Genomic DNA, 72,089 nt, shown 5'->3' on the forward strand with positions numbered 1-72,089 from the left:
GAAGGTTTGTCAGTGTCAATCTTAACCATCAAATCCTTAAGTTTTTCTTTTCCTTTAGATTTTGATGCAACATTAATGACAGACAACTGAGAACAATAAACATCCTCAATATCACTAATTTCGCTAATATTGTCAGAGTTATCTTCAATATCGGCAAAATTAGATTGAGAATCAGATGTTGAATTCTCAGTCTTTTTCAAAATTTTAATTTGTTCTGATTTTGTCAAAGTATCATTCACAATGTTAACTAATTCACTTGAATCAAGACATTCGTCAATTTTGACAATTCCAAAAGCATATCTATCATCAGGAATTTTGTCAAACTCAGCAATATTTTTCTCACAATCATATGAAATATTATCAACCTTCGCTCTCTCATATGCTAGAAAAGGTAATAATTTCCTATGTTGTTCCTTGCTAATTTCACACGAATGATGCAATGCAGTTAACTTGCCATATAGACGTTTAGCAGAATTGTAGTAGATATTTCGTTGAGCTAATAAGAGTTTTACATCACTAGACAACGAATCTCGATCACACATAATGTTTGTTATTTGCAATTCTAAACATTCTATCTTGACAACTTTCGAATCTAACTTCTTCTGAGTCTCTAACAATTGATTGCTTAATTTCTTAGCTTCATTGCTAGCAGAAACAATCAAATTATCAAAATAAGCAACAGTATCATCAAAAGCAACAATTTCAGAATCATATGCACTCAAAAGAATATTGAAAGATTGAAGAATATTACGTACCTTAGTTGTCATTGTAGACTTATCAGCAGACTTTGACACAAAGCATCGGCCCGTTACCTCTTCGTCCGAATCTTCGTCCAGCTTCGCATACATGGCTCCATGCGTAGGATTACACATTTCTTCATCATCGGAGCCCGAAGACCAAATTTGATATGTGCCATCATTCTCCTGTTCACCGTGAGCCACCAAAGACAAATTTTTCGCCTTCGTACGCACCTCTTCCAATCTCTCCACATAATACGGTTCGTCCTTTACTCTATTCTTTTTCTCATCCTTCTTTCGAAGCATGCAATCATTTACTAGATTATTTGCTCCATTGCAATAATGACAATCCATACCAGAATCTCCTTTCAATCTCTTCTCTTTCTTCTCCTCAGCACCCTTCCCATCATTCTTCTCATACTGCTTCTTCTCCTCTCCTGCAGCCTTGTTCACGAAACTTCATTTTCCCTCACTTTGCTTCACCTTTGGATTAAATGGTTTCTTGAAAAACTTTTTGACTCGGTTGTTTGAGTAAAAAGCTATTGCCTCATCATCTGAATTCATAATAAACCCCTCTTCATCATCAGAATCATCTTTTTCGACTGCTTCCTTTTCAAACACTTTAGAAACAAGTGCTAATGGACCTCCCAGACTAAGCTTCGACTCTTCTGCCATTTCGTTCACTTCACTTTCATGAGTTTTCAGTTGATTGTACAAATCATTCAAAGAAGATGTGTCGAAACTTTATTGATTTTTCACCATCATGCTAACACTCCTCCATTCTTTATGGAGTCCCATAACAAAGGTGATATTGAATTCCATGGCAGACCTCGTGATTCCATAATGATTGCATTTGTAAATCAGCTCGTTCATCCTATCATAGTAACTTTCAATCGTTTCACCATCTTTTTGCTTGAAATCCTTCAATTCAATCAAACAGTGCTCAACGGAATTGATTTTCGTCTTCTCGCTACCTTGAAACTTTTCTTTGAGATTATTCCAGATGTATTTTGCAGTTGTACAACTTCTGACATAGTTATACATAACTGGAGGCAATGCACCACATAAATCTCTTATGCATCGTTTTTCAAGTTTCTTCATTCTATCAGTTTGAGCATCCACACTCGTAGTACCAGACAAAGATCCAATTGGTTGAAGATTCGTCGGAAGAGTAACATTCCCTGAGATGCAAGACCAGAGCTCTTCATCAAGTCCATTCAAGTAATCTTGCATACGATCAGACCACTGATCATAGTATTCCGGAATGAGCATAGGAATCTTAGTTGAAGATCCTAGCAGATGAGAGTATGAAGTCATCGAGTTGAGATTGAAGTTCGCCATTGATGTACGGAAGAAAATTTTTGAGAATTTTTGAGAAATCAAAGAGAATTTGAAAGTAAATTGCTGAATTGATCAGAAATCTCAAGTAGAATACTCGATTCAACAAATCAGTTGCAGAATCAAATCACAACTGAAGATCTAGAACTTTTTCACGTCAAAAGGTGTGGAAACTTTTTGAACCAGAAATTTGATTCAAAAACCTTTTGAATAAGAGTGAAAATCAGATCGCAGATTATGATTCCTGCTCTGATACCAAATGATGAAGTGTAGAATCAAGTATGAATCAAATCAGAGTTAAACGAATGTAGTTTGAACACACGATGTAAATATGATATGGTTTCAACTCTATTATGCTTTCAAATGTTACAGAGAGTATATAGACAAGTTCAGACAAAGACTCTTATCTAACTCTAAGTAATGTCCCTATTTATAGGAAACATGAAAGCACACAAAAAATTACAAGGACTAAACATCTAAGCTTCGTTACAAATATGCCTTGTAAAATAAACTTATGTCTTCGACATATTACAACAGGTCTTCGACCCTTACAATAGTGTTAAAGAAGGTCGTCTCCTGGAATAGAGAGTATCTTCAGAAGATAACTCTGCAGATCCTTTCATGAAGGCTCTGAGTAGGGTTAAGCATTACCAACATGCTAGGAGCATAGGTTTGAGAGATGACATTAATTTTTATAGTTAGTTGATTGTTTAAAACTTGTAACAAACTAAATGTAATTGATTTTAATTAATAACAGAGATTATTAATGAGTATGGTTACTGCCTTTTTCAATTAATTATTCTTGTGTTTCATTTTGCATGTTTTACTTCCTGAATGATTAGATTATTAAAAACTCCACAATCGCTCATACTTTTGGAAGTAAGTAGTGAATCAAGACTGTCACGAATTGAATTGTAGCTTGTATATGGGGATTAGACATTGCATAAGATTGCTACAATGTTCATGAGTACTTAGAAAATGGGATTTTGAGTATTGGATAAACCCATGCTCAGAGAATTACCTCATAGATTATATCACAAGTAATTTTGAGATGATAATACATTTTATCCTTAAAACGGAGATATATGAGTTGTAATTTACAGGTCGGTTGTGCATTAATGTTACAAAAATGTATCAGTAACGTGATGTTATAAAACGTAGTGTCATGCATGATTTGGCGAGCAAAACATACAAGCATATAAGTCGAAGTTTATTCACTCCTTTTTTTCCTAACGGGAAAAGCGATATCTTTGGGCCCCTCGGTTATTTGGTGTTGACATTATAGTGTTGGCCCAGCCAGGACTGAATTGATGTGTTCAGTTAGTAGTCTAATGGGGTCATCACAAATCAGGAAATCTGGAAATAGAATTTTGGACAAGAGATTGATTGTAATCCATGTCTCATGTCCATACGATATCTTGTAGAATGGAGGAATATTTGATCACTTATCTTAGGGTTGATATCTGATCAGATCAGAGTCTGGAAGTTGCTTTGGAAAGCACACTTCACTTTTTCATTTAGAAGTTACACTTGTAATTGTAGTTATAGACTTATCCAAGTGGGAGATTGTTGGATTAGGTGTCTAAGCCAATAACTAAATTGGTATATACTTTAATCAAAAGCAAAGTCCTTTTTTTGTTGCCCTCAAAACTAGTTTTGACGGAATGACTTTTCGAGAGAGAGATTTATTTACTACTTTATTATATGATTAATAAATAGAAATAAATAGTTAGTTAATATATTATGAGATTAATATATTATTTAGAAATAGTATTATTTAATGAATAATTAAAAATAAATTAATTGGAATTAATTTTGGGATTAATTTGATTAACTAAAAGTACAAGGACTAAAGTTGTAATTGTTAAATAGTTGAACTAGAGACGAATTATAGAAGGCTCCTAGGATTGGCCGAAATTTGGAGGCTCCTTAGGGTTTCTAGATTATTCCATATGGATAATATGGATAATTAGGAAACTAGATAATTTCGGATTTGAAATAATATTATTTTATTTCAAATTAGGATTTCTGGGGTTTTCCTATTAGCTATAGATAGGGTCCTTTGGAATCACAATTTCGTCCATACTATTACAAGAAGAAGAGTCGGAATTATCATCCCCTCTCCTCTCTCCTCTCAAGTCTTCCATTGCTAGGGTTTGGGTACAAACCATTAAGTTTTTCCGCCATATGTTTTAATTATAACCTATAAATCCCATCAAAAATAACTATCATAGACTACTATTAGGAAACAACCTAAAACAAGTAGTGATAGTACGCTCAAACTCGAGGAAACGAGTTCAAAATAACTAAGATAAACTAAAACTAACTATCATAGACTACTATTACGAAACCACCTAAAACAGGTAGTGATAGTACGCTCAAACTCGAGGAAACGAGTTTAGAATAACTAAGATAACTAAACAACCACAAAACATTTTATAAGAATAAAACCTATAGACTCACAAACATTATGCTGACTTTCAAATCCACATGTGTTCTCAGGAGACTGAGCCTAGAAGACGAAGGTGGTTACCTTGGTGTTGCAGCTAGAAATTTATGCTTTTTTTTATTCTACTTTGCTTTTGTTACATACTTGTATCTCGAACAATTATGTAATATATTTTATTTAATGAATATGAAGTAATGTTGCATGATATTCCAGTATATTATTCAATGTATGTCTATGGCCTAAGATCCAACATCACTATGTCGCAAAGTCTGGTGTTTCCGTCGCTCAGTTGGGGGTGTGACATAACGTTTACTTCAAGGAACAAAAGGTGATGGAGGCTGAAAATGAATCCTAGATCCGAGATTAGTAGTTTAAATACGGAGAAAACCCTAAAAATATCATGGGCTTGGGATGCACTCATCCTCACGTCGTGGCCATACTCATGTCAGGTTGTGACCTGCTTCCGGATATGCATTCTCATTTTCGGCACGTCATGTCGTGACCTCCCTATGGTCACGTCGTGATACATGGTTTTTCCTAAAAACCATGTCTTTGACTCCATTATGCCCTACACTGACTCATTCTGGAAAACGGGTGTTACAAGTAGTGTCATTTCTAAAAAGTCAATATGACTTGGACGTTGAATTATGGCTAACATTCATTCTTACAAAACACCAATCTATACTAGTCTATAGCAAGTAAGAATCTATGCGGGAATCAGGTGTTAAGTTGTTTAAAAAAGATACATGTAGAACATTGACATAGTAGCCTATCTTTGTAACTAGTAGTTATTGGCAGCAAGGGGTAATTAGAGAAATAAAGATAAAGTAAAGCACTAACTTTAAAAGAAAAAAAGACGAAGATAAAGATAAAGATAAAGATGCCTAATGTAGGCAATTTTTATAAACAAGAATGGCAGAGCCCTAATCTCGTATTGTTGGGTAATTACCTTAAGGAAACAATCTCAATTGGTAGAAATTAGAGGTGTATGAGGCTTCTTAAGTGAAAAGTACATCATAATCTTAATTCCAACCACCACTGTCGTCGCCATTAGAAGCAGCTTCGCTGCACCAAAACCATCGGCGGCAACATATATTCGCCGATGCCTTCTTTTCTTGCTACATACTTCCCTCATTCTCGTTCGTATTTTCTAATTTCTATTCATGATTCCATATTATACACAAGTATGTGTTTGTGTGTGGTTTTTCCTTGATCGGACTACATATTGCGTTCACCTCTATGATTTAGTGAAAAAGGTTGTGTAGGGTTCTAACTAACACTCTGCTTCCGAGTTTCATTAACAAGTGAAAGGAAAGGAAGAGGGAAGATTTGGAAAGATCTTTGCTCCCGAGTTTCATTTAATTATAGAAAGGAAGAGAAAGGAAAAGAAGATTCAAGTTAATTTTCTCTATAAACTATCCTCCCAAATCGAAAGGAACCGAGAGAAAGGAAAGAAAGATCAATTCCTTTCTTTTAATTTCTCTTGTCTTCTTTTCTTTTCTTTTCATTATTGAACTTGGGAGTGGAGTGTAAATGAACATGATACTAGTGTTACTTCTATAATTATAGGCTTTTAGTTAGGGTTATTTATTTAATTGATTAATTACAAATTGTCTAATTTACCCCTTAGAAATGATTAGTCAAGAACTAGTCATATATGCATACAATACTTATAGTTTATAGATAAGCATAACTCTCTCTCTCTCTCTATATATATATATATATATATATATATATATATATATATATATATATATATATATATATATATATATATATATATATTCGGTGAACAACTTCCATGTACAATTAGTTTTCTTTTGGCGCTAGATAATTTCTTTCAAGCTTTTGGCAAACTGTTGTGTGTTGTGTGTCGGATACTTCCTTCGTCAGATAGTTTCTAGTTACGTACACAACCATGTAATGTGGGGCGGCATACTTCTTTCAATGGATAGTTTCTAGGTAGGTGCACAGCCACGTAATGTAAGACGACAAATAATTTATTTTTGGTGTCATCTATTGATCTATAGTATATGTTTGTTGTTAGTACAAGTGTCTCAAAAAACAAAACTAGAAAAATGTGGAAGAAACACTCTAACCAACGATTTGATTTTTTTTTAAAGAATTTTTAGGGTCAAAATCATATCTATAATTTCTTTGAACTCTAATTCCCCAAAAGGTGTCCGCACTACTCCCGGTCAATGGCTTAGATTGAGAATTCTTTTAACTTGATTCTAAAATTTGTGTCAACACGTCCATAACTTTTTCAGCTTTAATTCCATCAAATCTATACACAATGACTTCATTTGAAAAAAATTAGAATTGTTACATTGATTATTTCATAGTTGCAATTATATTTCTTCCAATGAGCAAAAATCGTTAGAATATTATGCTTAACTATTCGTAAGCAAATCAATCTCATTATGTAAAAGCCATAAAGTTTGGCAAACTATACAAATAAAAACATAAAATTACATATTTTCTAAATTTTCTAATAAAAATAAAAATAATATTTTATTTAATTTTTCTGAAAATGAAAAATAAAAAACAAGAAAAGCTTTCTGTAACTAAAGTAAGCCTTAGTTTCCATATTATCACTAATATATCACATCTTAATCAAATTAAGAGAAAAAAAATCTAAATTCTAAAAATTTAGTTTAAATTTGCACTCCCTTGAATGATCCATTGACCACATCTTAACTTTTTTAGATACTATTTTTGTAAAAAAAAAAAAAAAAAAAAAAACTCATTTTTTTAAAACAAAAATTTAACGAATCACCTTCTATATTACTATTTTAGACAATTAAGACGTTTAAAAAAATCTAGAAAAAGTTAAAAATGTAACTAAAATATGCGACCATATACATATACACATAATAAAAATATACATATATGCACATTAATATACAGATGAAAAATATTTTAATAAGTTAAGACAACCTTGTGACTTTTTGAAGAAAAAAAAATTCAAAACAAACAATTTTTTATACTTATGTGAATATGGTGTACGTTTTACATTATATGCATTTTTTTCCGATTGTAAGTATGGGTAGAGGTTAAAAAATAATAAATTTATATATTTTTAATTATTTTTTTCGATAGAAAATAAACTCTAAAAATTCATTTTTCTAAATAATGTGCAATGCTTCAATCTTTTATCCTCTCCCACGTTGTATTATAACCATCAAAATCACTCTTCTCCTTGGGTATGAACTCAAACTTTTCACCTACGTTCTTTTCTTCTTTTCTTTATCAATAAATAATTGACATTAAAAATTAAAAGAATTACAAACTCACAAGAAATATATATATATATATATATATATATATATATATATATATATATATATATATATATATATATATATATATTCTAAATCATGATCTAGTAATTATACGTCCATATATCATCTTGGAATGATCATTTAGCTTCATCCTGCCAAAAATAAATAAATAAATAAACTTTTAAACATTATTTATCTAAATTACACTTAAAGGGAAAAAAATGCGGAGTTACTGTACTTTTAAATTTAATTGATCTTGTTTGAGTTTCTTCAGAACATTCCTTCTCTCTTCAATGAAACTTATTTGTTCTTCATGATATTTAATTTCATTGGTGATGGATGTGTTGATAAAAATAATAATAACGGTAGATAATCGACAGTCAAACCCCATCAAAGGCTTGGTGATTATTCTATTGAACTTGAAATATATAAACAAATGTAAAGTAAATTAAACGTTAGTACGCCTTAAAAGGGTAATATATTTTTTAATTTGTACATATTTAGTCACTGACTTTTTTTTCGTCCACATTTACCCCTTCAACTTGTTAAACTATATACATTTAGTCCTTATGACCGGCTACTCCAGGTTAGCCGGTAAAAATAACTTAATAGGGTAATATATTTCTCACTTTGTACACATTAAGTCCTTAATATTTTTGTACACATTTAGTCCTTAATATTTTTTTGTTTCAAAATAAGTCTTTTTTGTTTTTGTATTAATTCAGTACTTATTAATGATTTCTTTAGGTTTTCTCACAATATCTTACGTGGGATAGACATATGGTGGCGGGATAGGTTGAGGTGGTCCTGCTATATGTTGTAAGCCAAGATAGTTGGTGCGGGCCGGCTGTAAGCCGTAGGCACGGAGGCTCGAGAAGAGTGGTTGGGTTAAGGCGGCATGCCGACAAACCCTGGGTATTCCAGTCCGATGACTGATTGGACCTGTTGCATGTTGGCATTCCAGTCTGATGACTGATTGGGCCAAGGTATTCCAATCTGATGCGTGTGGGCCCGTTATGCATGATAATACGTTTGTTATATCGGGTGTTTTGGGGAAAACCACTAAACTTTGTGTTTACCCAGTTGTTTATGTTTTCAGGTTCTATCGTTGATCGTGGGAAGGCGAAGGCATGACTTTACACACTCCTCAACAGTATTGAGGATTCCGAGTTTCGTATATTACTTTGATTTTCGATAAATGTATTTTGGAATAAATGCTTTTTCTTAATAATGGATTTATAATTAGGGAGTTTTGCCTTATTTATAAATGAAAATTTTTGGTTGTCCCACGTAAGATGTTGTGAGAAAAACCTAAAGAAATCATTCATATTGGAAATGATTGATTTTCGTCCCTAATTACCACCACCTTTCCTTGTTGTACACCTTGATTCTAGTTCTTTCCTTTTTCTTTCCTATTGTATATTAGACGTACTCCCCATGTATTTTTAGCGTGTGAATTAATAAAAATATTACAACCATTTGAAATTATCATGGTATCAGAGCAGGTTACACACTGCTCGACCTAAAATCATCATGACCCAAAAACGGCGGCACTGGTTCATCATGGCCGGAGACGACGGAGCAAGGCCACCGCCCAAAACGAACAATGAAACCACTGATCATGGCTCTCCTTACTATCTGCATCCGTCGGATTACCCAAGGCAGATGCACGTCAATGAAGCCTTGAGCGACAGCAACTACCTCGACTGGGTGCAGGAAATGGAGAACTTCCTTTTTGCGAAGAACAAGATAAGCTTCGTTGATGGAAGCCTCAAGAAACCAGAAAAGATTGACAGCAATCACACGGCTTGGCTACGATGTGATGCGATGATAAAAGGGTGGTTAACCACTGCTATGGAGAAAGAAATAAGGATCAGCGTGAAGTACGCTAACACAGCGGAGGACATCTGGAACGATTTACGTGAACGGTTCGGTAAGGAAAGCGCGCCGAGAGCGTATGAATTGAAGCGGCTTCTTACCACAACAAGGCAAGATGGAGCATCTGTGTCGACATACTACACCAGGTTAAAGGTTTTATGGGATGAGATAAGTTTTGTTTTTCCTACACCTATATGTCATTGCACAGAATGCACATGTGGTATTAGCAAAACGTTGGGAGAATTAAAGAATAAAGAGAAGCTTTATGAGTTCTTACTTGGACTTGATGAAAACTTTTCAACCATAAGGACACAAATCCTCGCTATGAAACCCACACCTACTTTGGGTGAAGCATATCACCTTGTGGTCGAAGATGAACAACAAAGAGCCATATCGATGGGAGAGAGAGGTAATGTCGAGGCTGCTGCGTTTCAAGCCTTCACCAAGCATGAAAAGACCACAGAAAGTTCTAACATAAGTGGGTCAAGGAATGGCAAGGGACGCTCAAGTGAGAAGACAGAACACTGTGTTTTTTGTGGGAAAGACGGGCACAATCGTGATGGATGCTTCAAACGTATTGGGTATCCAGAATGGTGGCCAGGAAAAGGAAAACCAGACAAAGGGAAGACAAGGGTTGCCCATGTTGAAACTCAACAGAACATCGCCAGTGGTGTAGAAATTAACGACATGCGAAGTCCCATTCCTGGGCTGAGTGATGAACAATACAAACAGTTCATCAACCTGTTCACTCCTAAAGGCTCGTCATGCACTGAAACTTCTCAACCAATGGCGAACATGGCAGGTAGATTTGATGAAGGTAACAAATGGGTGATTGACTCGGGATGTACTGAGCACATAACACCTAATTCTGACTTGTTTCATGAAAGCATCGAGTCATCGCACGAGCTACACGTTACCATACCTAACGGTGACTCGATACCGGTGAAAGGAAAGGGGGCGTGTAGTCTCCCTAATGGAACCACAGTCCGAAACGTTTTATATATTCCCGATTTCACTTGCAGCCTTCTTTCGGTTAGACGACTAACAAAAGATCTACAATGTGCCGTAACCTTTTTCCCGGATTTTTTTGTTATGCAGGACTTGATTTCGAAGAAATTGATTGGGACGGGTGAATGCCAACAAGGTCTATATAGGATGAAGATGGTGAGGAATAAAAGAGCAGCAATGGCTGTTACGGGGGAGGTTTGGCATAAACGCTTAGGCCACGCATCTCATAGCAAACTTTCAAATTTAGATTTTATTCCCACAAAGACAATTAATGTGGTTTGTGATTCATGCACTAAGGCCAAGTTTACTAGATTACCATTTTATGATAGCACTATTAAAACAAAGGATTGTTTCGAGCTTATACATTGTGACATATGGGGGAAGTATCGAACACCCTCATTATCTCGTGCCAATTATTTTTTAACTATTGTTGATGACTTTAGCCGTGCCGTTTGGGTATTCCTTTTAAAACATAAGTCCGAAGTAAGCGATTGTTTGATTAATTTTCACAAAATGATCAAAACACAATTTAACAAGAGCATAAAAAGGGTGCGATGCGACAATGGAGGGGAATTCACCTCAAACCGAATGACAAACTTTTATGCGGAATAGGGAATACTAATCGAGACCACGTGCCCTCACACTCCGCAACAAAACGGAGTGGTGGAACGGAAGCATCGGCACTTACTCGAGACGGCGAGAGCTTTGAAAATTGAAGCGAGACTACCATCCATCTTTTGGGGTGAATGCATCCTAACAGCGGCTTATGTCATAAATAGGCTCCCATCTAAAGTCATCAACAACAAAACACCTTATGAGATGGTCTATGATCAAAAGCCAAGCTACGACCACATGAAGGTGTTTGGGTGCCTTGCGTATTTTCGAAGCACGGAGACGGGAGGTGATAAATTTGAAGAAAGGGGGAGGCCCGGAATATTCTTGGGATATCCCCATGGATCGAAGGGATACAAGCTTCTCGACCTCAAAAACAGAAAAATAATTGTTTCTCATGATGTAAAATTCATTGAAACTTTTTTTCCTTACGAAAAGGGGCCCACAGAGAATGAAGAACAAGAAATTTTTAAACTCCGGTCGTGGCATGAAGAAAAGAGGCACCATGAAAGTCAAAGAAATAATCAAGAAAATAACCAACACACTGAAAGAGAAGATATGCATGGAGTTTTACCTGAGAAAAATGAAGAAAACAGTGGTGATATGGGAACTTCTAACTTATCCATGCAAAATGGAGAAAGTGGTGGGGACATGGAGACTCATGAATTTTCCATGCAAAATGAAGAAAATAATGGGGAAATGGAGACACGTGAAGAAATGGCACAAACCGTGGAAGTTAATGCTCAACTTCCTATTAGAGAAAAAAGGAACAAAACTCGTCCCACATACCTTAAGGATTACATCGTCGATCTACCACCATCTATAGACCACGCATCACCCGTCACACATCAAATTTCTTCCATGGTACATTCTATAGCCAACTACGTTTCTTACAAAAATTTTACTAATTCACATAAAGCGTACTTGGCAGCCATCGGTACCCACGATGAACCCAAAAATTTCAAACAAGCTGTGCAGGACTCGAATTGGAGAGAAGCAATGAAACAAGAAATACGTGCTCTTGAACAAAACGGGACATGGACTCTTGAGGAATTACCAAAAGGGAAACACGCCATAGACTCGAAGTGGGTATACAAAATAAAGTTCAAACCGAATGGAGAGATCGAAAGATACAAAGCAAGATTGGTGGCAAAGGGATTCACTCAAGTCGAAGGCATTGACTTTCATGATACTTTTGCCCCGGTGGCAAAACTTGTCACTCTTCGAACGGTCTTGGCAATTGCGGTCAAAAGAAATTGGATAATCAATCAACTAGATGTAAACAACGTCTTCCTACATGGAGAGTTAAACGAAGAAGTTTACATGAAGATTCCCCAAGGTTTTGGGAACGGAAAAGAAAATAAATTTTGCCGCCTCAGAAAATCCCTCTATGGTTTGAAGCAAGCGTCAAGAAACTGGTATCATAAATTCACCTCATCCCTACATGAGATCAGCTTCAAGCAATCTCGTACCGATCACTCATTATTTATTTTTAACATGGGGGGATCGTTCCTCATTGCCCTTATATATGTAGACGATGTCATTATCATGGGAAATGACGTTAAGAAAATTGAAGCGACGAAGATGTTTCTCGATACCAAATTTAGCATCAAGGACCTAGGGACTTTGAAATATTTCCTAGGCATAGAAGTGACGTGCACACGAAAAGGAATGGTTCTCAACCAAAGGAAGTATACTCTTGATTTACTTAAAGACAGCGGCATGTTGGGATGTCGTCCAAGTGCCTTTCCCATGGAACAAAAGATGAAGCTAGGGAAAAACAATGAAGACCCTCTCGTTGATGCGAGTAAATACCGACGTCTCGTTGGACGTCTCCTATACTTGCAAGCAACAAGGCCGGACATCACCTATTCGGTTAACGTCCTAAGTCAATTTGTTGCTGATCCACGAGAAAGCCACATGGAAGCAGTCAAAAGGGTTCTTCGCTACCTCAAAGCTACACCAGGATTAGGAATTTTACTTCCCAAAGAAGGCGGAACCAACCTAGTCACCTACACCGACTCGGACTGGTTAGGATGTCCCGACACAAGGAGATCGAGAAGTAGGTATTTGGTCCTTTTAGGAGGAGCCCCTATATCTTGGAAATCGAAGAAACAGTCGGTAGTGTCACGCTCTTCAGCGGAGGCCGAATACCGAGCCATGGCTACTGCTGTTAGTGAAACTTTATGGCTGAGATGGCTATTAAAGGAATTAAACCTTGAACAGAAAAGCCCAACTCACTTTTCTGTGATAATCTAGCCGCTAAGCACATTGCTAACAATCCTGTTTTTCACGAACGAACTAAGCACGTTGAAATGGATTGTTATTTCATTAGGTAACGCGTTGCGTCTAAGGAGGTGGAACCGTTGCACATTGATTCGAAGCTTCAAATTGCCGACCTTTTCACAAAAGCCCTGGGAACTCGGCAACTTCAGTTACTTCTTGGCAAGTTGGGTGTTTGTAACCTCCACACTCCGACTTGAGGGGGAGTATTGGAAATGATTGATTTCCGTCCCTAATTACCACCACCTTTCCTTGTTGTACACCTTGATTCTAGTTCTTTCCTTTTTCTTTCCTATTGTATATTAGACGTACTCCCCATGTATTTTTAGCGTGTGAATTAATAAAAATATTACAACCATTTGAAATTATCAATTCATAAGTACTGAATGAGTACAAAAACAAAAATGACTTATTTTGAAACAAAAATATGTTAAGGATTAAATGTGTACAAAAATATTAAGGACTAAATATGTACAAAATGAGAAATATATTACTCTATTAAGTCATTTTTTCCGGCTAACCTCGAATGTGTACAGTTTAACAAGTTGAAGGGGTAAATGTGGACGAAAAAAATTCAGTGACCAAATATATACAAATCGAAAAATATATTACCTTTTCAAGTCATTATCCCTTAGTAAGTGTATACTTATCTAAGCTCCTTGTAGCAATGTCTCTATTTGAAGTTCTTTGTCCAATTATTTTAAAAGCAAATGAATTTCTGCGTCTGAAGCAACTTGAGCATTTGCAGCTTTTGTTATTTGCTTGCATAGGTCTATCGTTTTTTGAGAAGTTCTTGCATGAAATTACAATAACGTAATTTGTAATATCAAGAATTCAAGATCATTTAATGTCTAATCAATAATCAATTTTTTGACAATTAATTTTCCTATTAAATGTTTGCAAGAGTCTATATGTACATATATGTATGACTGATTCTTTTCTAATTGATACACAAAAGGACTTATCCTATCTATTTAGGAAAAAAGTAAAATCCAATTTGATAGGAGCTGAATCAGTTGTATCAACATTATTTTGACCTCTATCTTCAACAGTTGATGTGAGCCTGTTGAATCTACCACTATAAGAATAGCAGGTAGGATGCTATTATAAACAATTAAAATGAAATGTATTGCAATTTCATGTATTCCCTATCAAACCGCGTTCCTCGTTCCGACACTCTTTGTTTTCTTTATTACTTTCTTCATTTCAGTCTATATATTTGATTGTTTTTAAAATTATTAATTTAAATTGACAAATTTAACGATAGTAAAATAATATATTTTTTTGGATGCTATTATAAACAATTAAAAGGAAATACATTGCAATTTAATGTATTCCCTATCAAACCGACACAAAGCGTTCCTCATTCCGACACTCTTTGTTTTCTTTGTTACTTTCTTTATTTCAGTCTATATGTTTTATTGTTTTCCAAATTATTAATTTAAAATGACAAAGTGAACGATAGTATAATAATTTTTTTTTGGATGCTATTATAAACAATTAAAAAGAAATGCATTGCAATTTTATGTATTCCTTATCAAATTGACACAAACCTTTCCTTATTCCGACACTCTGTTTTCTTTATTACTTTCTTCATTTCGGTCTATATTATTTATTGTTTTCAAAATTATTAATTTAAAATGACAAAGTTAACGATAGTATAATAAAAAAAAAATTGGATGCTATTATAAACTATTAAAAGGAAATGCATTGCAATTTCATGTATTCCCTATCAAACTAACACACAGTGTTCCTTATTCCGACACTCTGTTTTCTTTATTACTTTCTTCATTTCAGTCTATATTATTTATTGTTTTCAAAATTATTAATTTAAAATGACAAAGTTAACGATAGTATAATAATATTTTTTTTGATGCTATTATAAACAATTGAAAGGAAATGCATTGCAATTTCATCTATCCCCAATCAAACTGACACAAAGCGTTTCTCAGTCCGACACTTTGTTTTCTTTATTACTTTCTTCATTTCAGTCTATATTATTTATTGTTTTCAAAATTATTAATTTAAAATGACAAAGTTAACGATAGTATAATGATATTTTTATAATGATAGTTATAAATAATGTGATCATTCTACTATAAATAAGTTTTAAAGGCGTCGGGAAGGGCATACAAGTTTGGCATAAGTGTCATCAGGTAGCCCAACTTTAAACACTTTAAAGAAGGGAAAATGTCACTGTAGTCCCACGAACTTACACATTTTGGTTTAAAAGGTCCCTTGTGTTATTTTTTGGTTTTATAAGGGCATGAATTCAAATTTTACCGGTTTTTAAGGCCATTTTCTAAAAAGTGAAGGGGTCACCCGGTGACCCTCATCCCAATCAGTAGGTGATCTTGTACATGTCATTAAAAAAAAGTCACCTCATACGCCAAATCACATGCCACGTAATGTATCGTTAAATGAGATATCTAACCCTTCCTCTACAAGATATATTCTTCTTTAGTCAGTTTTATCTGCCCCTTTCTTCTCTTTTCTTCTACTATTCCTCGAAAAAAGTCTCCCTTGGATTCTGCTATGGCCGTCTACATGAAGATTGATCTTCATTTTGCTGGTATGTTTACGAGGTACAGTGATCAATTATTCAGATGGAGCGGAGCAAAGGTTTGAGGAGGTGGATTTTGCTGAAATGGACAAAAACGAATTTTATTGTTCATTCAAAGATTCGAAAACAAGACATGTGTTAATGTGTACTTTTGCATGCTCGATATTGAGTTCCCTGATGGATTGAGGATAATAGCAACTGAGAAAGACAACCAGGATTTGATCGAAGTAGGGTATGATTGTGGTTTTTTAATTTCTGCATACATGGATCATGTTGGTGTTAATGTTCATCAATGGATTGTTGATGAGATAGCTAAAATATGCACCACCGAGGACAAGTTTTCTGGTGTACGTGAAGTAATAAAAGAGTTGCATGCTGAGACAGAAGGAGGCATTGACCTAGATGAAGTGCAAGTGCAAGGGAATTTGGACGATAACATTAAAGATAGAGATTGCATTCCACTGAACAAGACCTTGAATGATGTGTTTTTTAACAAGCTCTGCCCCAAGGAGCAGCCAACTCCGGACAGTCCGCCTTGTGTTTGGAATGAAAACGCGCCAATTCATGAGGAGGTAACAACTTTTAATGAAAATGTCCATTAGAAAAAGCAAAACCTTGTGTTTGGAATGAGATTTGAAAGTCCTAAACAGTTAAAACATATGTTGTGTAATTATGTTGTTGCTAAAGGGTATCAATTGTGCTACAAAAAAATGATAGTTAGAGACTTTTAGTTAAATGTTGTTCAGGTCAATGCAAGTTTAGATTGTGGGCTTCATGGATTAGTGAAGAAATTTCTTTCCAGATTAAGTCTCTTATAGATGAGCATAATTCAGCAAGAAATTTTAAAATGGGGTCAATTGTAAACTATGCATGGATTGGTAGTCATTTCACAACACAATTCTTACAAAAACAAAAAATGAGTGTTAGGCTACTTAAGGAAGAAGTGAAACAAAAATTTGGAATTGATGTGAGTATGGAACAATGTAGGAGAGAAAAGAAGTATGCAATTGAACTAATTCAAGGCACACTAGTTGAGCATTACGCCAAGCTGTGGTCATATGGTGAGGAGATAAGAAGATCCAATCCATGATCAACTGTCAAAATGGATGTCAACAGTATGCCTGATGGGAAGACGTATTTTAGTAAGTTTTATATATGTTTTTAGGGGCTGAAGCAAGGTTGGAAAGGAAGTTGTAGAAGAGTAATAAACTTGGATGGTTGTTTCTTAAAGGGGTTATGTAGTGGAGAGTTGATATGTTCCGTAGGAAGAGATGCTAACAATCCTATTTTTCCAATAGCATGGGCAGTTGTTTGTGTGGAAAATAAAGAAAATTGGAAATGGTTTTTGGAGAATCTTAAAGATGATCTAGTAATGGAAAATGGTTTTGGTATTACCCTGATGTCAGATCAACATAAGGTATGTCACTTACTATACAACTTAATGTTATTTCTTAATGAATTTTATTTTCTTAACAGATGAGTTTAAATTGTGTAGGGGTTGTTGGAGGCTGTGAAGGAGGTATTGCCTACTGCTGAACACAGACAGTGTGCAAGGCATATTGTTGCCAACTTTAGGAAAAGATTCAGTGGTGTACATTATGAGAGGATGTTGTAGAAGGCATGCAAGGCATCCACTGAGCCTTTATTGATTGCAGCCATGAAGGAAATACAACTACTTAATCCTACAGCATTTGATTACTTTATGGAAAAGAACCCAAAATCATCATGTAGAGCTTTCTTTCAAGAGGGGAGGATGTGTGATTCAGTTGAAAATGGATTATCTAAAAGTTTTAACAATGTCATTAGAGATGCAAGAAAAAAACCAATAATCACAATGTTAGAAGAAATTGGGTTGTATGTGTTGGATTAGTGTCTAAGCTCGTAACTATATTTGGTATGTACTTGACCCGGTTATGCATGGTCCTTTTGGGTTGCCTTCACCAAAGCAACTTGACAAGGTAATTTGAGGAAAGAGAGAGGATATTATGGTTTATTAACATATTATAAGAATAATATATTAAAGGAGAAATCATATTTATTTAATTAGTATTAGTCATAAATTAATTAGGAATTAATTTGGTGACTAAAAGAGATTAATTAAATAAAGGGGTACAAACTGTCAAATGTGTGATAGTTGAGTTCTGGGTTGGGAAACCTAATGGACTAAGGGGGAACGAAATTATGATGAGGGATCATCATATTTTCGTCCAAGGGCCTTATTCCAGAAGGTTCCTTGGGCTACTTGGTGGCTAAGGTATCCATTAGGGTTTAGACTGAAACCCTAGCACCCTACAGTATAAATAAGACCCCAAGGCTCCAATTTTCGGCCACTTGCTTCCAAGAAAAACCCTAGGGCCGAAAATTAGCATCATCCCTCCTCTCTCAAAGTTGCCTTCTTGCTTGAGGTGTTTGTGATCCATTAGAGGAGTTACAATTGTGACTCTAAGCTCAAGAGAAGAAGAAAAGAAGATCTAAGCCAATCTTTGAAGAGGTAAACATCTAGATCTTATGTATTAAGTTAATTTTTGAATTATGTATGCTAGATTAGGGTTTGCAAGTCTTGGATTCATAGCATGTACAATAGAGAAACCTAGATCCAAGCAGTAGGGTTTGTATGAGCACATATGATTGTTCTTATGCTTAAAACCCATCAGTGGTATCAGAGCCATGATTGCTTTCAGTTGTATGTGATGCTTTAACTGTTTGATTGCTGAAAATCGTTTTTTGTGCTAACTGTTTGATGAACTCGACGATTTCCATGAGAAACTCGACGAGTTGGATGAACTCGACGAGTTCCAATGTGGACTCGACGAGTTTAGCTGTCAGACAGAGGATATTCCGGGATTTTGTTGCTGTTTTGTCATGGGAATAATGCCTAAATCGTTTTTTCAAGATAAAATCTGAATTCTATTATATCTGAATGATTATCCCTGCCAAAACAAAAGATAATTTCAAATCTTTTGAATAATAGTTTCTTTATATGATAAATATGGATTATTTAAATTATTTGGTAATTATCTTGTGACTAAAATTGGATTAGGTCAAATATAGATAATCATAAAATAAATTGTTTAATTTATATTATTTGTTATTTGATCCCTTGTGTTTTGAAAAGTTCAAAAACTTGTCCTCAAGTTTTGAAATTTGAATTTTGTGATTAAAAGTTTAATTTTGAATAATTTCAAAACCATTAGAATTTTACAAGTTTAAAATTCAACCCTATACTATTATATTATTACAAGCTTAATATATATATATATATATATATATATATATATATATATATATATATATGTATAAGAATAAGCTAGTCTTATCGCTAGTAGGCCTCATTCACGAAGCCAGTCTATAAGGTGGGTATAAGGTTACTGCCTATAAAATGGTGCTTAATGGATGTACACTCACATCCACCGCTTGCTTGACTGGTGGAGGGTCGTTAGCCGAACGGATAGGATAGGGCACTTAATTACTCATTATAAGTATAATGAATATTGCAAAGTAACTACAAATTTTTTTAATTCCCAATCTTAGTTACTTTAGGGTAAAATGTGAAAATTGATGCTATTCCATGGAATTACACTTTGTACCCTTGTCAAACGTTAGTGGGGCGCGCGTGGCTAACCGGCACACTAATTTGGGATTGACATTGGTGACAATGGGTGGCTCAATGTTTATCATAGATCAATGGAGCGTGCGTGGCTAACCAGCACATTGATTAGGTGATAAAGACATTGAGTGCACCATGTCGATTCGCATGGTTATTCACAACTTGTTTGTGATCCTCGGCATCCCAGTCGCAAATTTGAAGTGCATATCGAGATTTAACATGCCATTGAAATGTTCAATGAATCTCAAAAGAAATCTAGGAATTTTCAAATACATTTAAAACTTAATCTCTTTTCGTTTTTCATGGTGAAAATTAGTGAATCGTCATTCACTTACCTTCAAATTATTTACTTTTAGATTACGGCATCCCTTTTCTAAGTTGTAAATAATGTTGTTGGATCCTAGCCCTAATTTCTCATTTGGGTGTTTAATTGGGGATTCATTTCTAATCAAACTTTGTTCCTTTCTATTTCAGATGTCAAACGCAAACGCAAACAACAACGCTTCTGGATCATTCTCGCTGATGAACCTGTGTCAAAAGGTGACATTTGATGGGTCAAACTTCAATGAGTGGATGAGATACATTCGCATGATAACTCGCTACGAGGACAAAGAATATGTCCTCGATGAGAAGCTCGAAAAGATCAACCCAGAAGTTGCTACTCCTGAAGAGTTGGCCGCCTTTGAGTCCCACGAGCGTGATGCTACGAAAGTTCATTGCATCATGCTGGCCACCATGAACCTCGAACTCCAAAAGTCCTATGAGGACATGTATCCATATGAGATGCACCAAGATTTGCTGGACAGGTACCACCAAAGCGCGAGGCAAGAGCGCTATGAGATCATCACCAACATGATCACCGCTAGGATGGGGAGTGGAGAATCCCTAACTGCTCATTTGCAAAGAATGCAAAGGTATGTTGATCGTCTTCTCAAACTTAATGTTCAGTTTGATGAGGATTTGGCTATCGACATCATCCTCCACTCCTTGCCTTCCTGTTGCAACCAGTTCAGAATGACCTACCACATGAATAAGGAAGAGGTCACCCTAAGTAAGCTTCAAGGGCTCCTGAGGATAGCTGAGAGCAACCTCAAGGACAAATCTATTGCATTATCCTCTACTGTAGCTGCTCCTATGTTGGCAATTGGCCAAGAAAAGGGAAAGAAGAGGAAGGCTCCTTCTAAGAGCCACCATAAGGGTAAGACCCAAGATGGTTCCTCTTCTAGTGGGACCAAATCAGGTTCTGTTAAGCCCTCTTCTGACCCCAAGGAAGGAAAGTGCTTCTATTGCCACCAGAAGGGCCACTGGAAACGAAGCTGCCCAAAATATATGTAGGACATTAAGGATGGGAAGATAAAGCCCACCTTTACAGGTATGTATTTAATTAAATCTAATAACTCATCACTTGCTACTTCATCGGTCCTTGATACTGGATGTGGTTACCACATTTGTTCTGATTTGCAGGGGCTAAGAAAAAGTAGGGAAGTGGAGCATGGAAGGATAAACTTGATCATGGGAAACAAGAAGTCTTCACCAGTAATCAAAATCGGAGTTTATTCCTTAGTGTTGAGTAATGGGTTAGGGCTAGATTTAAATAATTGTTGCTATTCGCCAGAAATGGCAAGGAACATCATTTCTTTTCATGGGTTGTTTAGACAAGGTTTCAGATATTCGTTTGATAATAGTAATGGTTCTATTAATGCTTATTTGAATGGTGTCTTTTATTTCAATGCATTACCTTGTAATGGGATTTATGAATCTGTGTTAATTATAGATAATTTAGGAAATAATGTGTTGAATATTGATTTGTCCACAAGTTTGGACAAAGCATGCTTATGGCATTGTCGCCTTGGCCATGTTAACAAGAAACGCATAGCCCAACTCCAAAAGGATGGAGTCTTGGAGTCATTCGACCTTAGGGACGATGACGTGTGTGAGTCTTGTTTACTTTGGAAGATGACCAAGTCACCCTTTACTAGCTCATGTGAAAGGGGTGAGGGTGTATTGGATCTCATACATACGGATGTATGTGGACCCTTTAGATCCACCACAAGGTACGCTTGTCGCTTCTACGTGACTTTTATAGACGCTTATAGCAGATATGGATATATCTACTTAATCAAGAAAAAGTCAGAAACCTTTGAAAAGTTCAAAGAGTTCAAGAATGAAGTGGAGAATCAGCTGGGCAGGAAAATCAAGATGCTTCGATCTGATCGAGGGGGAGAGTACCTAAGTCTTGAATTTCACGACTATCTAAAAGAATGTGGAATAGTTTCGTAATTGACGCCTCCTAGAATGCCACAATTGAATGGTATGGCTGAGAGACGTAATCGAACCTTATTGGACATGGTTCGTTCTATGATAAGTCGTGCTTCGTTACCAATCTCATTCTGGGGGTATGCCTTAGAGACTGCCGCCCATATCCTTAACTTAGTTCCCACCAAGAAGGTTGCCAAGACACCTCACGAGATGTGGACAGGGAAAGCTCCCTCGTTAGCATATATCAAGGTTTGGGGTTGTGAAGCTTTCGTAAGACGAGAGACTCATGACAAGCAAGAACCTCGTAGTGAGAAGTGTTATTTCATCGGCTATCCACATAAGTCTTTTGGCTATCTCTTCTATAGACCAAGTGACAATGTTGTCTTTATTGCTAGGAGAGGAGTTTTCAGAGAGAGAGAACTCATAAGTCAAGGAGACAGTGGGAGTCAGATTGACCTTGAAGAGCTTCAAGATGAAGGAGATGAAGGAACCTCTAACACTGGCGTTCAACCTGAGGAGGAAACTCCTGTTCAACCAATTGACCAGTCCTTACCTCTTAGACGTTCGAGTAGAGTTATTGTTCCACCCCAGTTTTATGGTTTCCATATTACTACTGACGGGGATACGTTTATTAGTGATAGTACACTAGTAAATCTGGACGAACCTAATAGCTACAAGGAAGCCATGGTAGGCTCAGAGTCTGCTAAATGGAAAGAGGCAATGGACAGCGAGATTCAGTCCATGTATGACAACCAAGTTTGGAATTTGGTTGATAATGTACCAGGTCGTAAGACAGTCGGGTGCAAGTGGATCTTCAAGAAGAAGACAGACATGGATGGGAAAGTGCACACTTATAAAGCGCGATTGGTCGCGAAGGGCTTTACTCAAACTCCTGGAGTTGACTATGATGAGACCTTCTCACCAGTTGCTAAAATAAAGTCTATTAGGGTAATTCTCGCAATAGCTGCATTTCATGATTATGAAATTTGGCAGATGGACGTAAAAACCGCTTTCCTAAATGGGAAGTTGGCTGAGGATGTTTACATGAATCAGCCAAAGGGTTTTGTCGATGCGAAGCATCCCAATAGGGTGTGCAAGCTTGAGAAATCCATTTATGGATTGAAGCAAGCGTCTCGCAGATGGAATCTTTGTTTTGACGAGAAGGTCAAAGAGTTTGGTTTTCTGCGAAACGAAGATGAGTCATGTGTATATGTCAAGGCCAGTGGGAGTATAGTGAGCTTCCTCGTATTGTATGTCGATGACATACTGCTCATAGGAAACGACATCCCAACCTTGCAGGAGGTCAAGTCCTGGCTTGGGAAGTGTTTCGCTATGAAGGACCTAGGTGAGGCTTCGTATATTCTGGGAATAAGGATAGTGAGAGACAGAAGTAAGAGACTGATAGGACTCAGTCAGGATACATACTTGGATAAGGTACTGAAGCGTTTTAGTATGGAAAATTCCAAGAAAGGGGAGTTGCCAATTCAATGCAATACCAAACTGAGTAAGACTCAGAGCCCGAGTACGGAGGCATAGATAGCTGATATGAGCCGAGTACCTTACGCTTCCGCAGTTGGCTCGATTATGTACGCTATGACCTGTACTCGCCCTGATGTGGCCTTCGCTCTGAGCATGGTCAGCAGATATCAAGGGAACCCTGGTAGAGCGCATTGGATTGCTGTCAAGAATATTCTTAAGTACCTACGAAGGACCAAGGAATGGTTTCTAGTCCTCGGTGGGAGTGATGACTTAAGGGTGCGAGGGTACAGTGACGCTAGCTTCCAGATGGATCGGGATAATTACCGATCACAGTCGGGCTGGGTCTTTACCCTGAACGGAGGAGCAGTGACTTGGAAAAGTTCCAAGCAAGAGACTGTAGCTGATTCAACGTGCGAATCAGAGTACATTGAGGCAAGCGAGGCGTCAAAGGAGGCTATATGGTTGAAGAACTTCATTGGAGACCTTGGAGTTGTGCCGTCCATAAAGGAGCCCATGGGAATTGTCTGTGATAATGAAGGAGCGGTTGCCTTGACCAAGGAACCAAGAGATCATGGCAGATCTCGACATATCGACAGGAAATACCATTTTATTAGACATCGGGTAGAAGAGGGACTCCTCGTTGTGAAGAGGGTATCGTCAGAAGATAACCCAGCAGATCCCCTTACGAAGGGACTGAGTACGGTCAAGCATTTGAAGCACGCTAGGAGCGTTGGGCTAAAGGACGATATTAGTTTAGATTAGATAGGTAGGAAACTTGTAATGGATAATTTTGTATTCAACATTTGATGATTAAATAAAGGTGTGTTATTTATAAGCAAGTTACTATCTTCTGTTGATTATTTATCTATTGTTTCAATTTTGCATGTTTTGACTTCCTGAATAATAAGATTATTCAAACGGTCCACAATCACTCATATGTTGGAAGTAGATATGAAAGAAGATTGTCATAAATTAGTTTGTAGATTGTCTAAAAGGTTTTAGACATAGCAAAGGTTTGCAACAAAGTTTATGAGTGCTTATGAAATATGTTTTGAGCATTGGAATAAACCCGCACTTGCTAGTATCACTTCATGAAAGTTATCACAAGTGATCGCAAGATGATAATATCATATAATCTTTAAACCTAGAGATATGGTTATTGTTTGCTAGTTGATTATGCATTGATAATTCGAAAACGCATCAGTAACTTGATGTTATAAAACGCATTATTGTGTGTAACTTAGCTAGTAAATGATAAAAGCATATAAGTCGAAGTTTTTCTGTACCTTTTATTCTAAGAGAATAAAAGCGATATCTTCGCCACTCGATGATTTAGTTTGACTTATGTGTCGGGCCCGGTCAGAATGAAGTTGATGTGTTCGACTAAATTCTATGTCGAATAAATCAGAGATCGAGAAACAAAATGTTGGACAACGAGTATTGTCAGTATGATATCTGGAACAGAGGATTATACGATCCCTTATCTGAAGGACAGGATTTTGATCAGAGTTAACAAAAGCGTATAAGAGTTACGATTGCTAACCGGATTCTGAAGTCATATGTGAGATATAGTTACTAGACTTATCCAAGTGGGAGACTGTTGGATTAGTGTCTAAGCCCGTAACTATATTTGGTATGTACTTGACCCGGTTATGCATGGTCCTTTTGGGTTGCCTTCACCAAAGCAACTTGACAAGGTAATTTGAGGAAAGAGAGAGGATATTATGGTTTATTAATATAATATAAGAATAATATATTAAAGGAGAAATCATATTTATTTAATTAGTATTAGTCATAAATTAATTAGGAATTAATTTGGTGACTAAAAGAGATTAATTAAATAAAGGGGTACAAACTGTCAAATGTGTGATAGTTGAGTTTTGGGTTGGGAAACCTAATGGACTAAGGGGGAACAAAATTATGATGAGGGATCATCATGTTTTCGTCCAAGGGCCTTATTCCAGAAGGTTCCTTGGGCTACTTGGTGGCTAAGGTATCCATTAGGGTTTAGACTGAAACCCTAGCACCCTACAGTATAAATAAGACCCCAAGGCTCCAATTTTCGGCCACTTGCTTCCAAGAAAAACCCTAGGGCCGAAAATTAGCATCATCCCTCCTCTCTCAAAGTTGCCTTCTTGCTTGAGGTGTTTGTGATCCATTAGAAGAGCTACAATTGTGACTCTAAGCTCAAGAGAAGAAGAAAAGAAGATCTAAGCCAATATTTGAAGAGGTAAACATCTAGATCTGATGTATTAAGTTAATTTTTGAATTATGTATGCTAGATTAGGGTTTGCAAGTCTTGGATTCATAGCATGTACAATAGAGAAACCTAGATCCAAGCATTAGGGTTTGTATGAGCACATAGGATTGTTCTTATTCTTAAAACCCATCAGTATGTTATGGAGAGGCAATTCAATCTGACCATTAAAGGTTGTTCATGGCCTGATTATAAACCATGTCCAACTACTACAATCCTACTGAATCAGTTGAAAAGAGCTCAAAGGTATTAACTTTAATTTTGAATTTTAATTGATTACTTACACTATATACTAACTTGTATACAATTTAAACATGTATTGGCAGGTTTTACCAACTGGTTTAAACCAGTTTGAAACAAGAAATTTGGCAGAGTCTTATGTTGTGGATGTAGATAAGAAGACTTCTTCATGTAGAGTGTGGCAACTAAATAGGTATGGAAGTATGCATTCAGTTGCAACTATCTCATACCTAAATAGTAATGTTGGTGATGATGTGGATCCAATGTACTATGGAGCAATTTACAAGAACACCTACAAGTATCCAATGCGTGGAATGAATAGTAGCAATATGTGGCCATCTACGAAATTCATTGCACCTTTACCACCATTGAAGAGAAAAATGTCAGGTAGACCTAAAGTTAATAGAAGAAAGGATGCAAGTGAAAGGGGTGCAAGACATACTGTGTCAAAGGTTGGGAAAAAATTATACGTAGTGTATGCAAGCAAGTAGGACATAACAAGGTTACATTTTCTCAAGCTGAAAAACCAACAAAACTCAAGGTAAAGAAAAGGAAGAGAACAAATGGTAAAGATTATGAGGGAAGCAGTGGTAAGAAAGGGAAAAGGTGGTATAGATGGGGAAGGAACTAGTGGTAATAAGGGAATCGATGAGCAAGGAGCTAGGGGTAATAAGGGCACTAATGGTAATGATGGGGAAGGAAGCAGTGGTAAGAAGGCAATGGATGGTAAAGATGAGCAAAGAGCTAGGGGTAAGAAGGTAATTACCAAGAAAAGAAAGAAGCCTGAAAGAATAATCAAGAAAAAACTTGCTCCAAGGGTTGAGGGTAAGAATGGTGAAGGCAACACTAGTGACAAGCCAATGGAACTTGAATATGAATTAAATTTCAATGTATGTCATTATGTACTTGTTATTTAGGATCAAATTGTGATGTTTCAGATTAAGTGTGGATGTTTGGTGTTATGTACTTGTGATGTTTCGAAATAAGTTTGCATGTTTGGTGTTATGTACAACTGTTTGTAATGTTAATGGTTTGAATGTGGTTATGATTGTGTGTTAGTTATGGACGTGCATGGTATTGGAGTCCATTTTAGACATTAGTTTAACCACATATGGTCCCATTTGTTCAAGTTGAAGTTATTTCCAATGTCACTATTAACAAATAAACTACGAATTTAACATGGGATCCCATCTAACAGACCCATTGTTTGTTTTATTAAAATAAAATAAAGATACATGGACAATAGAGTACTTTTCATTAAAAGGAAATTAACATCAGCAAACTATTACAACTTGTAAACAGTTATGCCGAAGAAAACAATCCAACTAACAACTAAACACACATCTTCAACTTCCAAATCGTTGATTCAAGCTTCTTTTTTGAACTACCCAATCCTGCAATCATAACTGCTTCAACACTCATATTCTTAGTGTCTGCTTATTCTACGCAACAAATAAAACCATTACGAGGTACCTAACAAAAAGAATTTTCGAGTGAGAGACTGTGAATGGAACAAACAAATAAATTATGGCTACAGTGGACAAATAACGAAACTAACACACACCTTAGTGGGGCAAGCATAGAAGGGTCTTCCAGGGTTGGACGGAGTGGAAGACATTCTTATTATGGAGACACATCCAAATAAGCATTTCACCATTTTCTCTTTGTTATTCCAAGGGCTCTTTAATTCCAAAAACAAACAATCACGGGGAAAAAGATAGGTACTGTTGTAACGCCTGCAGATTCAGGCTAGTCAATTTAGAGACTGTAAGCGTCAAAAATAACTTTTTGATGGAATATTATTTATAATAAATAATCGTAACCAAGTTATAGTATATGTCACAAGCTTTCCGTACATATAAAGAACCCTGAAATATGAGTTATAACGAAGAAGTTATGACCCGTGGAAGTTTTACGTCAAAACCGACACAACACCGAGAATCGTAAAAAGTGAGTTTGTGATAAAATACTTTTCATCCTTAGTGATCTAAACAAAAGTCATAGTATACATTAAACTGAGAGCGTGCATAAAAAGAACGTCCAAATCTGACGTCGTATGAGGAAGTTATGATTTTTCTAAGATTTAGCACAACAGTGCACAACCAAAATTCGAATTTTAGATCGATCGATGTTTATCCGACAAAACCTAAATGAGAATTGAAAATCTTATTAATAGGAACTCAACGATAAAAAGACATTCGAAAACGGAGTCCATATGTAGAAGTTATGAATTTTACACGATTATTAAATAGTGTAATCTACTCATACTGTTAAATTTAAAATCGATCGAAAACTAGCCGATAGAGTCAAATGGAAAGTTGTAGATCTTGTCAACGCCTACGCGTGGATATAAAGAACGTAAAAAACGGAGCTCGTATGCGAAAGTTATGCTTTTTTAAAAATTGATTGTTTTACCTGCGTCCGGCGCCACGTGTCAGCGTCAGGCGAAGCCTTGGTGCCCACGCAAGTCCACGATGTGAATTTAAGTTTCACGACGTGAATTGCCCCTAGACAGCCTATAAATAGAGGCGTAAATCATCCTTTTTCTTCACACCATTCTTATCCTTTCTCTCCCATTACCCCAAGCCCTCTCTTCCTTTCCTTAACACTTCCTAAGTGTTAGAGGCGAGTCCCGGAGCGCCAGAAGGCTCCGAGAAGAAGAGCTTTCCGCTCGGAAGTTCTGCCCCCGCAGAGCCCGGTTCCTAGCCAAACCTCCTAGTAAGTGAGTTATGCTTACCCTACTTTAAGTATAGCTTATGTTTAAGTTCATTATCGTTATTATGAACTTATAAACAATATATATTATAAAATGTAATATACAAAGTGTTATTATAATATCTTTTAACTACTCACGGTACGGGGAATCAGGTTTGAAGGGCTGCATAGGGTTGTTGGTTTTCAGAAGTGCTACAATTCCAAAATGGTCATGCCCTCCGGTGTTTCATGTCTGGCCCCTGTCTGTACATATTGGTAGAAAAGTATTGTTTAACACTTATAAAACAATATTGCTCGTAAACTGTCGTGATAAATATTAGACTAAAATCTATTAGTAATAATACTAGGTTTCGTCAAAGGAAATTATATTGATAAGAAGTAAAGCGTTGTCCAAGTTGGAATCACCACTTTAACAAGTGAGTGCATAGTTACTTTCATCTTACAAATAGATATGAAGTATTTAATATAAATTACATGCTATGTGTGCATATTATTTGTGTTCCTGATATCTATGTTGGATGAATGATTTATACATGTTTTAAATGATTTAAAATGTATATGCATTTTATATCTACGAATATGTTGGGTAGAACATGGGTAATGAATGATGAGGGATGAAAGATGATGTAGATGAATATTGGCAGCTGCGCCACAACTTGTAGATGTTTTTGAACTACGATGTACTCTAAACATACTAGCAGACGCGCTTAAAGGATAATATCGGCAGTTGCGCCTAATAGAGAACATCATAATCCTGACAGTTGCGCCTAAATGATAATATCGGCAGCTGCACCTAATAGAGAACGTCATAATCCTGGCAGCTGGGCCTAAATGATAATATTGGAAGTTGTGCCCAATAGATGACATTGGCAGCTGTGCCATTGGCAGCGATGGACTTCGTGCCTATTCCTTAGGATAATTCTTAGGAATGAATAAATGAAGAATAGATTATTCTTAGGGTAGATCCGTAAGAATAAAGAATATAATGGGGATGGGTAATTGGGTTAATTGTTCGATGATGAAACATAATAACTTTATTATTGTGGGCTGAAAACCCTATGTAATCACCAGGTTTCCCAACCTGACCCACTCAGTTTATTTGTATCACATGTGTCGATACGAAGCTACATTACACTGAGAGATTAAAGGAGATGTAGATCACTAGTGTAAATGAATGTAAGGTCTGTTTATGCTTATGTTTCTGTATTGACGATGGCATCCCAAAGTTTTAATATAAACAAAATACATTTCTTCGGAAATGCTTTGATAATATATTTATCATGTTTTTTCTGGGAACAAATTCCGCAATATTATTCTTTAAATAAATAATCTGATTTTCAAATAAGCATAAATAAAAATTTTAAAATAACCGTGAATTTGGGGATGTCACAACTGTCGAGTAAGGAAGAAAAGTACTTATAAAGAGGAAATGACGAAAATACCCATTTTTTGACCTCATGCACATTTGTCATAGTTGGTGCGCCTTACACTTAATTAACATTAACTAAGGCAAACAAAAGTTACCCTAAATCAACACCAATGAACGCAAGAAATTATAACCCATTCATGCCTGATTTTATCATACATATATTTCAATTTACATTTCACCAATATCATACCAAAATGCCTGTTACAGGTAACCAGGACTTCAAAATACATCCAAAAATTACCATTACAACCACCACTGGAGTACCACTACCTACACAAACTGGATTACCACTAACACAATTGAAACACACATAATCCTAATAACATATATAACAAGAAACATCATTAAACCTAATAGTAGATCACGAGCGCTAGAGTAGCATACCACTACAACCCATGTCCATGAGATTCACTTGCTGATTATCAATTGTAAATGATGAAAATCATGATCAGGAGCATGACGATGACAACACCCACAACCAACATTGTAATTGCTTTAATCTGCTTCTCAACATGGTCGAACCTTTGTTGCATGTTGAGGACATCCACCCTGGAATGAAGGTAATCACAACCCATCTCCTCCTTCATACGCTCGACCTGACCTTGTTGCTCAGCTATCACTTCACCATAATCACAGAAGATCGTGTTCAAATCGTTCAAGTTAAGCCCGTCTGTTGAGCTTATTGAGTTTTTGGAGTTTATAGTATCTGGTGATGGTGGTGGGGTAGGATCCATGGAAGACAGTGAAGGGAAAAAGGAGTATTGTCGAATGGTTGTCGACTAGTGTTTGGATGGAAATGGTAACAATAATTTAGGGTTTTGTCCATTAGACCCTTCTATTATATACTCGGGAACCACTAAACCCTTAGGGCCCAAGCAAGCCAACTCGTTCGTGAGTCGGTGACGTGTAATCTAAGTTGGGTGAGTTGACTCTCTAACTGAGTTGGGTAATGACTAGGCAAGGAAACCAGTTGAATTGGGCCAAAATCCCTAATTAGCCGGTAAAATGTGAATTTAGACCCTTATAAAACCAAAAAAATAACATAAGGGACCTTTTAAACCAAAATGTGTAAGTTCGTGGGGCTACAGTGACATTTTCCCCTTTAAAGAACACATATTATTCTAGAGTAAATTACACGAATGGTCTCTATGGTTTGAGGTAATTTGCATGTTTGGTCACACTACTAGAAAACATGGAATGGGATATGGCTATTTTTGCTAATATAATACGGATAATCATCCGTATTCTATTGGGGGTGTATCCTATTACAAAAGAAATAGAATACGGTTAAAACAACTTCATGATATCCAAGGGTGTACATTGTACGTATAGTATGGTGTATCATATATGGTGTATCTTATTATATATGGTGTATCATATATGGTGTATCCTATTTACCTTGTTGTATCCTATATGGTGTATCTTATTGTATATGGTGTATCCTACATACCTTTGTATATGGTGTATCCTATATACCTTGACGTATCCTATATGGTGTATCTTATTGTATGGTGTATGCTATGTATATCATATCCTATTTATAATTGGTGTATCTAGTGTATCCTATCATATTTATCAGCCAACAATCTATCATCCACTAGAATTTAATAAATTGAAGTAAATTGCAATACAAGATAAAAAAGAATATTTTATTATATAGACGAAATAGCTATATGTTATGTTCAATATGAGGAACGTATTGTTATGTTCAACTAAAATCTTAATTACATTTGATTATTTCTTTCCATCTCCAATTCTAGCTCGTTTTGTATGTAGCTCTTGAGGTCTTCTTGGTTACTACCATAGCATATTCCAAATCTGTTGAAAACATCGACAATATACACAATTAACTTGTATCTTGAAAGAATCATTTAACATAAATAACTTTTTATTGCAATAATAATTTAAGATTATGATTTTTTTATTCATTCCCATCCAATCAAAAAATACATTTTTGTAATTTATTTCCAAATTCGAATCAATCGAAAGATAAAAAAGACCATTATAATAGTAATAACAACTAACCATGAAATCATTAATAAGAGTCGACTTGTAGGCCCTCCATGACTTGTTGCATACTTTAAGTGTTTGTTTTTGGGAAGCATCATTTGATATATTCCAATAATTCTGTTTTATAAAATAAAGTATAGTAACTATTAGTAACAATTATTAATTAAAGAACATTTAGCAAGTTCTAAATATCATACCTTAATGTCTAACCACAAGTCATGGAGCTCTGACTTAGATACTTTATCCCAACTCTCTTTAAGGATAGAAATCCTACTCCAGGCCGTGACTCCACAATAAGTTGCAAATTTAGGTTAATTCTCTCCAATAGCTCGATTATGATTTTCGAACTTAACATGTAATGTTGCTAATTTTTCTTCAGCCTTTTCCCTTATCAATGTGGCGCTTCTCTTACTCCTTTCTATATTTTCCATTGTTGGGCGGGCAGGTTACTGTAGAACTCAGATTCAATGCAACTATCAGGTTAGTTTAGTAAAATGGTTTTCAGAATAACATCATTTTGCTTAAATAATTAAATATTAATATTTTTTAACATGTTACTAATAATTGCATATCATTGTAAAGTGTAAACAAAACATATCATTGTTCATTAAGCAATCACATATTTACTTTTATTATATTAAACATAGTCTATTGTTAATAATGGATCCATATAATAAAAACAAAACAGAAAAAACAATAGTAACAATTAGTTTAAATTCATCCCGACAGTTCAACAAAAAACTGGTCAAAACAGGTCTAGTCGAACCGCAAAAACTCATTGTATATTAAATTATTATTAAATTTTGTACTAAAACAAAATGCATGGGCACCTACGTTGATCATAAGGCAAGTCCACACTTGCTTTTGAAAACTACTTAGCACTGCCCTCCCGTTATACAACTCTCAGACCCTCTCAACTTATCTTTTGTGATGATGTGGGATGTGGGAATGTGAATTGGGATGCATCCTAAACATAAAACAACCATATTCTTCTCCCATATTCTGATATAGGCATGAGCAAACGAACCGAACCAGCCAGAACCGGCCCGACCCAGGAACCGACTTTGGCCGAAATCAAGAACCGAACCGAACCGCCGGTTCTACCGGTTTTCGGTTTTTGCTGGGTCTTCGATTTTGCCATTTTGATGTATAATTCAGATTTCAGTGTCTTTAATTGAATGTAACTATGTCCATGTTTGACTTGATCAGCAATTGGCCAAATCTCAACTCAAAGTTTACAAATCATACTGGATATTAAATGTTAAAAGATGTGAAAACTTAAAAGCAATATCTACAAAATTGTTGGGTATTTTGTGTTGCGTCATGGGCTTTGTTTTGTATATCCGGATTGGGCCTGTCCATCCGTGATTATTGATTAGGGTTAAGCTATTTATAGTGCATGCATGTATGCCTTAGATACGATCGTCATTATTATTATTATTGCTTTGTAACCCTAAACACCTCTACAGTCGAAGTTCTTAATCGAGCTCTTCTGAGGTGTTAAAGCTTAATCATTCGACATCAGTTAAACCATTCCTGTGTTCTTTATTACGTTATTTATTGCTTTTCTGCTTAGAATCAATCGATCCTAGTAGAACTTTGTTCTAACAATTGGTATCAGAGCGGGAGACTGTGTAATCAATACACATTCCTTCTGTTTGAAGAATTCTTTAGGGTTTCCGCTTTTATCGAATATAAAGAAGCCGTCTTCTTCCTGTCGACGGTAACTCTTGTGTTTGATAAAACCCTAATCTCAAGTTTACAGGTCTGATTCTAGCAGTTCCAAGGAAAGGCTCATCATGTCTCACGACAATTCTCAAACTAATCCCATCAACATCTCCAACAGCATTGGATCCACTACAAGGGTTCCCATTCTTTACACTCAAGACTATGAAGTGTGGGCGCATCACTTTGAAGATTACGTAGTTGGATCTGAAGATAATGGTTATCTCAGCTGGGAAGCTATCACGATTGGGCCGTTTTTTCACTCTGGAACGAACAGGATAGTGAAGACTCAAAAAGAATATAATCAGCTTGTGGCGGACGTAGAGAAGATGCCACAGGCTGAAATGGACAAGCTGCTATGTAACGTGAAAGCCATGAGAATGATCAGATTCGCATTGCAATCTGACACTTTTCGTTTAGTCGGTTCATGCACGACGGCTAAAGAAATCTGGGATAGGTTAAAAGAATTGTACTCAACCGATGAGGATCTAGAACACTCGATCCAAACCTTGTTGCTCTCAGAATTTGGAGCTTTCGAACAGAAACCTGAAGAGAAACTGATACAGACCTTCGATCGCTTCAATCATCTCCTCAGCAAGATGATCAAGCATGGAATTAAAAGAAAATTGATTGAGCAAAAGGTGACCTTCATGAATGGTTTAAGACCAGAATGGATGGCAGTGGTTTCAACGGTGAAAGCTCATGAACAGTTTAAATCATACTCGCTAGCGAAACTGATGGGTATGCTTAAATCCCATGAAAGCGTGGTAACCAAGGAGGCAAAGGTAGTTTCGGGTGTGGGATCGTTGGCCCTTGTCTCAAAAGGCAAAAGTGTAGCAGAAGAAGAGGAGGATTCAGATATGTCTGAGTGTGACCTTACTGGCGAAGAATATGCAATGATGGTCACCAACCCAAAGAAGTTTGCACGAAAGAAGTTCCCTGTCAATAAGAACCGAAACTGGCAAGGAAGTTACAGCTCTGAGAAGGTGAAAGAAGAAACGAAGAACACCTCTCAAAAGGATGACGACAAGAAAGAAAGCAAGCTTGTAGGTGACTCTGGATTCGACTGCAATTATTGTCATGGAAAGAACCACTTTGCCAAAGATTGCATGTTGAGGAAGATGGCTGAGAAAAGGGACGGTGAAGATGATGAGGCTTATTACATGCGAAAGTTGGAAGAAATAAAGAAAAAGAAGGCAACCAATAGTTCAATGAATTCCTTGATTGTACAGGAAAATGTGGATGAAGATGAGTTCGGTGGCGTTGAAGTCTGATCAACCGATTTTGAGGATGAAGAAGTGAGAAAACCCACACATGGAAGAGCTTACGTGGCGAGAGAGGAGGCTACTAGTTCGGCTGTTAAATGTTTGATGGTTACTGCTGGAAGACCAACCGAAGGTGAGCATAAGGAGCCGAACCTGACTGAGGACAAGTGTTTTGCAGCCAAGCCCGTGAGTGAGAGGATCAACGACTGTGATCGGCTGATCAAAAAGGTACAATCCATCCTTGAATCACTTAAAGTTCCCGTAACAAATTATGAAGAAGAATTAAATGAACTAAAATTTAAATTTTCCAACTTAAGTAGTAGTCTCATGCAAACTCGCTTAGCGAACTCTAACCTAACTGACCAACTCAGCAGGATGTCTTTGAAGAGTGAGGAGAGAAGGATGTGGATTGAGCTGAAGGAGACGGAGTTAACTAGAGCTAGGGATGAGATTATTTATTTGCAACGAGACAATTTAAAGTTTTTGAAACAACGAAATGTTTTTTGCTTAATTGCTAAACGCTTATATACGAATATTACTCAGTTGCACTTAAATTGTGAAATAGGGAAAAAGATTCATAAGATGATCTTACCCTTCCTTGAATTTAAGGAGGATGAGGTCATCGCTGAGTGTGAATCCATAATGTCCTCAGAAGAGACTTCCATCACTTATAAAATGGGACTAGACAAGATAGAGACCTTTATTGACTCTAAGGAACATAAATGTATGCTCAAAAATCTTTTAGATGAAAATGATAGGTTGAAAATTAAGTCCGAGACCATTCAAACATTTGACTCGTCTAACGCCAAATTAATTTCAGAACATAAAATGAATATAGAAAACACGTCTGAATTTGATGAGGAAAGTGAGATGAGCGAAATCTCGGTGGAAGATGTGGTTGATTGCTCTGAATTTTTAAAGAGCGAAACCGAGAATGAAAAACCACTCATATCTGAGAACTCGGTTGAATATGCTCGTCTGTCAAAGGACAAGTCGAAGAAACTCAAAGAGAAAGCAATGGTCTATCAGAAAGTTCAAACAGTGCCAAATCAAGTATATGTTGTTAAAGGGGGCACTGAAAAAACAAACAGCAGGATTGAAAATCTTGGTCGACATAGACAATGCTGAAAGGTGCGACGATTACTTCTGGTCCGCCCCTATCGATAATGCAGACGAAACCGTCGGCTTATCAGAGCGAACCTCGTGGAGGGTAAAAGGTAGATACGTTGCTGAACCCATCAACAAACCCTCAAGTTTTGACAAACCAAACTCGAGTGGAACAAAAGCGATACCAGAAGAACCAAAGAATGCATCCAATGTATCTTCCAAGACAACCGAAGCTCAAAAGGAGAAGCCAAAATCAGGCTTCAATATTCATAAATCTCAAAAGCAGCTGGCTGAACAAAAACGCCAAAGAAATCAGAGATACATGAAGAATCTGAATGAGCGAAAACGGTTTTGGCAGTCTCAAAACCCTAACCACGTTCCTTCCAAGAAAGAGTGAAATGTCAAAGAAAATGACAAGCCAAACCAAAAGGAAAGTTTTAGTCCAAGCTCCTATTATTCCAAAGCTCAGAACCGGACATCCAGTTTCGGTTCCAACACCAGATCTCAGAACCGAACATCCAATTTCGGTCACAACGTCAAGGCTAAAAACCGAAAGTCTAGCTTCGGTCCCTTTTGCTGCCAACAAAAGCCATATTCAGTGAAGGACATCAAAGGAAAGGGAAAGCTTGATTCAAATTCTGACATCAATAATAAGAAAAAGTCAGCTAACCCTAGGTTCCAAAAGAATATTCCAAAACCATCTAACAACAAACCATATGATACACCACAATTTAAACAAGATAAAAACAAAATCAATGTGTATACCATCAAAAGAAAAGACGAAACCACTCTAATAAAAAGAACTTATTTGGTTGATCTTTCTGTTGCTATTCCTTTTTCTGTAAAAGACTCACCAGGGCCCAAGAGACTTTGGGTTCCTAAATCTGCTTGAATTTGCAGGTTATAAGTGACGAGCAGTTCGATGACGAATGGTACATAGACAGTGGCTGCTCACGTTACATGACAGGAAGGAGGGAAGAGTTGAGGGAGTTTCGGTCCCTTAAGGATGGTGGATGTGTGAAGTATGGAAACAATTCTTATGGAACAATCAAAGGATATGGAATGATAACCAACGGAGAATTCACAATTCGAAAAGTGGCTTACGTGGAAGGATTTCAGCACAGCCTCATTAGTGTATCTCAATTGTTTGTGGGAACCGGTTTGAAAGTTTCATTCGATGATGAGGGATCAGAAATTATTGAAAAGCAATCCAAAAGAGTTCTGTTGAAGTCTGAACGCAAGGGAGAAATGTATCCTTTAAATCTCAACCCAATTCAAGGAAAACCAGCAATATGCCTGCTATCAAAGGCGAACTATGATGAAAGCTGGTTATGGCATCGACGCCTATCGCACCTGAACTTCAAAGACATTAATAAGTTGGTGCTTGGTGATCATGTTCGAGGCCTTCCTCTTCTCAAGTTTGATAAGGAACACCTGTGTGCAGCGTGTGAGATGGGCAAACAAAGCAGAAAGAGCCATCCTACACGTATCAATACAAAGATTGTTGAAGCTCTTGAACTTCTGCATATTGACTTATGTGGACCTTCGGCTATCGAAAGCATCGGTGGTAGTAAGTTCATTCTTGTCATAGTAGATGATTTTTCACGCTTCACCTGGGTTTTCTTTCTTAAACAGAAATCAGATGCGACTCCCAAGTTGAAGGCGTTTATCAAGCAAGTGGAACTGCAGCTGCGAAAGATGGTGAGGAATATAAGAAGCGGCAATGGGCTAGAATTCAAGAATAAAGATTTTGAAGAATTTCTGGCTGAAAAGGGGATATCTCACAACTTCTCGGCTCCCTATACACCACAACAGAATGGAATTGTTGAAAGACGAAACTGTTCCTTATGTGAGGCAGCCCGAACAATGCTGAGCTTCGCTTCTCTTCCGCTATACTTCTGGGCTGATGCAGTTGCAACGGCATGCTACACTCAGAACCGATCCTTACTTAACAAACGATTCTCCATCAATCCGTATGAGATTCTGAACAATCGGAAGCCCAACGTTAAGTTTTTCCACGTGTTCGGTTCAAGATGCTTCATTTTCAACTCCAAAGAGAACCGAAACAAGTTCGACATCAAAGCCGATAAGGGAATTTTTCTTGGTTATTCACTCACTTCAAAGGCATATAGGGTTTTGAATAAACACTCCAAGTGTATTGAGGAAACCTACTATGTAACCTTTGATGACAACTACATGAAGAAAGTTCAAACAAGCAAAAGCACCATGGGGGAAATATTTCCAGAATCAGGACAAGTCTCGGTTCCTATTTCCAACTTGTTTGAAGAGTACATAAGGCTATTTGATGAACTAGAAAAGGCTATACACTTAGAGGCGAAAGCAGCAGACAACAAAATCGACAATCTGAAAAAGATCATCGATGAAGCTGCAAAAGATATGGTAAATGAACCTCCTAAACCGACTGGTGGTCAACCCTCAACTGACCCTCCAAACAACAGCTCAATGTTCAAGGGGGAGGGTTCATTTGTACCAAAAACAACCGATTTGCCTTTCGAGGGGGAGAATCCAACTCCAACCCCAACCAATGATAGTCCAACCGAGGGGGAGAATCCTGAACCTGACATGGGATACGCTTCGCCATTTGAGGGGGAGAATGAGAATACAAATGACGAAGGTGATCAATCAGAATTTGAAGAAGAGGTAAATGCAGAGTTGGATCCTGTTTATGACCCTAGTTACCCTCCTCTAACGAAATGGACTAAGGATCATCCCAAAACACAAATAATTGGTGAATCATCTGAGCGAGTTCTCACACGTTCTCAATTGAAAGCGAAACAAACTGCCTTATTCTCTCATGTTGAATTCTGCATGTTTAATTCGTTTGTCTCGAAAATCGAACCGAAGACGGTTAATGTTGCACTTGATCACGCTGATTGGGTACAAGCAATGCAAGATGAACTCCATGAGTTTGAACGTAATCGAGTTTGGAGACTGATTCCCACTCCAAAGGATGCTTCTGTGGTCGGCTTAAAATGGGTCTTCAGGAATAAGTTGGATAAAGAGGGCAACATCATTCGCAATAAGGCTCGGCTGGTGGTAAAGGGATATTGCCAAGAAGAAGGGATAGACTATGAGGAGACCTTCGCTCCAGTAGCAAGGTTGGAATCAGTTAAAATCTTTCTGGCATATGGTGCACATAAAAACTTCGAAGTTTTCCAGATGGATGTGAAATGTGTTTTCTTAAATGGAGAACTAGAAGAAACGGTGTATGTTGAGCAACCACCTGGGTTCGTGAACGAGAAATACCCTGATCACTGCTATGTGTTGGATAAAGCTGTATATGGTCTGAAGCAAGCACCAAGGGCCTGGTATGAAACATTAACTCGCTTTCTTAAAATGTCGAAATTCAAGAAAGGTTCGGTTGACCCAACCTTCTTTCGAAAGAAAGAAGGCGAACATCTAATGATAATTCAGATTTATGTCGATAACATCATCTTCGGCTCTACGAATCCTAGCTTAACGGCTGAATTCAGGAAGTTGATGGAGACTAAGTTTGAAATGAGTGCAATGGGTCCAATTAACTTTTTCCTTGGATTGAATATAAGACAGGGACCAGAAGGCATTTTTATCAACCAAGAGGCCTACACGAAGAGCTTGCTGGCGAAGTTCGGTATGACGGGAGATTCGAAGGTGAAGGTTCCCATAGCGTTTGGTACAAAGTTAACATCATCTCTGGAAAAACCTGTTGTTGACGTAACACTCCATCGTCAAATGATAGGGTCTCTTATGTATCTAACATCTAGTAGACCAGACATTATGTTCTCTGTTTGTTATTGTGCCAGGTTTCAAGCAAATCCAAGAAAACCTCACATGGTGGCAGTGAAAAATATTTTCTGTTATCTGAAGCGAACCTGTTCTCTCGGTCTTTGGTACCCTGCTAGATCCGGATTCTTTGTTCAAACCTTTTCTGACGCCGATCTTGGAGGATGCGGTCTGGACCGAAAGAGCACAACTGGAGGATGTCAATTCCTTGATGGTAAACTTGTTAGCTGGCAGTCCAAGAAGCAAACTTGTGTGTCTCTTTCAACAGCCGAAGCTGAGTACATAGCTGCAGCATCCTGTACCTCACAAGTGATCTGGATACAAAACCAACTAAGAGACTACGGACTGAGTATGAAGAAAATACCTCTCTATTGTGACTCTGAAAGCGCGATAAGAATATGTCACAATCCAGTGCAACACTCAAAGAAAAAGCATATTGCACTAAGATACCATTTCATCAAGGACCATGTTGAAGATGGAAACGTGGAAGTTTATTTCGTTCGGTCCTCTGATCAACTAGCTGACATCTTCACTAAAGCCTTACCAGAAGCAAGCTCCAATAAAATTTTACAAAGTTTGGGAATGATAGAAGCAGAGTCGGTACTGAACCCTCAAACCTCTTTCTAAAAATTAGACAAGCGAAATAGAGCGAACGCTCGGTCTATTTCGGTTCCGGATTTTTCAGGAACCGAAATGAACCGAGCGCTCGGTCTATTTCGGCTCCGGGATTTTAGGGAACCGAAATGAACCGATCGCTCGGCTTATTTCGCTTCATTCCTTTAAGGTTTGATTTCAGCTGTATACTTTGTAAACTCTCTTTTAAATCTTTTTCTTGCTATGTTTTCTCTTTTATCTTTATTCCTAGAGTTTTTAAACATTAATTTCGTTTATTCTTGTTTCTTTTTCTGTTTTTATTATTTTTCAGAAAACTTCACAATCCAAAAATATTCTTTCTGTTTTCATTATTTTTCAGAAACTTCAAAAATCCAAAAATATTTTGTTTTTATTATTTTTCAGAAAATTCAAAATTCCAAAAGGTTTTATCTTTTATTTATCTCTTTATTATCTTCTGTTTTTTTTTTTGTTTTGTTTTGTTTGTGTGTGTGGTTCGTTTGTCTTTGTTTATTCTCTTTACTAGGTACCAAGTACATCGTTGCTACATAAATTGGAGCTAGGGCAGGTACGACCATTTTAATTTGAACTAGTTAAGTGTCCCTAGAAGCATGCTGCTACATGTAGACCGAAGCCTCTAAGACTATGAGTAAGGCCTTAATGATTCGATCTATACCTATCGTTTCTTCCAAATCAGGCTGCTAAATTCACTCAAGTCATGAGCTACCTTACTCTTCTCAAATGAGTTAAGAGTTTTCTGCTTTGTCACTTTTATATAGCAGGGGTACTTTCGGTTCCTTAACCACCCCCTCTACATTCTCCATCAACTTTCGTTTCACCAAGGTAACCCTTGAGACTCTCAGATATTACCACTGAGGTTTATGGTTACACAAAATCTGTGTTTATGATCTTAGATGCGTACACCACGTGCTAAGTGAGACCCAAAATCCAACACCAATAATGAATTGACGGTGAATATTTATATTCAAGATCTCACTTGTTACCTAACGAAATCTCATTTTATTTTTTTTGAGTGGTCTTTATGAAATTGTCTAACACCAAGGCATTTCTTCCCAAAAAGATCCAGTTTGGTTTTTCTTTTTGCGAATGCAGCTAAGCTGAATGCATCGGTTGACTCTCTCTCAAAGTCACTTCAAGAGGAGCAAGCCAAATTCGAGACTGTTCGTTCTGATATTCAAGCTGAGAACACTTCTCTTCTTAGCTCAGTGAATTCTCGTCTTGAAAAGCTCCATACTGATTTAGCAAAGGACAGCAAATTGATGGATGATCTTGCTCGTCAAACCACTACCGTTGAAGTCCAGAAGGTTCAACTGGCTCAAGTCGATCGGGAAATTTCTTTGTTGAAAACTGAGCATGCCGTTTTTCTAAGTTGTGCTGGTGACGTTCTTAATATGCTGCACAATGTTCTTCATGCTCATGATCCAATTCTTACACTAACAATCCGGAATCACCTGACCTCCAAGCTTCTTCCTGCAATTGAACTTCTACGTGAAATGAAGGGTGTTACGGAGCGATTGGTTACTCCACAACAAGGGGGAGAAGGTGCTCAGAAAACTACTCCTATTGAACCGAAGGTCTTTGTCAAAACAGAACCGAAGGGTAATGTAGCTTCGGGTTCTGGTAATCAAGAAAAGAAGAAAGGTCTTGTTGATGAACATGATGATAGTGATGAAGATCAAGAAACTATTGTTGATGCCCTGAAACGGAAGAAAATGGATCAGGAGTTAGATGAAAAACCTTCGGGTTGCATGTCACACCCCGAAACCGTGATGGCGGAATCGTTCCGGGGTGGAGGACGTCATGTATAGCATCACAACCAATGTGAAATAGCAACCATAGCAACACAACCATCACAGTGTATACATATATGAAGATGTTTACATCAATTTGAAACTTGTTTGAATTACATCAGAGAGTACATATAAAATATAAACATAAGACTCTTATTACTCCAGCTTCTCATAAATCTAGCAGGTACATGTCTACTGATTTCCTGAGAATACAAGCAGTTTGAAAAGATCAGCATAAAGCTGGTGAGTTCATAAGCGGTAGTTTGTAATGAAAACTTGTTGATGAGCTCGTAAAAAGTATTTTGTATAGCGTCAAGAAAATCCGATATTTTCTTTAAGTGAAAAATGTAGCGTTATCCGTTCCATATAAACCATGAATGTTCGTTACTGAAAACTGTAGTGATATGTGAAAATACTACTTCATGTGACTAGCTAAGGCTAATCATGAAGTATAAGTATATTGTATATGAAATCCTTGCATAAACGATTTTGGTTGAAAACCCTGGCTTCAGCCTTTATACGTAGTGTGTTAGTTCTATTTAGAATAAATAAAACTGTTGAAGGGTGACATGTTGTAAACTAAAGGGTGAATTATACATAATGTGAGTCATATAACCATACTTGATATGACTAGAGACCTTTCCAACGTTCTTCAGGCGTCGAGTTAAATGACATTTGTCACCCTGGGCATACCTGCCCAACTGTAGCTAGCAGTTCGGGTGTGGGATTGTCAGTCCCGAATAGATCTATTCACAAATCTCATGCATTCCCTCCAGGAGACTATGGTTATACTATGATAGGATTTATCCCTGTACACCTAAGGGTACAGTAGTGAAGTAGCGCCTCACAGTATCGTACAATCTACTTTACATGTAGTGTAGTAGCGTTCTACCGTAGTGAAAATCCGAATGTATATCGTTTGTAGTGATAATTACAGTTATGAAAACGCGATAAAGTAGTGATGCAAACTGTAAACTATTTATGTCTTAGTGCATACGTTTAGTAGTGAAAGTTTTTATACTTGTTATGCTTAGAAAATCCCAAACTATACCGATTATAGTTTGCATGTAAAATGTAGTGAATAGCGAGTCCGAAAAACCATGCAAGTTTAGTGAAAACGTCCCTTATGCTCAACACAATACAAAAGGGTTAAAGTATGAGAATTTCATGAGTTTTGAAAACCTTTATGTTTAGCTTGTATCCCCCCCCCCTGAAAACATTAAAAATACGGAAAATGTAGGGGTATGAACTCACCTCGGGTGATTTGAATGAAGGATCGACACGAAACGCTGGATGTTCAAGCGAAGCCTTGAACACGATTTGATCGTTTTTGAGGCCTTGAGAGCGTTCTTGGATGAAGTTTTTAGAGAGAGAAAGTAGAGTGCAACCAAAATGAAAGGAATGAGTGAAGGGGGTCACCCTATATAAATAGGGATGAGTGTGCGGCTGGAGGATGGGTGTGCGGCCACACACTCGTGTGTGCGGCCATACACTCGGGTGTGCGGCCACACACTCGTGTGTGGGGCCATACACTCGGGTGTGCGGCCACACACTCGTGTGTGTGGCCACACACTCCTTTTGATGGAGTGTTTGGCCTATTTGCAACCCTAAATCTTAAACCAACCCATCCCTAATTCAAACTTTGGTTGTACAAGGCTTTAGATCATCCAAACAGGTTCAAAACAATGCTAAAGATAGCTGAAACGAGTTTAACATTGATAGAATTTGACTAAGGTACAAGATAGAAGTTTCGGGTTGTCACATCATCCCCCGTTAAAGGGAATTTCGTCCCGAAATTCAAGAATAGAGTACAATCATGAACTTGGAAAGAGATGAGGATACTTCTGCTTCATTGAATCCTCGCGCTCCCAAGTGAATTCAGGACCCCGCTTGGCATTCCAGCGGACCTTCACTATCGGGATGCGACTTTGCTTGGTACGTTTGACTTCACGGTCCATGATTTCAACAGGTTCTTCCACGAAGTGTAGACCATCGTCTAATTTGATCTCATCGAGAGGAATCACAAGTGTCTCATCGGACAGACACTTCTTTAGGTTCGACACGTGGAAGACAGGATGGATGTTGCTGAGCTCTCGTGGTAACTGGAGTTTGTATGCTACGGAACCGATCCTAGCAAGGATCTTGAATGGTCCAACGTACCTTGGGTTTAGCTTTCCACGTTTTCCGAAACGTATCATGCCTTTCCAGGGCGAGACCTTCAGAAGGACGCGGTCACCGACCTGGATATCCAAGGGTTTTCGTCTCTTATCGGCGTAGCTCTTTTGTCTATCTCGTGAGGCTTTCAGTCATTCTCGGATTTGCACAATCTTTTCAGTCGTCTCTCGGATAATTTCAGGACCAGTGAGAGTGCTGTCAGGGACTTGACCCTTGACTAGCCGCGTGTCACCCACTTCAGCCCAATACAGAGGGGATCTGCACTTGCGGCCATAGAGGGCTTCAAACGGCGCAGCCTTGATGCTGGTATGGTAGCTGTTGTTGTAGGAAAATTCAACCAAGGGAAGATGAGTGTCCCATGACGCGCCGAAGTCGATGACGCAGGCTCTCAACATATCTTCCAATGTCTGAATTGTTCTCTCACTTTGTCCATCTGTTTGAGGGTGATAAGCTGTGCTCATATCCAACTTAGTTCCAAGTGCCTTCTGAAGCGATTGCCAGAACCTTGAGGTGAACCTGCTATCTCGGTCAGAGATAATGGATACAGGTACCCTATGAAGGCGAACTATCTCTTGAATGTAGATCCGTGTAAGTCTCTCCATCTTGAAGTTTTCTTTGATTGGCAGGAAGTGGGCGGATTTAGTCAACCGATCGACAATCACCCAGATGGTGTCGTGCCCACTCGGGGATCTAGGTAACTTAGTGATAAAATCCATTGTTATCATTTCCCACTTCCACTCAGGTATTCCTGGCTGCTGAAGTAAACCTGAGGGCTTCTGATACTCCACCTTCACCCTGGCGCAAGTCAAGCACTTGCCCACGAAGGTTGCAATTTCTGCTTTCATGTTTGGCCACCAATAGAGCTGTTTGAGATCCAGATACATCTTATCTGAACCTGGGTGAATGGAGTATTTCGTCTTGTGAGCCTCATTCATGACAACCTCTCTGTACCCGCCAAACTTTGGGGTCCAGATCTGGTTCATGAAATAGTACACTCCGTCTCCCTTAACCTCTAAGTTCTTGTCCATTCCCCGCAATGCTTCATCCGCCACTTTCTCTGGTTTCCAGGCTTCCAGCTGAGCCTCCCTGATTTGTGCGGATAGATGGGAATGAATGGTCATTGTCAATGCCTTCACCTTCCGCCCGGAATATTTCTTTCGGCTGAGGGCATATGCTACCACATTGGCCTTGCCGGGATGGTAGCGAATTTCACACTCATAGTCACTGAGTAGCTCTACCCATCGTCGTTGTCTCATGTTTAACTCTTTCTGATCAAGGATGTGTTGCAAGCTCTTATGGTCGGTGAAGATAGTGCACTTGGTTCCATAGAGATAGTGTCTCCAGATTTTCAATGCAAAGACCACTGCTCCCAACTCTAGATCGTGAGTTGTGTAATTGACCTCGTGTGTCTTCAACTGCCTCGAGGCATAGGCGATGACCTTTCCTCGCTGCATGAGCACACAGCCTAGGCCCTGATTGGATGCATCGCAATAGACCACGAAGTCTTCCGTCCCTTCGGGCAGGGACAAGATAGGTGCGCTACACAGGGCCTGCTTCAATGTTTGAAATGCAGTGTCTTGCTTGACTCCCCAACTAAAGGTTACACCTTTCTGTGTCAGGGTAGTTAACGGCTTAGCGATTCTGGAGAAGTTCTGGATGAACCTGCGATAATAGCCCGCGAGGCCCAAGAATTGCCGGATTTCAGTGGGTGTCTTAGGTGCAGACCAATTCTCTATCGCTTTGATCTTGGAAGGGTCTACGTGAATACCTTCCTTGCTAACCACGTGCCCAAGGAAATTTACCTTCCTGATCCAGAACTCGCACTTTAAAAATTTCGCGTATAGCTTTTTCGCCCTTAATGTTTCCAACACCTGTCTCAAGTGGTGTTTATGATCACTCTCACTCCGCGAATAGACAAGTATGTCATCGATGAACACGATCACGAACTTGTCTAGGAAAGGGCGGCACACCCGATTCATCAAGTCCATGAATACTGTCGGTGCGTTAGTCAGACCAAAGGGGATTACTACAAACTCGTAGTGTCCATAGCGAGTTCGAAATGTTGTCTTGGGCACATCACTCTCGTGAACTCGCAGCTGATGGTACCCTGATCTTAGATCTATCTTTGAAAAGTAACTGGCTCCTTGCAGCTGATCGAAAAGGTCGTCGATTCTGGGTAAAGGATAGCGGTTCTTGATTGTCACCTTGTTCAGTTCTCGGTAGTCAATGCACATCCGAAAAGATCCATCTTTCTTTTTCACAAATAAAATCGGAGCTCCCCAGGGTGAGGAACTCGGTCTTATGAATCCCTTGCTGATCAGCTCATTGAGCTGGCTGGATAACTCTTGCATTTCTGCCGGCGCTAAACGATAAGGAGATTTAGCTACAGGAGTAGCTCCAGGGATTAAGTCGATACGAAACTCAACTTGACGCTCGGGAGGAATTCCTGGGAGGTCTTCAGGGAAGACATCAGGGAAGTTGCAGACTTCGGGAAGACTCTCAAGGTCTTTAACTTTTTGCTTCTCATTAACGACGTGAGCTAGAAACGCATGGCATTCTTTCCGCAGGTACTTCTGAGCTTTGATGCACGAGATGATACGAAGGTTCGAGCTAAGCTTATCTCCGTAAATCATGAGGGTTTCACCAGAGGGAAGATTGAGACGGATAGCTTTCTCAAAACAAAGAATATCAGCACGATTGGAGCTCAACCAGTCCATGCCGATGATGACATCAAAGCTCTTGATGGATACCGGCATAAGATCGATGGGAAAGGAGTGATTGTCTATGGTAAGAGTACAGCCTATGAATATGTCGTTCGTGCTCTCTTTCTCTCCATTAGCCATCTCGACGGTGAACGTTTCGGTTAAAGGTTGGGATTGACATTTGATTAGATGTTTGAATGCATGACTAACAAAACTCCTCTCCGCACCAGAATCGAAAAGAATGCATGCATAAGAGTTGTCAAAGAGGAACGTACCCGTAACAACGGTAGGATCAGCGACCGCTTCATTCTGGCCCATCGCCAAAACTTTCCCTGTAGTGCCACCAGTCGTTACCTTGGGGCAGTTTCTCCTGAAATGCCCAACCTCTCCACATCCATAACAAGCTTGACCAGCACCTGCTCCCATAGTCTGGTTGGTTGGTTGGGCTGGCACCTTGCAGTATCGAGTTGTGTGACCCTTCTTCCCACAGCTGTTGCAACTCAACTCACGGCAGGGTCCGTGATGATGGAAGTTACACTTTTTGCACAAAGGTAGTTTCCCAGCATAAACACCGGTAGGAGTTTGGGTGGTTGGAACAGTAGCTGGGGCAGCAGCAGGAGCAGTAACAGCATGAACTGCCCATGTTTGTTGTTTCTTGGAGGGCTCCTACGAAGACTGACCCTTGCGTTTGTTCCATGATTTCTTCTTCTTCCCACCACTTTCCTTCTGTGGCTCAGAAACAGCTGCCACTTCGTCTAGATCAACCCCATTATCGATCAGAATTTGTGCCAGATCCTTGGCGCTCTCAAATGTAGTCGGTCTAGCAGCCAAGACATTTCCCTTGGTGGGTTGTGTCAGTCCCCAGATGTACCTCTCGATTTTCTTGCTTTCCGGGGTGACCATTCCCGGACAGAGAAGTGCCAGATCACAGAATCTAGCAGTGTAAGCAGCAATGTCAGAACCCTTCATCTTCAAGTTCCAAAGTTCGCGCTCCAACTTTTGCACCTCGCCCCTCGGACAGTATTCAGCCAGCATGAGTTCCTTCAGTCTTTCCCAATCCATGGCATTAGCCACTGGCAGGGTTAGGGTTTTGACTCGACCATTCCACCAGGTCAAAGCTCTGTCAGTGAAGGTGCAGGCGGCGAACTTCACCTTGTTGACTTCGGAACAGGCGCAAATTTCGAAAATGGATTCGATCTTCTCGAACCAAGCGATGACTCCTCCGTTTCCGTCGAAGGACTTGGGTTTCGCGGTCATGAAGTCCTTGTAGGAACATTCCTTTTGTTGTCCCTGACTTCCGTCTTGTCTTTGTGGGTCGGTTCCACCTCCAGCCCCACCAGAGTTCACTTGTGTCATTGCTGCAGTTACAGCGGCGGTAACTGCTGCATGGAACATAACGGGGTCGAACTGGGGTGGTGGTGGTGGCGGAGTGTCGTTCCTTCGGTTGGGTCTTGGTCGAGGAGGCATCTTCTTCTAGAAACAATCAGGAAGAAGAGGATGGTAAGTCCTCAAGATATATGAAACAAAATATATCTCGTCCTGATAAACAAGTGTTCTACCAAGCGATAAGCAAGAAATGTTACTAATGTAACTAAGTTATCGCTACGAAATAGATAGGTAGTAACACTAAGAATGAATCTCCTCACTGAATTTGGCTCTAACGAAATACTCCTATAGTATTTTTCTAGTGAATGTTTTTGGTAAGTTTTAGACCTGCTGTAACACAACTGTCACTCCCAAGCACATGTTGGTCATGTTTTGACTGAATATAGTTGATCAGGCTATATTCACCCGAAACATGGTTACATAACTGCCCAGGTTTGACCGCAGTGTCCCAACATCCAAATACTTTTTGTGTTGTTCCATTAATGACACGAATTCTGTTAGGTATGCATGCTCGTATACTTTTATAAAAATACTTATATTTTTGAAAGTATACTTTTAGTGTAGAGCACTTAGGCCCCTTTAGTGTTTATAGTTGTATACCATGTAAGGTTCGGTATACTAGTTCGCTATAAACAAGGGCTCTGATACCAATCTGTCACACCCCGAAACCGTGATGGCGGAATCGTTCCGGGGCGGAGGACGTCATGTATAGCATCACAACCAATGTGAAATAGCAACCATAGCAACACAACCATCACAGTGTATACATATATGAAGATGTTTACATCAATTTGAAACTTGTTTGAATTACATCAGAGAGTACATATAAAATATAAACATAAGACTCTTATTACTCCAGCTTCTCATAAATCTAGCAGGTACCTGTCTACTGATTTCCTGAGAATACAAGCAGTTTGAAAATATCAGCATAAAGCTGGTGAGTTCATAAGCAGTAGTTTGTAATGAAAACTTGTTGATGAGCTCGTAAAAAGTATTTTGTATAGCGTCAAGAAAATCCGATATTTTCTTTAAGTGAAAAATGTAGCGTTATCCGTTCCATATAAACCATGAATGTTCGTTACTGAAAACTGTAGTGATATGTGAAAATACTACTTCATGTGACTAGCTAAGGCTAATCATGAAGTATAAGTATATTGTATATGAAATCCTTGCATAAACGATTTTGGTTGAAAACCCTGGCTTCAGCCTTTATACGTAGTGTGTTAGTTCTATTTAGTATAAATAAAACTGTTGAAGGGTGACAGGTTGTAAACTAAAGGGTGAATTATACATAATGTGAGTCGTATAACCATACTTGATATGACTAGAGACCTTTCCAACGTTCTTCAGGCGTCGAGTTAAATGACATTTGTCACCCTGGGCATGCCTGCCCAACTGTAGCTAGCAGTTCGGGTGTGGGATTGTCAGTCCCGAATAGATCTATTCACAAATCTCACGCTCTCCCTCCAGGAAACTCTGGTTATACTATGATAGGATTTATCCCTGTACACCTAAGGGTACAGTAGTGAAGTAGCGCCTCACAGTATCGTACAATCTAGTTTACATGTAGTGTAGTAGCGTTCTACCGTAGTGAAAATCCGAATGTATATCGTTTGTAGTGATAATTACAGTTATGAAAACGCGATAAAGTAGTGATGCAAACTGTAAACTATTTATGTCTTAGTGCATACGTTTAGTAGTGAAAGTTTCTATACTTGTTATGCTTAGAAAATCCCAAACTATACCGATTATAGTTTGCATGTAAAACGTAGTGAATAGCGAGTCCGGAAAACCATGTAAGTTTAGTGAAAACGTCCCTTATGCTCAACACAGTACAAAAGGGTTAAAGTATGAGAATTTCATGAGTTTTGAAAACCTTTATGTTTAGCTTGTATCCCCCCCCCCCTTAAAACATTGAAAATACGGAAAATGTAGGGGTATGAACTCACCTCGAGTGATTTGAATGAAGGATCGACACGAAACGCTGGATGTTTAAGCGAAGCCTTGAACACGATTTGATCGTTTTTGAGGCCTTGAGAGCGTTCTTGGATGAAGTTTTTAGAGAGAGAAAGTAGAGTGCAGCCAAAATGAAAGGAATGAGCGAAGGGGGTCACCCTATATAAATAGGGATGAGTGTGCGTCTGGAGGATGGGTGTGCGGCCCCACACTCGTGTGTGCGGCCATACACTCGGGTGTGCGGCCCCACACTCGTGTGTGCAGCCATACACTCGGGTGTGCGGCCACACACTCGTGTGTTCGGCCATACACTCGGGTGTGCGGCCACACACTCGTGTGTACAGCCATACACTCGGGTGTGCGGCCACACACTCGTGTGTGTGGCCACACACTCCTTTTGATGGAGTGTTTGGCCTATTTACAACCCTAAATCTTAAACCAACCCATCCCTAATTCAAACTTTGGTTGTACAAGGCTTTAGATCATCCAAACAGGTTCAAAACAATGCTAAAGATAGCTGAAACGAGTTTAACATTGATAGAATTTGACTAAGGTACAAGATAGAAGTTTCGGGTTGTCACATTGCAAAGGAAGAAGAAGAGAGGGAGCGAAAGAAGAAGGAAGAGCATGATGCCCTAATTTTCAAAAAGGCTCTGTTTCCTCCTTGGACTAGGGAAACGCTGATCAAAGAAGCGATAGAGTTTCCAAGCACGTACTGGCTGGAACCTGTAGCTTCGTTTGATTGTGAGAATACGAGCGACTCACAGTTTGATTTGCCTATAACACGAAAGGCATTTACTTTTCACTGTTTTGATTCAACAGTTCAAGTTCCCTCACCTCACCCTCAAGTTGATCGTGAACTTATTGATTATTATCTCAAGATCGGTCAGCCGCAGTATCTGACTTGGAGTGCACAGAAGATTACAATAGTCAAGGTGTTGAAACCTTCGCCTGCAGGGAAATTCATTAATGTTAATTTTAAGATAACCCGAGGTTCAGACAACTCGGTTTCTATGATTTCCCTGGCAGATCTTCCTAACTTAAATCCTCATGATTGGATCTTATTGTACAACATTTTGCTCACTAATGCGAAGGAGTATGAGCCGATCCTAGATCATCTGAAGAGGATGTTGGCTTCCTATGTCCATGAAGTTGCTACAATGGATCAGGAGATTGCTAGTGTTTTGAAGAAGAAACCAACTGTGAAGCCAACTGTAAAGCCTGGAGATGTGAACAAGATGAAGTTGGGTCAAATTGATTCTACACATCTCACAGTGATGTTCACAAGAGGCGAAGCTAACAGATTTCTTTTCGCTCTTGTTGATAAGCATCTGTTCTCAACGGACTGCTTGGAGCACATAATCAATATTATCCATCGGTGCAAGCACAACAATGAGTCAGACAAGAAGAACTTCACTGACATGCTTCGGTGGTATATTACTTTTCGTCATACTCTACTGGCCATTATACCGAAGGTGTTCAAGACCATCAAGAAGTCTTCTATAGCTCAACCAAACTGAGCTCTCGGCTCCATTGACGCAAATGGGGAGATTGTTAGGTATTTTGTGTTGCGTCATGGGCTTTGTTTTGTATATCCGGATTGGGCCTATCCATCCGTGATTATTTATTAGGGTTAAGCTATTTATAGTGCATGCATGTATGCCTTAGATACGATCGTCATTATTATTATTATTGCTTTGTAACCCTAAACACCTCTACAGTCGAAGTTCTTAATCGAGCTCTTCTGAGGTGTTAAAGCTTAATCATTCGACATCAGTTAAACCATTCCTGTGTTCTTTATTACGTTATTTATTGCTTTTCTGCTTAGAATCAATCGATCCTACTAGAACTTTGTTCTAATAATGAAAATCTAAGTATCTGCAATGTAATGATTTGCTGATTACAAAAGACACAATAAACTGATCTAAATTTCTTATCATCCCCGAGCTCTTACCCAATAACACATGGTTCCCATGTGATCCAATTGCACAATCCGAGCAAGGATAATGAATGTGATTGTTGTGATTTGTAGTCACAATAACCAGTTTAGTATGATTGACAAAAACTAATTATGATTCTGTTCTGGAATTATTTAGGTCAAACTAATCAGCTGTAATAAAGGATAATAGGAAAAAAAACTGATTATCGAGTTGCTTTAATCATCTGATTATCTGATCATGAATGTTGCAATAATCACTTACCTGGTGGTCGACGATTGTGAAGGTGGTGGCGGAGGTTTGACCGGTGGTCGCCGATTATAGAGAGTTTATTGCCAATTGACGGTTGGGTTTGACTGATGGTCACCGGCAGTGAAGGAGGAGAGTTGATAGTGGTCGCCAATGATGAATATTTGCTAGTGGTCGATCGTGTGTGTAGGCGATGTTGGTGGAGAGGATAAACTGACGGTAATTTTTGGAGGAGGATACGTACCAGTCAAATTTAAGGTACAGGAGGGTAATTTTGGATGGCAGGGATTTTTAATATTTTGGGTAAATTGAATCTTTTTAATAGTAAAGCCAATCGGCCCAATTGAATCTTTATAAATATCACACTTTTGGATTAAGATACCGTCCATAAAATCATCATACGTAGATTTCCAAATTTACCTTTCCAATGTAAACTATAAAATTAACCAAATAAAATACACCAAATAGAATACGGCTGATATTGTTAGTGTATTCTATATCTTAAATAGAATACACTAAATAGAATACATCTACTACTATTCTCGTATCCTATTTCTTTGTAATTTATATTTGACATAGGATACACCTAATAGAATACGGTTATTTGATATCATGTATCCTATTTCCCATTAGGATACGAAACTTGTTATATCCGTATTATATATGATGTCTCCTATTTGTTATTTGTTATGTGCTTGGTCCCTACTGTTTGTTTTTGTTACGCTTTTGGTCCCTGTCTTACCTAAAAAGACTATTATTTAAAGAGGGAAAATGGAAGGGTAGGTAAGGTAAGGTAAGGTGAGGGGTGTGGTTGGTGTTGGGGGTGTTTTTATTTAAATAAATTAAAAAATCAACGTCAAAATAGTCTTTTTAGGTAAGATAGGGACCAAACGCATAACAAAAACAAACAGTAGGGACCTTCCGAGTTAAAAAAATAAGTTAAGGACCAAACGTGCAAATTACCCTAAACTATAGGGAGCATTCGTGCAATTTACTCATTATTCTATAGATGAAATAAATTTCCATAAAAACATTCTTTTTCTTTTGGAATCAGCCAAACGGGTGAGATGACTCCAAAAAATAAGCAGATTAGCGAGGAATGATGAAATGCAAATATATATATATATATATATATATATATATATATATATAGAGAGAGAGAGAGAGAGAGAGGTGGGTTCAATTGAGAAAATAAAAAGGTTGAGAATGGGGGAATCATTCTCAGCCACTCATTTAATCTAAGCATAAAAAGACACGGTGGCAAACTTGTAAATATGATAATAACCTTCAATCTCAAATACGTAACTGTATAGAAATAGATAACAGTTCAAACCCAGTTCTAATCGATCGTTCATCATCCAAATTTCTCCTCCAACCTTCAACAATCATCCAGATTTCTTCAATTAAACCATCATCAACATTATCCAGTGTTAATCAATCATCGATCTTCGTCAATAACATGTTTATCAACACGATTCAACAATTAACAACAAAAATTCGTTTTTGGTTCTTTTAATCCAACCTTCAATTCTGCTTGAATACGATCAGATCTTCAACATCTACGATTAATTATACTCCCAGCGTCATTAGATCAACATCATCGATAATCAACAAAAAATCTACTTCATATCATTCATTCAACATCGATTATCAAATAAAACTTCAAAATTGAGGTTAGAAAAAGATCAAATCGTTTTTTTTTTTTTTCGAAAAATTTCATATAATTCTCTATCAATCTACTATTTTGTAAGATTTAAATAGTCAAAGTATCATGTTTTTAAAATTTTTAAAAAAAGTTAAATTGTATGCACTCCAACTGTTTGATGAAATGCATAAACTAAATTACCACGTTATATTCATATATGAATATGTTTTCTCACCTGAATCAGTATATGATTATTAAAACAAAAAAACAAATATGCAAGTCTGTATGTTATTCATATGTGAATAACATATAAAAATTATATATATTTGTGAAAATACATTGTAATATTCATATGTGAATATACTGTGTAATATTCATAAATGAATATATCATCTAATATTCACAAGTGAATATGCTATGTAATATTCACATGTGATATACCATGTAATATTATGTAATATTCAGATATGAAAATATTATCTAATATTCATAAGTGAATATATCATCTAATATTCACAAGTGAATATACTATGTAATATTCACAAGTGAATGCATCGTCTAATATTTAAATATGAATATACTATGTTTATTATATGTTATATTCATATATGAATGATACTTCAATTGTAAAAAAAATTAATCATAGTTTTTATTCATAAGTGAATAACGAATGTCCTGTAGTAAAAACCTGATTCATTTTTATTCACTTATGAATAACGATAGCTGAACATATAAAAAAAATAAATTTTTTATTTTATCTTAAAACTATATCAATATGGATGTCTATTTGTAGAGAATAAAAAATCATGAATTTTGGTATATTTAAAATCATTTTTCGATAAAAATAACTTCTTAAAAATTAAAAAAAAAAACGAAAAAAACTATGTTTTTGTATATATTAAGGTAATGCTTAGCATAGTTTAAGAAAACATGTTTTGTTGGAAAACACATATCTATTCCTTTCCCATTTCCGCTGGTACGACGGAGGCTTTTGCGGCAAAAATAAATTAATGGCTGAGAATGATTCCCCCATTCTCAACCTTTTTTTTCCCAATTGAACCCTCTTATATATATATATATATATATATATATATATATATATATATATATATATATATATATATATATATATATATATATATATATATATATATATATATATATACACTTAGCCTCATTTGCAAGCACTAAACCACTGTATTTTTGAATGATGTTTTATTATTATTTCTTTTTTATTTTCACCTTATGGGTTTTTGAAGTCTTTAAATTTTTTTCATTTTTGCAATCTGATGGCTAAGGGCATCTCCAACTCACCCCCAAACTCCATTTTTTCCCTATTTCTTCCCCCATTTTTCTCCAACCCTACCCCATTTTCACCTCCATTTTTGGATATATGAATAGTATTCCCCCATATTTGAGGGAATACTGTTCATATCTCGAAAAATGGAGTTGAAGTTTGGTTGCCAATTTTAGTCTCTCTCATTTTATTTTATACATTTCTAGTTTATTTTATCTACTAATTATAATTTAAATGCAATATTTAATATTTATAATATCATGTTACATACTAATTTAAATTTATTATATATAAACATTTTATTTATGATAATATAATTTGAAATATTTTTATAATGAAAAAATATAATATATATTTGTTAAAATGTAATTAGTAGAGGGATGTATTTGATAATATATATAAGTTATAAAAACGGAATATTTTAGGTCTAACAACCCTCAACAATGAAGATGGGTTGGAGATGGTCTAACAACCCTCAACAATGAAGATGGGTTGGAGATGGTCTAACAACCCTCAAACAATGGCACAACCTTCGTTACTTTTGTCTTGGATATAGACACCGTTAAATTAAAGTGGAAGATTGGTATTGGTTAGTTAGTTGAGGCTTTCAATCATGGGTGATTGTTATGTTGTTTATTATGAACAAACCTAATTAAGAGGTTAATTCCTACCTTTTACTTTTTTAGTTCCAATTTTATGCTATGAGGAAGGTAGTGGTGAGAGTTCTCTTATCTTCTACCTAACAAAGTTTTTGGAAGATTATATTGGAAACGGTTAGCAACTATTTTTGGAACATTTCATCGAGCATTTGGCGGACAATATATGAAAGCTAAAAAAATATGCCACCTAAACTTTATACAAGACCACAAAGCTTAGAAGCCAACTTCAATTGATCCTAATTCGGGGTTTTTAAGAAGGTATGTATTTGGTTTTGGCCGAAACCTTTTTTAACATGACAACTACATAGTTTTCCACCAAATTCAATCCACGGCACAATTAAAATTGAGATATGAATGTTCAATTTCTTACATACCGAGTATAGGAGAAAGAAAAGAAGAGTAACTCTGTAACTTTGAAAGAAAAAAGAAAATAACTCAAATAGTTACAGAGGCAATCATTAAATTAGTATAGCAGAATCTGGAAATCTACCCCAAACAATAAACCAAATCGCATAGAAAATTAAAGCAAAAGAACATACCAGATGGGATGTAGCAGCCGCAAGTAAAAGGAGTGGGAAAATCTATGAGTGTTTCCACGGTAATTCGACGTGACCACCGTTCAATTTTAGAGAAGAGATGTGACCGCCAGTTGATTTTACACAGTCGAGTATACACGAAGTCGAAGACCAGGCGACTGTCGAGTCGATTTTCAGCAAAACGAAGGTCGTGAAGACTGGTGAAAGGGTGTCGGCAGGCGGAAGGCAACCAGCGGGCGGCGGACGGTGACTCTGTGTCGACGAAGCTGATGACAGGAAATTGCCATCAATCAATGCAAATTTCAATGGGTGGTGACGAAGAAGAAGGGAGAGGCCGTGGGATTAAAAAATTTAAGCGTCAATCATTGAATCATTGAATAGCCAATCAGCCGATGACCGTCCCACCAGCAGCCGACTAAAAATATTAGCCAATTATTCCACAGCTCCAAACCAAAGCAAAAACCAAAGTGGTTTGGCTTAGCTGAAAACTTGCTACTGTATATAATTTATGCATTCTTAAAATTTAATATATATAAAATATCAATATTCATATTTTCATTTTAAAAAGCAAATCGCCATTTAAATTTTGAAATCATTGATTATTATCTTTTCATATTCTATCTCTTATAAATAAATATAATATTTTCTTTTTGTGTCTAACCTCTATCTCTTGTAAATAAATATAATGTATTTTTTTTATGTTTCATGTCGTCTACATTGAGGATAAAAGGTTCACAAATTTTAAGCTACTAATTTCAAAGTTACAACTTAAGTCTTTGAAATATTTATCTCTTGTGATATTTGGAAAACATAATTTTATACAAACGATATAAAAAGTTTGTTGAAATAACTAATTATTCTTTAGGTCTATAGGATGTTTAGATTATTTCCTTTAATCAAAAGATGATAACTTTTTTTTATTTAGATCATATTATCATACAATTATTTTAACCACCATCCGTTAAAAAATAAAAAATAAAATAAAATTATGAATTATTAATGTATTATTTATTAAAGTACAATATTATCATATATTAACAATTATATTTCAATATTGTTTAGTATTGAGCTTCTAACTTCTTTTTTTATTTTATCAATCTATTTTTGTTGTCTATCTTATAAACACGTGGTTTTCATGGGTCTCTAACCTAATATATATATATATATATATATATATATATATATATATATATATATATATTAGGTTCTATGGAAAATAAAAAACTATAAAAATGTATAAAAAATGCTTAAAGATCATAATTTTTTTTTGAATTTATATTTTTAAAAATCGTAACTTTTTTATATAACTACGCTGAAATTGTTTTTGAAAAAAAAAACAAAAAAAAATGAAATAAGAAAAGAAATCAATTTTTTAATTTTTTTTCAGCGAATTTATAAAAAGAAAGCTGCAACTATTAAGAATATAAAGTCAAAAAAAAGATTTATGATCTCTAAGTATTTTTTATATATTTTTATGATTTTTAGGTTTTTGTTTAGGATTTTTAGTTTTCTATATAACTCTTCCCTATTTTATATATATATATATATATATATATATATATATATATATATATATATATATATATATATATATATATAGGTGTAGGATCAAATGAGAACACCTAAAAGGTTGAGAACGCGAGAACAAAGTATATTAATTTGTGATTCCATGTATTCATTTGTGGAGAAATGATAAATTTTTAATTGGGATGAAATTGTATTGTTTTTTCTCTTCAACTCATATATATATATATATATATATATATATTATCAAAATGCTTGAAAGTGGTAACAAAGATAATCTGTAATTTTGTAGTATCCAGCAACAGGTACAAAGCAGTTAAATAAACATGATTCTAGCACACTTATGAGGTGAAGTGTTTGTAATGTTCTCTATTTTGGTTCATATACACCAAATGTTGATGAAGTATATATTATGTAATCCGCTTTTTAAGGAAAGTTCGCTTCTTTTTTAGCAAACTATAAAACCAATAACTTGTTAACGAAACCTGAATAAAGTTTGTATGTTCTCCATATTGAATAATAATTCAACCTGATAGTAAACTCCAAATTAAATCATGATTTGGTTTTGATTACAAGTAGATAATAGAATTACCAAACAAAACTTTCATATAATTAGAATAACTTATAACCATTTAATTAACAATAAATTTTAATAAATTCAAATAGACCCATTGGTGGGTACCGATGTTTTTTTATCACTTAAAAAGCTGTTATAATCCTAATTATTCAACTCAGCTATAACATAATATCCAGTGTACCTAGTCGTTTAGTAGTATAGTAGATTAAGTAAGGAGTTGATCACATGAAAGATAATTCTAATTAAAAAAATAAAGCTAGAAATTAAACTAAAATAATTACTTTGAATGATGGTTTTTATCTGATTTTTCAAATTCAAAAAAACTTAAATTAAATTCTAAATACTTTAACACAAAGGTAAACAACTAAAAGACAATTTTTAATCAAGAGAAAGAAATACTTTCGTTTAACTTTGAATCCCCCATTTTCGTATGGTTAATTTCAAGATAAAGGATTACTTAGTTAGTTACCAAATTATAGATTACTAGTTATCTTGATCCGAATACCTAGTATATATCAATTTATGAACTTTTAATTACAATGATCATGCAACTAAAGAACACTCAACTGCTTTTAAGATATATTTGGACTATGAATGATTAGATCTAAGAATTATCTATCTATGATCAAGACAAATAATCAAGCACATATTATGACGTAATAATGCCCTCTAAGACAATTAAAGTAACTATATTCTAGGATTTATGGGATCACTAGCTCTAGCAATTTAGTGTTCATAAACAACTAGGTTACAAGTTCTTACAATCAAATTGATCATCCAACTATACAAAACTTGAAGGAAAAACAATAAAGTTTAGAACTTTATCATACTAGGATAATGATCTATCAAACACAAGTTAAAACCAACTTCAATAATCCATAAAATAGAAATTAACAAATAGTATTAGGGTTCATCTGACCTAAACGAAAGTAAAGGGTTATTAGCCCATGATTGTAGCAGAAACACACATAGTCAAAGAGTAAACTAGATTAAACATTATAAAAACTAGGCAACCCGAATGATTAATGATGAATCTTTACTCCAATCTCTCTAATCCTTGGTCTTCAATCGAAATTTGTCTTCCAAGGGTTTCTTCAGAGGTTTTTGGTTGCTTTTGGTTGAAGAAATTAGCAGCTCTACTTCAGATTTGACCTAATGATCGATATTTATACATGCCAAATATTGGTCTCCATGTCGTGGCAATATGTCTGCCACGTCATGGAAAACACTTAAACGTGTAGGCCTCAAGTCTACATGCAAACATCGACGAAGGTTCTGAATCTAACACGCCACCACGTCAGGGCGATAAGATGGCCATGGCATAGGGTTTCCTAAAAGGTTTTTGGTTGCTTTTGGTCGAAGAAATTACCAGTCGTACTTCGAACCACCTAATGGTTGACATTGAACTTGCCAAATATTGGTCTCCATGTCATGACAATATATATGCCACGTCGTGGGAAACACTTAAACGTATAGGCCTCAAGTCTTCATGCAAACACCGAGGAAGGTTCTGGATCTAAAACGTTATCATGTTGTGGCGATGAGAAGGCCACAACATGGCATACAATTTATGCACTTCCTTTATTCTTCTTTCCCTCTTGATGCATGCTCTAACCTCTAAGTTTCCAACTTTGTCCAATTTTAGTCATGTTTCTTGACAATGCCCCTTTTTTGCTACAAAATAGAATTTAAACTTTATAAGTACCAAATATCTTTGTAATTAACCAAAATATAGCTAAAATGTAGTAAAATAATGCATAAACATATGCATAAATATAACAATATCAAAAATACTCCACAATTGCCTTTTTTGATTAACCCTAAGGAAAACTCATTTCAATACATCACATCAAAACATAGGAGATCAAAATCACACAAAAAAATTCAACTTGAACTCACTAATTACATCTCACCTCATAAATATTTCTCATTCACTTCGAATAACATTCTTTTTTACACCATTTCAATCCATACCCTTTTATTACCACCAATCGTTTCAATGGTTATTACCAAGCTCCAAGCGACACGACTTCAAACAAAAAATTATATATATATATATATATATATATATATATATATATATATATATATATATATAAATTTCATTGCAACAACTCTCTTTTGGAACATTTTCTCTTTTTTAAATTGTTTTTATCTTTTTCACAAAATTTTCCAATTTTTTTTTATCATTTTGCAAAACTTTTTCAATTATCAACCTTCATATAAATAAGAAAACAAATAATTTCTAACTTTATTGCTACTATATTATAGTTCGTAGCTTTCTAGTAGATTCATTGTAGTACTCGGAATCTCAAAGGCTAGTAATGGAGTCCATACTTTCGATAAAATCCATGTAATCGAATTCTTCTCGGCCAAATCCGGGTTAATGTACTGCAAGGTGGACAAATTTTTTAATAACCCTAGGGTTTTAGTGGCCAAGTTTCAAAGGTCACATATTGACTCCACTCCTGAACTGTTACTTATTTCATATATAAGTAGACTCGAAGTAGAAATTTAAAAGCAGATAATACTTGAAACTTGACTCGTCCTATTTTAATAGAAAGGACACATGAGATAAATCATCGACTGATAGGCTTTTACTAGGTCTAAATTTGTACATACTGCAAAACATATTATGTCCTTCAAATTACACAGGTTCATGTTTTTGTCTGGTTTCACCAGAAGCCACAAATATACTATAATAAATAGGCTCAATGAAATTTAGAGTTCATAACAAATCATCCCGCACAACACTAGCAAACTAGTTCTAACGCAATAATATCAAATTTTAAAAATGTACTATATTTTCTATAGTAAACTATTTTTGCAAGTCTATGTAATATAATTTTTTAAATCTCGCATATTTTCAATAATAATGACTTTTAATGCTTGAAATCCTTTTTCACCCCCTATGCCACACTTATTTCATACAATGTCCTCATTGTATGCCTAAACAAATAAAGCACAAAAAGCAATAAAAGAGAGAAAAAGGAACAAACTTCCCTCGGGTAGTAGTGACGATATCGAATATGATATGTACTGGGAAAGCTTTGACATCTTGAAATGTAAGCTGGAAATTAGACTTTGTTGCTTCTGAATGTGCCAGAAAAAAAGGATTAAGAACACTGACTTCTGAATGATGGTGCAAAAGATTGTAAAAGTATGCAATGTATAGTAACCACGACGTGGGAACGTGTAGACCACATCATGGAATCGAGTCTGAAAAGTTTCATATCGCAATCAATGTACCTTATCGTGATCGACTAGATCACCACTACCTGAGAAAGTGTTGACCACATCATGGGAATCTAAACGATGTCTTCTGAAATTGCAATGAAATGCTACTCCACAACTTCTGCTCAAATGTAGTTTATGATATTTCCTCACTTCCACTTCTAATCTGCATAAGGCTCATCTTAAATCCACTTTATCTATATAACTCTAAAAAAATCTCACCAACTTGATGTGCACCCCACACTTATTAAAAGTTGTGGCTCTCGACTACAATCTTCAAACGCTCGCGACTTTTTCTCATGTATGCTAAATCTATTTTCTCGAAACCAAAGATTACACAAACTCCTAGTGTAAAACAAGGAAAAAAACATCATCAGTCGGTTATAAATTCAAAAAAAAATCCTAAAAACACTAATAATAAAAACAAACATAAACTAAAATAAAACATAAAAACTAAAAATAAAAGGATAATTGTCACTCGTCATTCTCCTCGACACGTCCTCTACTTGTGTCAGCACCATAATCACCAGCGACCCACAACTCTTGCCAAGTCAGAATATAAGGGAGTTCTTGTGACATGTGGTCCGATCGCTCAATGTCCAAGTGTGAAAACAACTCATACATAGAATTCCGAATATAGTTCACGCCCCCTCTAAGATTGTCCAAATACATACCAACCTGATTTTGAAATGGGTCTACCAGAACTCCTCCAATGGGTACATCGGGCGGTGGTGGGGCTTGCTCCACCCTCTCATTCGCACATGTCGGCGTTCTCATGGTCTAGGATTATCAACTCCTCCAATTGGTAAATCGGGATCATATGCTAGAATAGCATAACCAAAACCAACATTCCCCACAACTCGCATCGTTTCCAAATTATGTATCGTGAGATCATGTCGTGGAATAAGAGTTAAAGAACGAATCATGCACGGGGTTAAAACTCTATTTGAATTTGCAAGACGGGTCACAAAATGTCTGCTACTAATCGGATTTCCCACTCTTGAACCCACCACCTTTTTTCCTAGAAATTGAGCCAACATGTATAGAATGTTGCAGAAAATCCCAGGAGTGATAATGTTGTTGGGTGACAACAAAACAAGTTAAGCACTTCAAATAAATATCAAACAAGTTTCGATGAACCTCGTAAAAATAAAAATTCTAAAACACATAAATAAAAAAGGAACACAATATTTAACGTGGTTCGGTCAAAGTGACCTATGTCCATGGGCGAACTTTTAGCTCTCACAAAATTCTAGAAATTTACAATAATGGAGATATGAGCTTATTTATAGGAAAGCATGTGAAAATCTAATTTTGATGGGCTAGGCCTATCCATAATCATCCCATTAAGGTGAGTCCCTAATTTCCAACCAATCATGGAGTGCCATGCAGGCTCTTCTAGAACCTTTAACTTCATGAGCATCAACCAGATACATGATGGAGCATCATGGGACATGATGACACATCCTGAGCCACCATGGTACATCATAATGGTACACCTGCCATCAAGATGATGCATCAGCCATGTGGCGCATCTTCCCTGAGCATCTCCAACTTCTGAGGATCATAGAGGATTTCATAATATATTTGACTCATTGGGGTGCACTCTGCACCAAGATGGAACATCTTACTTGAAGATGGTCTATTACGTGCATGGATGGAACAACTTTCTCCAATTTAGCTCAACATGCTTCTAGGTTGGCGCAAGAATTCCACTTTGGCTCAACATCCTTCCTCTTGGAGCAAAATGCTTGTAGGTTGGCGCAACATCCTTTCTCTTGGCACAACACCCCCATGAATGGCACAACTTCCATCTATTTGGCACAGCCTCCTCATGGATGGTGCAACTTCCATTCACTTTGCACAACTTCAATTCCATATTGCTCCAAATTGCTCCGAGTTGGACCATACTTCATACCCCCAACAATTGCTCCATAAAAAGAAAATATTTTGGCTTGAGACCCTATCATCATGCCTTTTGTGGTTGATACTAAAAGTCATGAGGCATTAGATAAAACGGTGAATAAGAGAATGGATATAACTCTCTTGTGAAGACTTCAAATCATACATCTTATTTCCAATTGTTTGCCAGAACGTGAAATCTTGGAACCTGGCTATAAAATCAATTGAAGAAGCATGTAAGAGCATAGAAAATTGAGTATGCATTGCTTCATTTCTTTCATATAAACCCATCCTCCATGTAAATTTTCCAAACTACACTCCAGGTATTGCCCAGCAAGTCGAAATGTGAGTACTCTTCCAAAATACAGATCCACCATGTTTTCTTCGAGGATAACAGTGGCAAAGAACTCCACAAATAATTCTCGATACACACGTTCTTGGTCAACCCGAGACATAATACCATTATTGCTCAATGACACCTAATCTATGACAGGTTCGGTGGCAAAATCTCTGTTATGTAACCACTCTAGTCGATTATTGTAATTCCTCAACATGTCTTGTGAAATGTCTTGTGGAAATTGATAAAATGGGTGTAAATTGGAGACATATTCTTGGTGTTGTTAGGAATCCCTTCTTGGTGCCATTTTATGAAAAATAATGAGCAAACAAAACAACCAAAAATGCCAAATAGATTAGCAAAATAGGAGCAAAACTGGTTTTATAAACCCAATTCCCACGACGTGGGAAGGTAATCGCCATGTTGTGGCATTCGTCGAGAGGCAAGTTCAAATCTGGACCTTCTCAAGCCAAATCTACCCATTTAATCTAAAGGGTATCGTCAAAGGATACTTCTAAACACAATAATCATAACATGCAACATGATTAAAGCACATGATTTTAAATTTCTATCAACCCGAAACCCAAAATCACACCATATGTTCAAGATCATGTGAAACCTAGAAACATCAAGTTCAATAGAATAAGGAAATCATACCCTTCGATGAATTACACATGCAAATTGGAGAGAATATGTGATATTAGCAGAAAATTCGAGGTGTAGGGTAATAGGGAAAACACACGTCATGATTTGTATTTATGAAAGTGTTATATGAAAAGTTTATTTTAGGATTAGAACTAATCTGGTCCCCCTAGTTGTCATGTCATGGCAAAGAGTTATCCACATTGTGAGAATATAAGTCACGGGTTTCAATCGAATATAATTCACATCCCATGTCATGGGCTGGTGATGTGCACATCGTGGGTTAGTTAAATTCCAAAAACCCATTTTTTTCATCAAACATCAATTTAGTCATAACCCATAACAGGCTCTTATTAACCCCACACTAGAATAAAGTCAGAGATTGAGACGAGAAAATGAAATAACCTAGACAAAAATTAAACAAAAAAAATGAGAGGAAAACTTAAAGATAAGGAAATGAAAATGCAAACCAAACACGGGTTGGCTCCCAGAAATGCTTCTTTTGTAGGAGTCGTGAGGCAGACTCCTTCCCGCTCTACGTTGATGCGGGTGGGAGTGGAATCTCCTTGTTCTACTTCATCTCGAATCTCTTTCCTTCATAAGAAGCCACCAGTCTCTTGTATGCCTTCTTTGAAATTTCTTTCTTTCTTGGGTTGGCATTTTCTTCGTGCTTGCGATTGACTCCAACATTCACTCCAGCTTCTTTAGCTTTCTTTTTAGCTTTTTCCGGTTCCATCCTCACATCTTCCTTATCTAAATTTGACTTGATGCTCTCTTCCTCTTTTAATTCACAAGCAGCCTCTAGGTCATAACTTATCTCTTGGACTTATGTTTTGGTCATGGAATATGAAAAAATTTCAAAAATCATAGGAATTGGAGCTCTCGGTTTGCTACATTTCACCTCCTCTTTTGGTTCCGCATCTTTTGGCAAGGGCTTCTCCCAAACTAGTAGCTCTTCTTCTATAATTTTCTCCAATTATACAAGCTCAATAATCTCTTCCTCTTGTTGACCTATTTCATCCTTTTTATTCATCTCGTAATCCATTTCTTCCATAAAGAAACTTCATTTTTATTTTCCTTTGAATTTGTGGACTTTTTATTGACTCCAAATGTTATTTCTTCGTCTCCAACATGTAGCATAAGTTTGGAATTATGGAGCCTACCAAGGCATGAGCAGTGCTTAGGAGAGGTCTTCCTAAATTTAGGGGCAATTCTTCATCTTCCTTTATATATTCTAGCACTACAAAATCAACCATAAATACAAATTTCCCGAACTTAACCAACAAGTGTTCAACAATCCCGCGAGGATATGTGATTGATCGATCCGCCATATGGATAGCCATCGTAGTAGTCTTCAATTTTGATAACTCGAGCTTCCTATAAAAACGAAAAAGGCATTATATGTATACTAGTCGCCAAATCGGCTAAATAATTTGTCTTTGTCGAATTGCCGAAATCGGCAGTCAAAGTTAGACGCCCTGGATCTCCCATCTTTGTTGGAAGGCCTTCTATCACAGTAGTTGGAAATTGTTCATTGAGGACACCCTTCGAAACTTTCTCCAATTCCTCCCAATTGCTAATGAGATCCTTGAGAAACTTCATGTATTTAGGCATTTGTGCAACTGCCTTAATGAACGGTATGTTAATCGAGATCCCCTTAACTTGCTCCATAAACTTCTTGTGCTCTTGTTCCAGTGGGTTCAGCTTGTCTCGATATGGGTAAGGAAGTGGGGGTTGATAAGGTTTAACAGATGGAGATTCATATTATTTTCCAGTGGTCAGGACTACGCATAATCGCTTTTCAAATTATCGTGTACTCATCTAGGATGTTGATTAGGTTGTTTTTCAGTTGTCTGCAAGAGCACCAGAGGCTCATATTGGATAAGACCGATAGATTCTATATTCAATATGAAATACTAAAACAATTCAGTTAAAAAGAACTATATGAAGTGAAACAAGCTCAATCTTTAATAACAAAGCACAAATAACAGTTCGCAATTCAGAACTATTCTATGAGTGCTAGACGGTTACAAAAAGATCGATACAAAAGGAAAGGAACAATGCGCTATTTATAGACAAACTAAGCTAAGATTCTGAAGATGGACAGGCCCATTTCAGAATCGGAATGTGTACACAGAAATTCCGAACACAACCAATTGACACAACAAATATAGTCTTCAGAATCTCCCTCTTTGTGTCAAATTGGCAGGAGGTCTTCACGGTTGTCATTGCGCAACAAAGATCTTCGGCATTATCTATTATCTTCAGAAGTGAGCCTCGAACTGACAAATACCAATGTATCATATCTGAAACACATTTCATATCAGCAGCAGTATTGGCTTTGTGAGCTTCAGCAGAGGACAAGATAGTCTTGAGAGCCGATGATGAGTATAGGTGTTTGTCCCTTAAAAAGAACATGCAGTTCTGAACCACTTCATCTTCCTTTCTCTTGTAAACTATGCTCCAATGCTCCTTTCGAATAATACATGCCTTCAAGTGTTGGATATCCTTTGGTTGTTCTTCTGGCTTCAGAATGGACCTCTTCTTCAGAACTGATGTGATCTCAATATCCTTCTTCGTAAATTCAAGAATATAACACTTGATCATTCGTTTCAAGTGTTCAACAATAGGCTCATATTCCCAAACATCCTTTGCAACAATATGGAACAAAGATAACCAATCGTAGGGGTTCATAAATGGCAAGTCATCCAATATGAACACATGAAGCTCGTGATTGGCACCTCAATCGTTTCGAAACACCGAAAGAGAAATGCCCTTGGAGAGATGGGAAAATCAAATTGACATTCCACATCATTGTTTAAATCAAAAGAGATTATGGGCTCCAGCCAGTAGATATTCAGATCATTTATGGCTTCTTATTGAATGCGATCATGAGACCGAGCTGGAAAAAAAGATTTTTGAGATTCAAGGACAAGTTTCACATTCTTGGTCTCAACTTCTTCTACCTCAAACTTCTTCTGAAGAGCATTGATCTCGTCAAGATCTTTGTCTCTTTTCTCCATTGCAATGCTTTCATACTCATACATTTTCGGATTTTCATCGTTCTCCTCTTCAGAGATCCCTTTTTCCTTTGTCTTTTCCTGATCTAGAAGCTTCATTATCCTTCCTATCAGCTTCAACCTTTATCTTTTCTTCCTCGTCTCCCCCTTGTTTCGCCAAAGCCCCGTTTCCCGAAACACCCTGCATATGATTTAGCATGGCGAATACAGGTTGAAGCTTTTTCGAGAGATTCTATCGAAAAGAGACTGTGAACGAGGAATCTCAAGTTTCAACAATTCACATCAAGTAGTGGATGATTTCGGAAATGCACCTTTTAACTAAAGATCTCTCTTCTTCAAGTTGCGCAATGTTCTAGGTAGCATTCTTATGCTTGACAGTCAAAACCTTGGTTGAGTTTTCTCAGCTAATTCATCCATGATCTTATTTTCAACAGCAAGATCATCTTGTAATTTTTCAATCTTGGTGGAGATGGTTGTATGTGTTCGGCATTATCAAACTTTGATGTATGCACGTATCTTTGATAGAGCATCCTTCTCGGCATTCAATGATGAACGAAATCCTTCTATCACCTTATTTATGTCAGCCGTGTTTTTTAGGGGTGAGCATAATAACCGAAAAACCGAACCATAACCAAATTAACCAATATAATCGAACCATAATAACCGAACCATTTTAAAAACCGTTGGTTCGGTTTCTAATTTTTGTTAACCAATAACTAACGGTTTGGTTATGGTTTTATAGGTTAACCGAACCATTATTAACCGAACCGCTAACTTTATATTTTAATATATAAAAATAAAAAGATTATATATAAAACAATATAGTCGAACTTATTTAAGACCTATTAAAATTTCAAAATGTAATTCATTAATCATCACTTATCAGGAGACGAACAATCTTCCAATCATGCATTGAGTTAGATTATTGATTAATGTTGTAATTCCTAATCGGCTAATTCTATAGTTTTAAACATTATTCACCATTAGTTTAATCTTCACACTCATAATCCTAATTGGAAGGCTTCTCACACCGTTAATCCTAATCAAAGATTGTTTTGACTTTATAGTTCTTTTCGAAGGATTTTTTTACTATATAATCACAACTTCTAGGTAAGTTAAGTTTTTGTTTCTTCTTGACTTTGTGATATATTAAGAATGTATTTTTTTTTTCTCTTTTTTTCTTTTTTTATTTACTGTTTTTGACTTAATCACATTTAATGTATATGAGTGATTGACTTTTTTTTATCCAGATAACACATAATATGAACGTTTGGCTATTTTATCTTATAGTTTTTTATTTAATCGCATTGAACGTGTATGAATGTTTGACTTTATTTTAATGTTAATATCAATTATCAATATATGAAATTATTAATGTCAATTTTTTAAATGTTTTATATTTTTATTGAATGTTTTTGATTTTGAATGTGACTATGTGTTATCTCACTCCGAGTATCAAAGGTACACATTTTATTTTATTAATATAAGTTAGGTTACAAACATTGGTTCCAAGGACTCTTTTGTATTCTTCATTTTTATGCCACTATACTTTCGTCATTTATATTATTTTGAACATTATGGTTAACCAGTATTAACCATTAACCAAAACCGTTAACCGATAAAAACCATTAACCATAACCAATATTAACCATACCCAATGGCTACCAAAATGCATTAACCAATCATAATGGTTATGGTTCGGTTTTGACCAATAACCGAACCAAACCGCCCCATACACACCCCTAGTGTTTTTTTTCCAAAGAGGTTCGGAAATCATTCATGAATGTTTGCACTTATTGATGTAGTTTTTCGACTTTTTCGGTCGCTTCAGAAATCTTGTTTTCAAAATCATGGATGGCCTTGGAGGATTCTTCAATGACTTTCGCATTGGTGGAGGTGAGCATCTCAATAGTAGCCATGTGAGTGATGAGCAGATTCCCCCACTTTGTTGAAGAGAATGCATTGGAATGCTCTAGGATCGAGTCAAGCTTTGCATTTAACTCCTTGAATTGACCCTTCGACATTGGAGCGTCATCATCGTCACTGTTGACGTGGATAGTGAATGGGCTGAAGACAAAATCAATAAACGTTTCTTGATCGTCTCTGAAGAAGATGCCTCCATCCTTGTTGAAAGGAGGAGAAGTTGATGTGCCTTGTTCGGAAGTCACACCAATATTGACATTTGCCCCGCATCAGATGCGTTGACAGGAATGCCTGAAGTTTGTATCTCCTCCGAAACGGATTTGAATACGGGGACTTATGGTGGAGTTGAGACACTTGATGTTGTGGAGATCGTGGAGTTGGTAAATATTGGTGAGGAAAGAGGAACTTAAATTAAGGGTAGTGAGGTTTGAACAGAGGTTATAGTTGGGGCAGTTGTGGGTAAGGGTGGAATGGATGAGATCAGAATTGTTGTGGGGATGGGTGAGGTTGTGGTTTTGGAAGATGTAAGCTTATATGGTGGTGGTGGATGTGGAGGGGTGAGGTTTAGAAATGGTTCTTTGATAATGGAGGAAAAATGTCTGAGGTGGGAGCCGCTATGCTATAGTGATCTGTTAGATCTGTGCTCGTGTAAGTCCTCCTTCAGAACAGGTAGGTGAGTCACTCTCCTCTAACCTGGTAGGTGGGACTTGCTCTACTTTGCCTTCTTTATTTCATAACACTAGCCAACCAGCGTGTTCTGGCTGTTATGCTATAGTAATCTGGTAGATATGTGTTCTGGTATCGAGTATGCCGCTATAATGTAGTGATCTGTTAGATCTGTTTTCTGGTATCGAGTATGTTGTTTGTTGTAATAACCTGTAGAACTGTATGTGTTTTTATGATTACCAGTTACGACCCAATGCCAGGCGGGGCCTGATGAGTATATTTTATGCTAGTTATTTGTATGTATTTTTATGATTACCGAGTACGACCCGATGTCGGGCGGCGCCCAAAGGCTAGTCTGTATGCTATTTATCTCTGTGATTATGGCATATGTTGTGTGTTTATATGTTTATATGTTTATACCGGGCGGGGCCTGATGACTGACAGATCTGTATATTGAGTGGGGCCCGATGATGGGCGGGGCATAGTATATGTTGATATGTATGGTAGGTGGTATTTTGGGGGAAACTGACAAAGATTTATGCTTATCCAGTTGCTTATTGTTTCAGGTATCATTGGAGCGTATGGGAAGGCGAAGGCGGGACGGTACACAAACATCAGTAGCATGGAGGATTCTGCGTTTTCTATTAAACTCTGATTTTGAACAAATGTAATTTGGAATAAACGGTTTTCTTAATAATGGATTTATAAATTGGAAAGTTTTCACCTTAATAAAAATGAAAAATTTTGGTTGTGAAAATGGGATGTTACAATCCTAGAGTCCCGGAGTGACTGGAGAGGTGTTCTTCTTTGGAGTTTCAGAGACTTTCTTGGGAGCTCCAGCCAGTGGTGGTGGAAAGTTTTTAGAGGAAATGGGAGTAATCGAGGAGGAGGAGAGAGTCGATTGAGTACACATGATTTTCTGAGGGATTTTAAACACCACGGCCCCACGGTGGGCACCCAATTGTTTTGGTCAAAAATCGATTAAGTGGATATCCACCAAAGTGTATGAGAGGTCGTGGTGTTGTTAGTGAAGTAATTAACGAAATGAGAACAAGATTGCACCAGTGATTATAAGGAAAGCCCTTGATCCTTGCTAGGATCTCCGACATAAAACCTTGGGAGGTGATAATGATCTCCTACCTTGATGATTTTATTGATTGAAATGAATGATTACAGAGGAAATATAATGAGTACGAGTAGAAGTGCTAGTATTCTGCCAAAAAATTGTGTGTAATGTGATGAATACAAGCGATTTATTAGTCAAAGGCTAA

The 72,089-nt window shown here is 36.9% G+C and overlaps 1 protein-coding gene across 5 annotated transcripts; it reads right to left on the bottom strand.

Moving 5' to 3' along the window:
* Positions 1-31,812: 31,812 nt before the first annotated feature.
* LOC145114834 (uncharacterized) lies at positions 31,813-57,465 on the bottom strand. Of its 5 annotated transcripts, XR_013711253.1 has the most exons (5): positions 56,997-57,465; positions 54,163-54,415; positions 32,346-32,597; positions 32,164-32,265; positions 31,813-31,956 (listed from the first exon to the last, which is right to left on the bottom strand). XR_013711253.1 is itself a non-coding variant. In XM_079050924.1 (2 exons), exon 2 carries the CDS (start codon positions 48,793-48,795, stop codon positions 47,995-47,997), a length of 801 nt encoding a protein of 266 aa, XP_078907050.1. In that variant the 5' UTR covers positions 48,796-49,611; positions 56,997-57,465; the 3' UTR covers positions 47,754-47,994. The 5 variants fall into 5 exon arrangements, 1 of the variants encoding a protein (XP_078907050.1); XR_013711252.1 differs by lacking the exon at positions 54,163-54,415; XR_013711254.1 differs by lacking the exons at positions 54,163-54,415; positions 56,997-57,465 and adding an exon at positions 32,983-36,099.
* Positions 57,466-72,089: the final 14,624 nt, after the last annotated feature.

Source organism: Lactuca virosa, chromosome 5 (assembly GCF_052849685.1).
Source record: "Lactuca virosa cultivar CGN04683 chromosome 5, Lactuca_virosa_CGN04683_v6, whole genome shotgun sequence".
In the NCBI taxonomy this organism is placed as follows: Eukaryota; Viridiplantae; Streptophyta; class Magnoliopsida; order Asterales; family Asteraceae; genus Lactuca; species Lactuca virosa.

Coding starts and splice junctions, on each gene's coding strand:
- LOC145114834 (XM_079050924.1), bottom strand. CDS start 48,795: ATGCCTCCTCGACCAAGACCCAACCGAAGGAACGACACTCCGCCACCA.